Genomic DNA, 71,673 nt, shown 5'->3' on the forward strand with positions numbered 1-71,673 from the left:
GCCAGGCTGCACCATCCTCTGTCCTGGGTGGCAGGGCTGGGCTGCTCAGTTCAGAAGCTGGGTTATGGAGCAGGAGGGGAGGTGCATGGACAGAGCCAGGACCGGGACAATAGTCCTGTGGTGAATAGTCTGTGTAGACTGTAATGAGTAATCTTATATCTTTGAAAAATTGTAGAAGAATTTCTTTTGGATAAATTCCTAGGATCAGCACTGCTGGGTAAAGGTATGGATCTGTGGGACCTGATGGGTCCTGTGAGCTGTTCCCCCAGAAGGGAGTGTCCTGTGTCCTTCTTCCCTCCAGTGTCACACTTCCCTCCAGCGGGTCTCGGGGGGCCTCTGCCTCCTCACACTGTCACCAGGGCTGTCTCACCAGACACAAACACCTGCCAGTGATGGTGACAAACGCCATCTCCCTAGTGTTCGCATTTGTATGTGTCCTCGGCAGGGAGGCAAGCATCTCTGACATTTGGCCACACGCATTGCCTCTTGTTTGAACTGCTGGTATTTGTTCTTTGACCCTTTTTAAAATATTGATTTTTGAGAGTTGTTGGTACCACGGGGATGTTAAAACTTTCTCTGGCTGTGGGTTCTGAGGAATGCCCTCCCGGTTTGGTTTGTCCGTCCACTGGTGATGTTTCCCGTGTTTTGGGTTGGCCACAGAAGGGCCAGCTGTTTCTTTATGGCTCCTGGCTCTCATGTGACACTTAGAAGAGTGGTTTCTACCCCAAGATTTTGAACTTATCTACGTCCTATAAGGGCTTCAGTTTTCACATGTAACCTTTGATTCATCTGGGATTTCCCTTTTAAATAAAAAAGTGCTATTTTAATAAAAAGCAAAAATTAATTAGTTCCATCTTAAAATATGCGGGCACACATAAAACGTGACATCTGTGATTCTATTTATATGAATAATCCAGACTAGGTAAAGAAATAGACAAAACAGATTAGCCGCTGCTGGGGTTTTGGGGAAGGGACCAATGGGGAGTGACAGCTTTAGGTACGGGCTTTCCTTGTGGGGAGATGAAAATAATCTGCAATTAGATAGTAGTCCCGGGTGCACAGCATGGGGAAGTACCTAATGCCTCTAAATTGCACAATTTAAAATGATTTATTTAGCTCAGGACCCCACAAGAGTAAGTCTTCCCAGGCTGCAGGCCACCTGATGGGTGGTCTGAGGCCAGTCTTTGCTCCTGGTCCTACACCAGCCTCTGGGGACCCCACCCTAGAGGCCCAGTAGGGATCCCTCCTCATATGCTCACATGCACCCATCCCTGGCTTCCTCACCCTCCCAGTCCTCCCTCTAGCATGCTGCTTCATTTCCCTGTAGCATCTGCTCTTCTCTTCCACATGAATTTGCTTTCATGGTTTTGTCCATTTCCCCCTCCAGGCTGTGAGCTCCTGGAGGGCAGGGACCATGTTGGCCCTTTGGCCTAAAGCTGCCCCTGTTCAGGGTGAGTGCTGGGGGCACAGTTGCTGAATGAATAATGAGAGGATCTCAGAGCCCCCTCCTGCATCTGAGCAGCTCACATTGTGGACATGCATGCTAAGGATAAAAGGTGCATGTTGGGTCGGAGACGGGGACCGACCCCGAGAAGGACCTCTGGCTGCCCCTTCCTGGCTCCAGCTGCTCCGTTGAGCACAGTGGGCACAGCCGCCCCCTGGTGGTCAGCTCCAGCACTGCAGGCCCAGGCAGGAAACCTGAAATTAAAACACACCTGTTTGGGGTCATCAAGGCAGTGGGGCTTTGAGGCCCCAGGGGGCAAAGGAGCAGGACTTGCGGGCTCCAGGAGGGATGAGAGGGACCTCGGGTCCTCCATGTCTCCCAGTTTCCATCCATCATCCTAGGGTGTCCAGTTCACTCACGAGGCCTCCTCACCCCAGCCAGGGCAATGACTCCGTCCACTTCCATCTGAGGACCCCAGGCTCCAGCAATGATGGTCTGGTCCCTGGTCCTGGGAGGAGCAGTCCAGTGCTCTGCCATGTTCTGCACTAACCTCGGTCCTCCGCCCCAGGACCCCAGGCTGCCCTCTGTTCCCACGGACGGCAGGGGGTAGAAAGCATTTACTGAACTCAGCGCAGCGGGCCATCGATGGAGAACCAAGGTCACTAAACTCTTCTACGAGCCTGTGAGACCCTCAGGGTCCCCGCCCCAAGCCCGTCAATTTCTAAAGGAGGAATCAGGCCTTCCCTCCCTATCATGGAGCCCCATCCCCATGGGGTGCGGGTCCGGGGCTTACCCTCGTCCGAGCGGTGGACACAGGGCCCCAGACCTTGCCCTCCCCGGGCCGCCCTGGGGATGGCCCGGCCCTGCTAACCCTGGGAACCTCGGGACCCCAGCCCATCAGCCCGGCATCTCTCCCCATCACGCCCCTGCTGTGCTCTGCCGGCGTGTTGCTAGGAGACTGGGTGCCAGCAGCGGTCCTGCCTGTGGCTCAACGGCTGGCGCGTGCGCACATCCACTTCCCAACATCCCACCTTCAGCCCCCGGAGATGTGGGCGTGTCCGCAGGCCACCCGCCGCCGCCAGTTAAGCAGCCGCCTCCGAGCCGCCTAGCAATCGGGGTGTCCGCCAAGGCGGCGTCCTTCGGGATTCTCGGGGCAGCCGCGGACATGTCCTGAAGCATGGAGAGGATAAATAAGATACCTGTTCTGGGCCTGGGCGCCTGCAAGGTGAGGGAGCCTCCCAGTGGAGGAGGGGCGCCTTTCCTTTCCGCGGTGCGCCCTGAGTGGAGGGGCCACCTGCGGGGCCACCCACCAGGACACCCGCGGGGACACCTGCTGCAACGGTGACCCGGGTCAGCTGGTCGCCCATACCTCCCTTGGGGCGGCCTCCGCCTGTGTTTGATAGATGGACTTGTTAGATATCAGGTTTTCTGATAGTGTAGGTTGTGCCTCTGGTATTTCATATTGAGGCCATATCATAATTATTCAGAAATAATGTTTGGGGAAGCACAGAAGAAAAGATTGTCAGGCTTGGGTTGGGGCAGAGAGAGTGACAGTCACCTAACTAGATCAGAACAGCAGCCAACCTAGAAGATTCGGAAATGTTATCTGGATCAAAAGGATAAGGAACTGCTGACATTGCTAACTGGGTTTTAAAAAGAAACTTTGGAACTCCATCTCCTTCCCTCTGTAAAAACCTGACAGCAGAAGCACTTTGGCGCTTTCTCTACTTTGGACTTTGTAATTCCTGTCAGCGATTAAGACACAGCACTAATTAAAAAGCCTTTCAAATGTGCTTTTTTTTTTTTTTGAGGAAGATCAGCCCTGAGCTAACATCCGTGCTAATTCTCCTCTCTTTGCTGAAGAGGACCGGCTCTAAGCTAACATCTATTGCCAATCCTCCTTCTTTTTTCTTTTCCCCAAAGCCCCAGTAGATAGTTGTATGTCATAGTTGCACATCCTTCTAGTTCCTGTATGTGGGACGCGGCCTCAGCATGGCTGGAAAAGCGGTGCATCAGTGTGCGCCCGTGATCCGAAGCCGGGCCGCCAGTAGCAGAGCTTGCACACTTAACCACTAAGCCACGGGGCCGGCCCAAATGTGCTTCTTTTTTAATACTTAGTCTTTGATAAAAAGATGTTCATTTAAGAAGGTACATAGGAAGTTACTGGATGAGTAGGAATTAGAATGATCAACCCCTGCTCATCAAATTATTATTTCAGTTATTTCTTCTATCCACTTATCAACTGTTAGAGGCCAAGGATGTAGTTTTATTCATTGTGGTTCTCAGCATCTAGCCAAGGACATGCAGTTGGCAGCTGTTCAGTAAACACTCGATGGGTTTAACTGTTTTGACCTCTTGCCTGACTTTAATTCTTTTTTGTGCCGTGTCTTCTGCACATAGCTCCGTGTAGGAGTCCACACCCGTGTTCTTGCACACAGGGTAAGGAAAAGCTGTAAGAACTGTGCTTAACAGGCCAAAACATTCCTTTGTTGTTGTTATTGACTTGAGTTGCATAGAATTGCATTGATCACTGTCTCCCTTCCCTGATCCATGCAAAGGCTTGTTTTAGTTACTTTGGATGGTGTAACAACACAAATTACCGTCAGCTGTCTCTTGCACCAGAGCTGCTACATCGACAACCAACCACAAAACTCGGTGGCTTACAACAGCATGTGGTCTGTTACTCCTGCACGTAGGTGGTCATCTGGGCAGCTCTGTGGATCTTGGCCTGACTCCCTCACGCTTCTGGGGTTTGTCCGGTCTCAGTTGGGACCATTGTGGCTACTCCGCTTGGCTTCGTTTACCTCTCCTCCTCAAGCAGGCTAGTCTGGGGGTATTCTCATGGTAACAGGTGAGGCACAAGAGAGCAGGGAGGACCATGTGGGCCCTGTGAGGTGTCCTGAGGCCTGAGTCTGGAACTGGCCTCTCTGTGGCATTTTATTGGCCAAAATAAAACACAAGGACAGCCCAGATTCGAGAGGTGGAAATATAGCTCTGACTGGGCCTGTGGAATCACGTTAAATCTATGGATCAATTTGGGGAGAATTGACATCTTTATGATGTTAAATCCGGCTTTCTACAAGCATGGTATCTTTCTCTGTTAGTAAATTATACTCCAAATATCCTAATATCTAGATTTTCCTCTGAATATTTCATCTCTAAGTATCTCTTCTTGTGGTTGGATGGTTTTTCCTGTAGAGAACATACACTTCATTTGCTGGACTTATTCCTGGATACTTGATAGTCTGTGATACTATTGGAAATGACACTTTTCTGAAATTGTTTTCAACTTGTTTGCTGTTGGTGCATAGAAAAACAATCATCTTTAGTATATTCATTACGTTTCCAGCCACTTTGCTAAGCTATGCTATTATTTCTATTAATTTGCCTATATAGATTCTTTTGGATTTTCTACATAAATGATCATATCTGCGAATAATGATAGTTTCATTTCCTTTTTTCTAATCCTTAAGTCCCAAATTGCCTTTTCTGAACTGCTTGTTCTGGCTAGGACCTCTACCGTAGTGGCCATTCTCGCCTTGTTCCTGATTTTAAAAGGAATGCTTCTGATATTTCCAGGATTAGGATGATGTTTGCCCTAGGTATTTTGGCTTGTTTGTTTTTGTTCTTGATTTTGTTCTTGCTGTTGTTTTAAATATGGACATTCTTTATCAGGTTAAAGAGTGTCCTTTTAGCCTAATTTATTGAGAGTTTAAATCAAGAATGGGTGTTAAATCTTATCCAACATCGACTGAGATGATTTTTTGTTGTTGTTTTTTTTCCTCTTTTAATCTACTAATGTGGTAAATTATTGTGGATTTTCTAATATCAGGCCATTCTTGGATATCTAAGATAACTCAATGTGGGTGCGTATATTATTTTTCCATATATATCGTTGCATCCAATTTGATATTATTTTACTTAGGATTTTTGCAACTATATTCATAAGTGAGATGAATGTGTAACTTTCCTTTTAATATTTTTGTCTACTTTTGATTTCAGGATTATGCTGCTTTGGTAGAATGAGTTGGAAGTCTTCCCTCTTTTTCTTTTGTCTGAAAGATTTTGTGTTAAATTGGGATGATTTCTTTCTTGAAAACTTTATAGAGCTCTGTGTGTGTGTGTGTTTAACTAATTGCTTCGTTTTTGAAATAATTGTAGGACAATTGAGCTTTTATTTCTTCTTTTTTTAAATTGTGGTAACATCGGTTTATAATGCTTTATTATTTCTTCTTAAGTTTTTCTAGGAATTTTTTCATTTTGTTTCATTTTTCTGAGTTGTTGTCTTATAGTTATTGATAATATTTTCTTATATTTTAAATCTATTTTATCTGTATGGGCTATTTTTCATTCATGTCATTTTGGAAAAAATGGTCTTCTCAGTCTTGTCTGAAGTTTATCTGCTTTCTTAAGCTTTTTCAAAGAACCAACCTCTAACTTTGTTGATTTTCTCTATCGTATCTTTATCTGATATTCCTTCTTATTTTTATTTTCTCTTTCCTCCTAATTTCTTGGTGTTCTTTTTCTCACTCAGATGGATACTTGGTTCATTAGCTTTCGGCCACTCTGAATCTGTTCCTTGTTCAATGAAGACCATTATACTGGTCTATCTCGTGGGGTACGTGTGAAGTTCAAGTGAGGGGTGCTTTGTGCTCTGTGAAGCTCTCTGGGAACGTTCCGTCTCCTGGTGCCGGGAGCCTTTGCCGTGCTTCTCCCTCTGTTTCCAGTCCTCGTCGTTGAGCAGCCCCGTTTACAGGGAGTGCCTTCTTTTCTGAACTTCCACATGCCCCACAGAACCCGTGCTGTGCCTGGGGCTTGGGCAGATGCTCCGTGTGATGGATTATCTTTGTGTGAGTACACACCAGTTTACCTTTACACTGGGACTTGTAGTCTTTGTGGATAGAGGGTGAGTCTTAACCTCCTTGTATCTCGGTTATTATTATTATTCATCCTACAATTATTGATTCCTTTATTCATTCAGGAAGCACAGCATCTAGCTCGGTTACTTGCAGGGACCAAAAATACCCATAGAGTTTTCCCCAAATAAGTCAAGGAGTTGGAAAGTAGATTACCTATAAATCCTTTCTGACTCTGACATCCCCTAGTTTTCAGACTGATTGACACCAGTACCAATTCAGTGACTTCCTTTTTTATGTATTGTTGACTCTATGTTTTAGTGAAAAGGGGGATTTGGGGTTGAGTTCTCCTGAATGTGGGTGGATTGCTTCTGTCTTGTTCATTTCGCAGGCGGCTCCATGGGAAGTGATGGAGGCCGTGAAGGTGGCAATAGACGCGGGGTATCGGCACTTCGACTGTGCCTACTTGTACCGCAGCGAGAGTGCGGTTGGAGCGGGGATCTTGTGGAAGATCAAGGAGGGCGTGGTGAAGAGGGAGGACCTGTTCGTTGCCAGTAAGGTAGGACTTCCCGGGCAGGGAGAGCAGGGTGTAGACCACTCTGGTCTGGTCTGGGGTTTGGGTAACAGTGGCTGAAGTAGCGTGTGGAGGATGCCCAGGCCCCTCAGAGGTGCTGATGACTCTATTTGTACCTGAACCAGACCTGACAAGGACTTCTCCAGCTTTGTGTGCACGCCAAGAGTGGAGCAGGTGAAGGTATCAGGGTAGTGTGACAAGCGGAGGGGACAACCTGAGCAAAGGCACGAGGCACAGGCAACGTGCGGGGGGTACAGGGGCCTATAAGAAACTTGCCGTTCCTGGATGGAAAAATGTTAGGCAGCAGAGAACAAAGAGAAGTGAGGCTGAAGGAGTGGACGGGCCAGATCTTGGAAGTCCTGGATGTCATTTAGAGAGCTTACTCTTTTTCCCATAGGCAGAGGAGCAGCGTTGGAGGTTGTTAAGTAGGGGGCTCATATTCTATATCAGCGAGACTTGTGTCGTAGGCAGGAGATTGTAGCAGCTGAAAGAAGCGTTTGACCAGGAGACAGGAGACATCAATGGCAGCGTAGGTGGGAGGTTATGGCAGCCTGAAGTAGGACAGAGGGAGACGATGGAGAAGAGGAATGGTTATGAAGGCCAGTTAGGAGCGGGCCCTGTAGGAATGCCGGGGTAGACCGAGATGGTGGAGAATTAAAGAATTCCTTTGCATTCGACTTGGAAGCAGAATATCAAGACCGTTAGGCCAGGAGTCACGGGTTCACATTCTAGCTGTGACAGACAGGGTCAGTCACTGGATGGCTCAGGGTCCCAGCTTCCTCATGTAAAAGGATGTTCTGGATCTGATCATCTCCCAAGTGATTTAAATTTCCATAATTGCAAGATTCAGTGTTGTTTCTGTAGTAGATTTGCTTTTCTGTTTTAATTTAAGGTAATTTCTGTAACTCCTCAATGCTGTCTATAGCTAGAGCAGAGGGCTGGTATAGGAGAGGCCTGGGTGTGAAGGTGGCCGAGGAGCAGAAATCCCTCGTGACACTGACGGTAGGGCGATGGGTGACCGGGGATTTCTAAGGCTGGCCAGTAGTCTGGGGACTAGTTATTCCTGAGTGAGTCACAGCCAGCAATGCAAGTGTGCTCATTATGCTTGAAGTTTGGAAAAGTCATGGAAATATAATTGAAAGAAATAAATCACTTATATCCTCACCATCTGGAGAGTACTATTGTTTACACTATGATGTATTTACTTCTAGTTTTTTTCTGTTTTGTTAATATGCTGGGTTTGTAGTTTGTTTTTATATCCTCTAATCCTCTTTCTTTTATTTATTTTTGTTTTTTCTCTTGCTGTATTGGACCTTCAGATTAGTTTCTGTCACAGTTAGTGCTAAATAATGAGGGGAAAGCAAGTGGCTGATTTTCTCCTTAAAGGGGGTGGATATCTAACAAGGATAAGGTGTATATATTAACTTCCCCACTTCCTTAATGTGCATGATCGTGAGGTCTTAGGAACAGAGGACCTTTAACATGCAGGCCATTTAAGTGAGAAACACAACATAGAAATTCTTCTGATTTTTCCTCATATCCTTTCTGCCTGCAGGCACTTTTTTTGGGGGGGGGGTCCCAATAGATCCAAACAACCAGACAGTCTTCCCATAAAATATTTCATGGGGTCCCCAACTCCCCTTTAGTAGAAATCAGGCAGAAGGAGCCCAGTTTTGGAGATCCCTCCCTGAGGGGGTCCTGGAACCGTCTGCAGATAACACCAGTGCCCTACTATATTTATAGCACCTGGTCTTGGATGTTGTTCATCCTCCAGATCCTGGGTTTGTGGGGCCCGGGGCAGACGTTGGGTTAACACAGGCTCTGTTGCATGTGTCAGTGCTTCTTTCCTCTCCTCTGTAGCTCTGGTGCACCTTCCATAAGAAGTCCCGGGTGAAAATAGCATGTACCCAGAGTCTCAATGCCTTGAAGCTGAGCTACTTGGACCTCTACCTCATACACTGGCCCATGGGTTTCAAGGTACCGTTCAGGAGGTGGTGAGATACCCTGCTGGCAGCACCTTTCTTCCTGGTTGTGCCCCATCGGGTGGTGGAAAGAACTTGGGCCAGCAGCTGGGGCATTTGGGTTCCTGGGCTGCATCAGCCACGCACACATATCCAGTTATCTCGGGGCCTCAGCTCGGGGGAGGCCTGGACTTGGGGACCTCCGAGGCCCCCACAGTTCTGACATACTGTCGTTCTTTCTTCCAAGCCAGTCATTTCTTCAAGCCACGAGAGTGGTGGTTTTCCCATAGGTCTTTAGGTGAGAGCAGGTGTGAGACAGGAAATACTGAGCTCAGAGCGGCTGCTGTGTCACCTCTCAGGGCCCCGTGAGCGTCTTGGCCCCGTCTCTCCGTGCAGGGCCTGTTCTCTTTGGGGAGTGGCTGCTCCTTTGCGATATGGCAGCCATTCGCTTGTCCACCTGCAGCAGGGTCCAGTGGGCGTGGTGGTGGATGATTTCTTCACTTGGTTTTATTCTCTTCACTTGATTGCGTCTCACACCCCCTCTCTCCCTCTACACCCTGCTCAGCAGCCTCCCAGCCTCAGTCTCACGTTGGCCTGGCCAGGATGTCCCTGCACTGCTGCCCCAGACCAAGATGACAGCCTGCCTGGACAAGGACACGGTCACACAGTGGCACCGGGGTGTATAGCAGTCCTTGGAAGGATTCCCTCCACATCAGAGTGGGCGAGCGCCGCTCAGTTATCTCCCGTGTGTGCCGCTGTTGGAAGATCTCATGATGCACCAACACAAAAACCACTTCATTCTAGAGTAGCTTTACTTGAAGGCTTTGTGTTTAGTTTCACTAGAGGATGTGGCAGCTGTGCATCCGTCACATCAGTAGAGAACAGAGATGCCCAGAAAGCAGAACAAGAGAACATGACTCAGAAATGATTTCTGTTTCCTTCAAATCCAGTGCGCTCAGAGAATAATACTTAAAATAATGATAACAGCTGGGTTGCACTTACTATCAGCTTTTAGTATGGTTTTAATGAAGAACCAGGTCCCGTTTTAGGCTCATTACACATATGATCTCATTTAATCCTCACAACAGCTCTGTCAGGGGGGTCCTGTTAATATCTCCGTCGTACAGATGATGAAACTGAGGCACAGAAAGATTTAAGATTATCGGGGCCCAGAAGCAGATGCTCAGGTCAGACACCCATCGCTCTGCCGGGCCCTCATCTTCTGGTAGATGCCTCGGTGGTAGAAAAGGAAAAGGCCTCCGATCGCTCAACAAATTACCAAGTGGAATTCTATTTATGAGACATTGAGAGTTAACGAAATAAAGCATAAATGCTTAGAAGGGGAATCCAAACATCATGCAGAAATACTGAGACTCCTTGGGCCTTATCCTCAGTGGGGTGTAGACAGCACGTCTTCCGCCAGGTGGGAAACGCTAGGCCTGGTGTGCTGTTTGCTGGTGGGGAGAGCAGCATCCGAGGCCGAGGTCAGGAAAGCACTTGTGCGGAGGCAGAGGGAAATGTCAGCGTGGGAGGTGGCTTGGAAGTGAGCTGGTTGCTTCAGTTCATCATGAAAAATTCCTCTAACGTGTGGGCCAGGCTGCAGTTTTAGACCTTCTCCCCACTGCTGCTCAAGAGAAGGAAGCGTTAAGTAAACACGAGTTGTCCACCATCCCCCCTGTGACATGCTACGTGGAGCCGTGCATGGGCTAGGCAGGTGGATTGTGAATCGGTACCTGCAGCTGCTCTGAAGGCTGACTTCACACTCGCCCTTTCAGGCCGTCTCTCTCTGCCCTGCACTCCCTCTGCCCTACTCTCCCTCGCACTTTGTGTTAATTCTCACTCCATTCCCTCTCACTGTGATGAGAATTCTAAGAAAAGAAGATCCTAACAGTGGGCTTGGGAGAAGGTCGATGGAGGGAGCTCTTAAGATGTGGAGGAAGACCCTTTTTCCCATTCTTTACCTGAAGTTGCCAAATGATTTTCTGACAACAGGCAAGGACTCAGGATCTCCCTGTCCCATCTGTGGGAGGTGGGCAGTGAACTTCAAGGCTAACAGGAACTTTGCTGGCCATCCAGTCCATCTAACCCTTGGTCTTGTACAGGTGATGCCAGGCCTTGGGAAGGGAAGGCAGGCGGCTTAGTGTGAGGGGCCATGGCTCCAACCCAGACTTGCTGATCCATGCTCCAGTGCTCCCCTCTACGTCTTGATTCTCCCTCACCCCAGTCTTCTCTTCAAGGGTGACCACGAGCCCCCAGTAAGCTCTTTTCTTCTGGTTCTCACAGTCTGGGAAAAAAGACTTGCCCGTGGACCACAGTGGCATGATTATACCCAGTAACACGGACTTCCTGGACACGTGGGAGGTAAGCTGAGCTGTGAGATCCTGAGATTCTTGTTTCAGAGATGCTGGGTTGTCTCCTCAAGATGGAGGTGTACAGTGTGAAGCTGGAACGGACACCTGGCTGAGGACCTCAGAGACCTCAGACAGCTGTCTGGTTTCCTTAGTTTTGTTTGGTTCATCTCTGAAACATTTATTTTAGCAATAACTCATTCAGATTTCCTTTTTATTCTCAAATGTTTATTTTTTTGGTTAAAAAATATCACATGGTCATTACAGAAAATACAGAAGAGTATAAAAAATAAAATTAAAAAATCCATTTTTCCGTTATCCAGCAGTAACCACTACTAATGTTTTATAATTCCTTTCACTCTTTTGTAAGCATTTCAGAGTCACAACTTTGGCAGCATGGTGAAGTTTGGGGTGGGGCTGGGAGATTGGAGGGGGGGTTACTACGTTTCAAGCCTGCTGCCCGAGTCCAGGCGAAAAGCCATGAGGAGTGAAGTAAAGTGATGAGCGCGGGGGTCAGGGGAGGTGATGGGCGTCAGATGCGTGGCAGTGAATTGAGGGTGTGGAAGGAAGACCAGGAGGGTTGCTGCTGACCCCAGCTTCTAGCACAGCCGACCAAGTGTGGGTAATCTTACAAATCGACACGGGGGTAGAGGAGGGCAAGTGTGAGGGCATGGGGGGGAAGCAAGTTCAAATTGGAACTTGCTGAGTTTTGGGAGATGATTCTGGAGCCATTTGTGTGAGATTGACGGGTGCAGGCAGGGGAGCACGGAGGTCATCCAGGCAGGGCGAGGAAGGGAGCACAGGCAGGGAGGAGTGCCAGGCCAGGCGGTGCTCTCCTCCCAGTGAAGCAGAGATTACCAGAGATGTCTGAGCTGTCAGGACCAGTGTCAGGAGCCAGTCCTTTCTGTCACACTATGTTGCCTCTCCTGAAAGACTTGGGTTAAACTCTGGGCTTTTGTGCAGCATGAATGAGGACCCCAGTGATTGTTGGAGCTTTGAGGCAATAGCTGGTGCACACTGACTTGGTCACCAGCCCCAGGGCCACTGTGAACTTGTCGCTGACACTTACCGTGGCCTCAGGCCACACTCTTTCTGAAGCTGAGGGCCAGTCCGGCCTGCTGGTCCGTGATCAGCACAAAACTTTGGGTCACTCTGCCCTCGAGTCCCTTAAAATGTTAAATGGAGGGTGGACTAGGAGAGTGATGATGCGTCATGGTGCTTGAAAAGGTTATACTCCTGGTGGAAGGAGAGGCCAGGAGAGAAAGCCACAGTGGACATCCTCGCCAAACCCCATATCTGCAGATACGCAGGGTACCAGCGGCAACAAGAGCTGAGGTGCCAAGTGTTTGCTAGATCCCTCCCTGAGCTGATGCTCCGTGTGCATCCTTTGATGGAATCCTGGAACCAGCCCTGGGACCTGGACAAGGTCATCCCCTCTTGCAGATGAGGACATGGAGGCTTAGTGAGGTCATCTGATGTGCCTGAGGTCCCTCAGCTACGAAGTGATGCACCTGGGAGACCTTGAGTGTGGAAATGCTGATGAAGTCTTGAGTGAAATAGTTAAAACTGGTGGGCGGAGCCAGTGTTAGAATAGTGCGCCATGTAGCATCAGTGGAGTAGACAGAGCCCGTACGCCCAGATAACTCCTTGTTCTCTCCAGGCCATGGAGGACCTGGTGGTTGCGGGGCTGGTGAAAGCCATCGGGGTGTCCAACTTCAACCATGAGCAGCTTCAGAGAATTTTGGATAAACCCGACCTGAGGTTCAAGCCAGTGACTAACCAGGTGAGCTTGTGGGCAACTACAAGGCTTTCAGGGATGGAGTTGGCTTTTCAGCTGTTATCTCCACGTGGCCACACTGGACACAGAAGCAGGGGACAGAGCATGAAGGAGGCATTTTCCCCCACGTCTGTTAAAAATCCTGACTTAGAGAGCAGTGAGGCAAGTGACGGGTGAATAGGCAAGAGCCTTTGCTTTAAAGGCTGGTCTCAGGTGGTGCCCTTGGAAGGAAGGGCTTGGCTGAGCTTGGTTTTCCACTGGCAGTTGTGGGGGGCATGACCAGGTGTGTGCAGAAGTGGTGAAGTGGCCTGGCAGGCCCTCATCCCTCACTGATGACGGTGCTCGAAGGTGGTGCCAGCTTCCTGGGCAAGCACCAGGTACCCCTCTCCCCTCCCTGCAGCCCGTGCAATTGCAGCCTGAGAGGGGTGGAGAGCTGAGAGAGGTCAGTCCAGGTGCACAGACTCTGCTGAGACCTTACTGCAGAGAAATGACTTAGGAGGAAAAACTTACTGTGTTTTCTAGACCAGCTGGCTTTGTATGTAGAAAGGGCATTTTTTGCAGTACTTTATTTTATTTGAACTTCGTATTAAAGTGTTATGTGCATACAAAAAAATGAACCCATAAGAATAGGGCTTGATAAATTCTCATGACTGAACCTAGCTGTGTGACCAGCATCCAGATCAAGGACCAGGGCCCCACCGGCACCTAGAAGCCCCCAACCGTGCCCCTCCCCCCAACAGGCAGCCTCTGCTCTGACTTCCAACAGCATCGATTAGGTTTTGAACTTTATACAGATAAATTACACAGTACATACTCTTGGATCTGGCTTCTTTCACTCAACATTCTGTTTGTTAGAGTCTTCCGTATTTGTGTATGATCACTCATCATTCTTATTTCCATGTGGTATGCCACTGAGTGAGTTCACCATTCTGTTGTTGATGGGTGCTTGGGTAGTTCCCAGGTTGGGGCTGTTCAGAATAGAGCATGAGGTTCTGTTCTTTAAATTGAGGTGTGACGTGGATACAGGACAGTGCATGGATCTTAGAGGGCATAGCTCAGTGGATTTCCACAGGTGAACACGCTCAAGCATTCAGCACCCAGAGCAAGAAACCGAACTTTCTCCGCCTCCCGGAAGCGCTTCTAGTCACAGCTCGTGAAGAGTAGCCACTGTCCCGAGGTGTAGCATAGCTCAGTGTCTCTGCTTTAAAACCTTACGGGCACAGAATCTGCTTCTGTGCGTGATAGCTCCTTCTCTGTGTTAGGTTCTTGTTGAGCAGGAGTTTAAACCGTGGAGGGCTGTTGTCCAGTCTGTGGGCTGAGGAGGGGCTGGAGGGTCTGTTTCCTGATTTGGATCGTGAGGCCCCAGGAACGCGCCCTTGCAAGAGTTTTCAGAGAGCCTGGGGGCTTCTCTTTTGGGGTTCTCCTGACGGCCCATCGTGTTCCTGAGAGCCTGCTTGGCACCCGCAGAGGCACTGTTGGTAGTTCTCACTTCACTCTAAACGAGTATTTATTTTAAGTCAACTTAGGACCTAGGATTGTGCATGAGAATTCAGAGAATCGTGCTCTCAAGTTTCTTAAATGGTCCGTTGGAGTCGCCTGTAGCATGTGCTTGTCACATATAACTCCCAGCTTCATTCACTCACTCAACAAAAACCCCTGCTTCATGAAGCTCACATCCTAGTGGGACCAGATAGACAAAGCAGATAACTGCCACACGTGAGATGTCGGGTAGTGCCCGTGCTGCGGGGGAGGTAAAGGAGAGGAGCAGGTGGGAGGGCCTCACTCAGCAGGTGCCGTGGGAGAATCCAGATGAGGTAGGTGTCCCTCAGGCTCATTTACAGCGGGCCGGCATCCCAGCGATCACTTAGCCCAGCGTTTTCACGTCACAGCGTAGACCCTTGAACCTTGAGATGCTCACGTAGCTCGTCCATGACAGAGCCCACATGTGAATGCAGGCCCTCTTTTCGAGCGTGCTGTGAGACTCAATTTCCTCTGGTAAGCTGCGATTCTCTTTGTAGATCGAGTGCCACCCGCATCTTACTCAGAAGAACCTCATCGGTTATTGCCAGTCCAGAGGTGTGTCTGTGACTGCTTACCTGCCTCTTGGTGGTTCCAAGTAGGGCTGGTCAGTGGTTGTGAGTTGAGGCCCTAGCAGGAAATGGATGCACTTCCAATTTAATTTGGTTATTTAGCCGAGAGCCTAACGAAGTCGTGGGCGGGGCATGGAGAGACCACAGGCTCCCTGCAGGTGGAGCTTTCTGAACCTCTGGACCCTGTGGGCTGAGGGAGGGAGGTGGCACTGGGAGCCAGAGGAGAGCCGCTTTGAGGGCTCGAGAAGGTCAATGACCATTTAGGGACATAACCAGCTGGGAGCAACCTCTTTGCTGAGCCCTTGACTACATGTGGTCCCCCTCTAGACCTCTGTCGGGACGGTTCACGGACGTCTCCATCTCTGTAGAATTCCAACTCCACATGTCAACTTTCCCCAGATCCTGAGCTGTATACTGTGCCCCTACAGCAGCTAATGAGCCACCACCCACTCAGCCACCTCGTCCAGAAAGCTGGGAGTCACCCCTTTCTGATCCCCCCAGTCCAGTCCATCAGCAACATCCACGGATTGCTCTGTCTGTCTCCTGCTCTCTGTCCTCACCGTCGCTGCCTTAGTTAAGTGGGAATTCTCTCAGGTTATTATAGCCGCCTCTTAACTGCTGCCAGATCTGCCCGGTTCCAATCCATGCCCACACAGTAGCTGAAGGGAGCTGTCTCAGTATGCTCATGTCACTTTCCTGCTTAAAACTCCTTCAATTCTTGGCATGGCCTAAGAGTTCTTACTGGTCTGGGCTCTGCCTACCTTTGGCCTCATTTCTTCCTGCAAACACTCTTGTACTGTTTGAAACCACGTGGGGTTCCTTGAATGGGGCATGTTCTTTCTGGTCTCTGTGTATACAGTGTTTGCGTATACTGTTCTCTTTACTGAGAAATTTTGTTAATGTCTTTTTTTTTTTTTAATCTGGCTAACTCCAATTTCTAATGAAAGGCAAAATTCGGCATCACCTCCTCCAGGAAGCCCAGCTAACTCCCCTTATTCACGCTTTGTCCACAGCCCATGTCACACTATCTTGTCATTACTTTCTTCTCAGTCTCTTTCATTTGTCAGAGCTACTTCAAGGCACCCAACGCATGACTCTCTGCCCAGCCCCCAGCTCAATGCCTGGGACATATCAGGGGTCCAGGAAAGGCTGGGATTATTTGACTGTTATTACCTGTGTGTTCCCCATGTGAAATGGGGCGTGTGTGTGTGTGAACTTGGTAGCAGCTCGGGAATTCCTAGAAGGCCGGGTCGTATCTGCGGCTGATCTTGGGGTGGTGGAACCCTGTGAGAGAGCGGGTGGTAAGAGCCATGCGAGGGGAGGGCAGCCAGCTGAGATCCTGGGCCCATGCCCAAATGGAATGGGCTGTGCTCATGCCTTCAGTAGATGGTGAGGGCTGTTTCCAGGCCAGTGCTTGAACATAGTAACTGCTTAATAAATGTTTGCTGAAAAAAGTGGCTCTCCAGAGTGATTAGAGCCCACTCCCTGCTGGACAGATATCGAGGGATAGAGCCGCCATCATCGTCTTCAAATTCTCTGCACTAAAGATTCCACGTGTTCACAGTCTCAACTTTTTCTTGGTATTGGAGGTGAACTTTTCTGAAATTATCATCCTCACCAACCATTATTTATCATGGTGCTGTAGGCTCTGCTCTTGGTCCTACAAGAAGAGCCAAGAAGTCAGAGAGCCTTTAGATGTCAGAGGGGCCCGTCAAAGCGTGGAGGACCTGTGGTCTTACACGGTCTGGGGATGCCACCTGTTTCTCAGAAAAAGCACCAACTATACAGGAAAGGCCGTGTGTCCAGCTGTCTCCCCCGAAATGTTACAGGAGTCCTCTCTAGATGGTGGGATTTGGGTGATAAGCTTTTCTGCATCATTTACATTTCCTACACTGAGCAAGTATCATGATCAGACAAAAATAAATCTAGATTTTCCATTCTGGAGAAAATTTTGTTTTTTTAAGAAGGAAGCATGCACGTTTGATCTCACAGCTGCCTGCCCTGTGCTCTTCTCTCCAGAGAGGGGGTGGACCTGATGGACGACCCCATGATTCAGAGGATGGCACAGAAGTACAACAAGTCTGCAGCTCAGGTAGGTGGGGCCTGCCCGCTGGGCTGGGAGGGCACTCCTCTGCCTCATCTTGGGGCCATGAACTGGAAAGAGGAAGGATCCACTCACTCTGGGCAGGCTGATGACTGACTAGAACTTTCCGGTGTTCCCACCAGCACATTGGGGGCCGCCATGTTCCGTTTCTTCCGGCCACACGCTCTTGTCTCTCAGCCCATCCATGCCCAGCGGGGGATTCTGTGCATGTGGAGCACCGCGGCTGTGTCCCTCAGCCCCACAGCTGATGGAACAGAAAAGTAGTTTCTCTCTCTCTTCCTTGCTCTAATGTCCAGTTGTTTGGGGGACCGGACTCATTGATGAAGGTCCTCTGAGCGTCTCCTTGGCTGGCGGCAGTCACCACAGACACACTGCTGGCAGTGTTCAGAAAGTGCTAGTTTGGTTTCTAAAGGACTCTGAAACAAAAGAGCTTGTAGAGCGAACAGAAGCTCCTGCTGCCCCTGAGTTTTGGACTTTGCGCACAATAAAACACAAACTCTAAGGGAGATGACTGAGCTGACCTGATGCGATTTCCCTCTGTCTGATATTAGACTTTATTTTTTCCTGCAGATTTTGATCCGATTTCAGATCCAAAGGAATGTGATAGTGATTCCCAAGTCCATCACCCCAAAGTGGATTCTCGAGAACATCCAGGAAAGTGTTCTCCCTCTTTTATGTCAGGGGGTTTGGTGTCATGTGTTAGCTAGGGGGGCTCACCACTGTGACAAGCAGGCCTGGCCCCTGTGGCTTTGACCCAGCGGAGGGGCAGGATGAAGCATCAGCCACATCAAGGGGATCCCAACAGCGGGGACAGGCACCTAGCAGCCTGGGAGCTGGCCGACAGGGTTACAGGGGAAGGAGAGGTGACGAGTGGGTGGGGTGCTGGCCAGAGCTCACGGGACTGCCCGCCCCCAGCGCTGCTCAGTGATGCTCACCAGGCTGCCCGACCTTAATGTGCAGGGACCCTCCAAGAACTGTTCACTTTCAAACTACGCCCCGGCGCCCAGCTCTCCCTCCAGTCAGAACTGTTGACAGAGTCCCTGATGCTGCTAGACATGGGGGTGGAGGGTCTCCTGGGGGTCGAGGCTGGGGGCCGGTGGCATGTCCCCTCCTGGGGGCAAACGGAATCACTGTGCACTCTTCTTTCCCAGCTCTGCAGCTGTGGGGCGAGGTTGGCTCACCCGTGTGAAAACCTCCGATTTTAGGAATGGGTCACAATCCTCATGGGTGTTAGGGGCAAAAAAAGCAGGGGTTGGGGGTGGGCAGCTTAGCACACTGTTTTAAAAGGAACAGAAATAAAAATGGTGTTGTGTTATAGATAGTGTTAGAGTTAATGGTCCCGGAGTCTGTTGGGGTTTTTTTGAGCAATGGGAAAAATTCTTTGCTGTATCATTTAACTGTTGCAGTGTGTCCCTTTGTCCCTTGCTCCTATGGGACGAAGGCTGTGCATCCCGTCTTCCCCAGGGCTCCTGACCAGCCCAGGCTCAGCCAACCTGGGGCAAATGGTCCAGGTCCAAGAGCATCCCGGAGCCGAGGCTGACGTTCAGGGGAAGTTTTGGGTGTTACGTGAAGTGTCTCATTTGCATCTTTGTTTCCCCATAGTGCTTTGCAGGTAACATGTGGCAACTAATGGTCACTGAACTGAATTTCCTGTGAACATTTTATTTTGGTTCCAGGTGTTTGATTTTGAATTATCAGAAGAGGATATGAACGTCCTCCTCTGCCTGAACAGAAATCTCCGATTGGCAAGGTTCCCCATGTAAATATGGCTCCTTTACTGCTTTCGGAAAACTCAGATTGAATGATTGGTTCCCGAGTGTGTTTGTTATATACATTTTAGGTTAATTACACCTTTTTCTCATGATTCTTTTCTGTTTGAGGATGGGCCACTGGCTGAATCCAAAGACTGGTTGAATACAGTGGGGAGTTTAAAAATATGTAACTGTGTCTTTTAAAATGTTTCTCTTAAAAATAATCATCCTTCTTTGTTTCTGTTTTTGTTTTCTGTTTTTCAGAGCTGAAAATCACAAGGACTATCCTTTCAACGTACAGTACTGAGGGCAGCCTCCCTCTTCCTCCTCCTGCTCGGCCCACACAACCCCATCCGTGTCTGAAGCGTCCACCCGCCCTGCGTAGGGCCTGCGCTCTCCGAGGCAGGGGCGGCCTCGGCCAGGGACGGGAGGGACAGGGTTTGATCTGGGTGGATTCCTGCTTGGAGGAGAAGCTGAGTTCCCTGAGAAATCCAAAGACTGGACTGTGTTCTGTGACTGAAAGAGGAGGCATCCCGAGAGCAGTGACCGCTCTCCATGGAGAACCCACACAGGAGGTAGGAATCTTCTGAGCGCACAGTGGGATGGGATTTTCACAAGATGTGCCATGTGGCCTGACCCTCAAAAAAAAGATATTTAATGACTCATCAACCATTTGCCTTCATGTTAAAAAAAATTGGGATAGGAAATACGGAAACATGTTCAGGAGCTGAGATGAGAGGACCATGAACCTCGCCTCCCACTACGCTGCTGCAGCTCTTACCATCCTGGCCTGTCTCGCCTTGTCCGAACTCCTCTGCTCCCCACTCGTCCCCCGAGATGATCCTACAGCAGAATCCGGACCTTCACACATCCAGAAGAAAACTGGGTGAAGGCAGAGAGGTGTCTCAGTTGAACACAGAGACCCTTGCTGTCATTTAAAATCTAAATTTTAATTTTTAAATTCTATTTTTTAGGAAAGTCTTCTGGGGAGTCAAATTATACCTGTGGAAACTCCAAATCAGAGATGAGATTCGGGTCATCCCCCGCCCGGGCACTCAGTGTTCAGTCTGTTCAGACTCAGTGTATCAGGAGGGGCAGGAGTCCTGTCCTCTTACGAAAGGACAGCTGGGTGTCCATGCAGCCTTGTTCAGGGTGATCCATGTCCCTCTGCAGCCTGGCTCTGTGCCTTCAGCGCACACAGTCTCCGGGGATAGGACTTACTGGACCTGCTGGTCATTTCAGCCAGCCTGCCTCTAGGACTTGGCTTCCATCTTCAAGGAGTTACTCAGAGGGAAACCTGGGTGTGTGCGCCCAGGGTACCCCCCGGTCTGTCCCCACGTGTCCCCCTCAGCCTACTGTATGAGCCCAGAGTCCACCCTCCTGGCACAATGCCTGGGGAAGGGATGGAGGTCCAGAGCTGCTTTCATTGCCCCATGGCTGAACGCATCTGGTTTGGGGATGGCTGGCCTCTGCGTGGTTTCCATTCCCATCTTATCCCAGGCCACACTGGAAGCAGCTTCTGAAGTCTGGCATCCTGAGTGTGAGCTCAGCCCCATCACTTTCTGGCTCCGGGATCCTGGCAGGTTACGTAACCTTCCAGTGCTCAGCTCCTTCCCTGCTAAGTGGGGATAATTTTGGTACCTCACAAGGTTGTTGAGATGATGGCCAGCCCATGATCAGTCCCAGTAGGATGTGGGTATTATATTACTGTTACTATTGCCATCACCTTGCTCCTTTATTCCTCCTGCAGACTGACCTCGGTAGGTCCTCTCCACCTCCCTGCCCAGCCTCCCAGTGCACCGGGGTCTGTGTGAATCTCCTGGCTCTGGGACCCCTAGACGGGTCTGCCACATGCCTGTCCAAATGAAAAGACATTTGTTAGTGATGCAGGAAGGAAGCCCAGTTTGTGTGACATGGAACGTTAGTCACCTGGGGATGGAACTGGGGACGGGGTGTCATGGTTTGACCAAAGCTCCCAGGAGAGGTTTGAAGAGACTGTGAAAGACCAGGGATTGGATGGGTCCGGAGAGTGAGTGGGCTCCTTGAGGGTCTCTGACACTCCATGATAGTATCGGACGGTTTCTGACCCTCCCGGCCCCACCACCTTGGACTTCAATGTTCCCATGTTCATGACTCCCTACTCACTAGTTATGTGACTGTGCAAATTACGTAATCTCTTGAACCTTAAATTTTCTATCATATCTACCTAGAGGTGTTAGGATTAAATGACACAGTGCATGTAAAGCACTTAACCCAACGATCCACATAGCATGATGTACATATCTGTGTATGCATGTATGCACATGCAGGCACATGTGTGTCCACATGCATGTATGTGTGTGCTCATGTATGTGTGTTGTGATGTGCATGCACATGTGTTTGTGTTGTATGTGTGTATGTATGAGGACATGTATGTGTGTGTGTTGTGCACGCACATGTATTTCTGTTGTGCGTGTGCATGTGTGTATGTACGGAGACATGTATGTGTGTGTGTTGTGCATGCACATGTATTTGCGTTGTGTGTGCATGTGTGTATGCATGGGAACATGTATATGTGTGTGTGTTGTGCATGCACATGTATTTGTGTTGCATGTGTGTATGTATGGGGACATGTATGTGTGTGTGTGTTGTCCATGCACATGCCTGTGTGTGTGCGTATTTTTTATTCTCTACGTTTCCCACACGGAGTCACAAATCTAACCGTCCACTTAGCCTGTACCTGTGGTCATTTATACCTAAACCATTGCTCATTTGCTCACTTGCGACATTTTTGTTTCATAGCTCTGATTCACATAATGTTGCTCTTGCCCTCTGTAAAGGAGGAGTACCTCACATCAACAAATGAGCCAGTTTTCAGCTAGTCTGCCTGGACACAAGAGTCAGGGCCCACAGCAGTGCTGTGGCATGGTCTTGGTCAGTAAGCTGCTTCAATCCTGGCCTCACACATGAGGACTGGGATTCTCCAGACTTCATCTGCCTCCAGCTCCCGTGCAGGGCCCCAGGCTCTTAAGCTGTTTCTCGCTGAACCCGTGTGGTGCATCTGTGTCGTCATGGTTCTCTGGGATGCCCAGGGGTGTGCACTTCATTGACACCACAGCTGCTACGCTCTAGGACTCTGGTTCCCATCCAGGAGAAGAGAGAGAGCTGCAGCTCACATGTCCTCTGGGCTTAGCAATCTCCCCTGACAAGCTTGCGCACAGGCTGTCCCAGAAGAGGACCCCCATCTGCTGCGGCGTTCAGAAGACAGGGGCTGGGGTGGTGGCGGGCAGTGAAAGGTCTCCCCTAGTTCCCATGTCATTGGCCTAGGGGTGGCTCAGCAGCTGATGTCGCTGTTATTTCTAATGACAGCTCCCTGGTGAGCTTTCTTTCCCAACCCCTGAGCGTGAGGGTCTTAGGAGAGTGACTGTTTTAACAGATTACATTTTATTAAAAAAATTGGGGGCGTGAAAAATTGCAAATAAACACCAAAGGAGAGTGACTAGTGTAATGGACCCAAACGTATCTGCCTTGGCCAGGCTCCAATGTTTTGCCCGTCTCCTTTCATCTACATTCCCTGTTACTTCTGCCCTGACCAGAGTTTTGTAGAAAGCCTGTCTTTCAAATATATGACAGTGAGGGACTGGCTGTGAACTTTGCTCTTTCTTCTTTTTATCTTGCTTTCTGGTTTTTCAGGAAATAGATGCATGGTGTTCCGACATTTCTGGGCATATTTCACCTGCAAAATATAAGTTTAGCATTTGCTCTGGGATTTCTTTCTCTGTCTCTCTGTCTCTGTCTTGGTCTCTGTCTCTCTGTGTCTGTCTGTGTCTCTCTCTCTGTATCTCTGTCTCTATCTCTCTCTATCTCTGTCTCTGTCTCTGTCTCTGTCTCTCTGTCTCTCAGGCACTGATTCCCAGGGGAGGGGGGTGGTCCCAGGGTTCTTCCACTCAGGACGGCTTGGGTGTGAATGCGCTCCATCTATCAGATGAGATGGGGTGGTGCTGGAGTGCTCAGGAACACTAGTAGGGGGTCAGCGCTTGCCCCAAACTCTAATGTGGAAAGTTAGAATCTCATGCTCTTCCTGAACAAACCAGTGGCTGGAACCGTGGACTGAGGAACAGAGGTGGGGGCCTAGGTCTTCAGACACTGCCAGTCTATCTGGGTAAATGGGTGACCCAATGGAGTCCGTGAACCGTCTGCGAGCCCTGAAGGGCGGGGGCCTAGCCAGCCCCTCCTCTGCTTTCACTCAGCTTGTCTGCCCAGGGGCCTTGTGTTCTCTGCTGGGACTCACCGAAGAAGGGAGCTGCCCACCCACCCCTCACCTTTCCCAGCGATCATGGAGACAGAGCTGGGCGAGTCTCCTCTTTCGTCCAGTCACTGTTTGGTTTCCAGCTGATCCCTGACACCCAGAGGACACAAAATCCACTGGTGATGTGGAGACAAGCTTTTTCTGCTTGAGTTTCAAGAAGACAGTTTGTGGTTTTCCCTTCTTTCTGGTCCCAGTGTGACTGCAGAGGGGGTGGTTGCTGAAGGGCCCGGTCTGCGTTCCTGAGGGAGAGTAGGCCTGTGAGACACGGGGTTCACACAGTACCCCAGCCCACCCTCACAAAGCCCTCGAAGACGGTGCTGCGTTCTCTGTTTCCGCAGAAGATCCTGAGATCTGTGGGGCCGCCCCACTCGTCCCCGCAGGGCAGTGACTCGAGCCCAGCTGAGCCCTGTCCAGGAACAGTGTCGCCTCCTGCTGGGGGAACTGGCTGTGTCCCAGGGCGCAGGAGGTTCTAGGCGATTCATGGGCCATGAGCCCTGGAGAATTATTTTTGGTAAAAGATAGCGCCTCATTTCCTGTGTTGAAAACGCTCTGACCTCCTGAAATACTTTCAGTTAATACATTCAATTCCCATTATTCACCGTGGTTATGTTCTATAAAGTCACTGTGAACACAGAATTAGCAGACACAGACCCTCTTCTCCTGGAAAAAACAGGGTGAGTTCTATGTGAGCCTCTTTCACAGCATTTTCATCACCGATCAATGCATAACCTCAGTTTATATGGGTTTCTGTTTAAAGACACCGAATTGGGTATATATCGTTGTCACTAACATTGAACTCACAGCCAAGAGCCCCATAATTCATGCGTGAACAAAGCTGATCTCACACACGTGTTTTCTCTGTGAGGCATGTCTCTTAGGAACCAGAGACAGCATTTCAGCTCTACGCTTGGGGGCCAATTTTTTTCCTTAAAGCTGCTATAAAGTAATATTGTAGTAATAAATTAATAAATTTAATTTGTAATAAATTTAATAAAGTAATAAATTACTTTATTATGTTAGATTAAAAAGGCTCATTTTCATGAATTAATTGCCAGATGTTTGTCTTTTTATGTTGTGTAATAAAAATTCTGCCCAATTGGCTAATAGAGCTTTTTATTAACAATATTTACAATATTTTTCTATTTAATGAAGTAATTCTACTTGATTCAGAATGCAAAGAAAACTGAAAAAAGCTCCATGAAAGAAAATAAAAAGGGCGTAAAATACCAATACCCAAGAAGAATCATCTCTTTGTAGTGGATCCTTCTAATCTGTGCGCATATCTATGGCATATACGGATGGATAAATTATATAAAATATGTAATACATATACATATATAATAAAAGTGCATAAATATCTCACAAAACCTATCACCCAGAGCATATACAATTTGTAACTTACTTTTCTTAAATACAAACATACACATACAAACATACTGGATACACATACAAGCCGTTCATTAATGTTTTGATAAGCAACAGCAAATAAATAAATATCATGGGATGTTTAATTTTCTATGTTTTAAACAACATAGCTTTAACTGACCATAATATCTTGCTACCTAGTCTGAGTTCCACGTTTTACACTGTCTTCTTATTAGTACAAATTAAGTTCAAACCTTCCAAAGGCACTGAGTGCTGGAGAGAGAATTTTCGTCTTACCTTTATACTTTAGCTTGGGTGCTGACGAATGTCAATTCACATATGTGAGCCTTGAGAAACTAAACAGTGCCAGGGTACTATATGTTCCAATAATAGATACCACATTTATATCACTTTACATTTTATAGAAAACTTTTTACAAATTTTTAAATAGTTTTTTTACTAGGACCATTTTAAATAACAAAACCACCAACAAAAGTCACAAAAATGAGAAACGGTACTAAACGGGTCACGTTCACACAGAGAGCATTGCCTTGTTCTGCTTCAGCTGGGAACCAGCTCAAGTGGCTCAATTTTTTTGTTGTTCTGTGCATGTCCTAGAACGATTAGGGAAGCACTGAGAGTGTTGATTTTGGTATTACTTCAGCGACTAGGCAAATACTCAAATACGGAACCCAGAATAATTACCGCCTGCCTTTACGTTCAAGGATTTATTCCCCAGCCCGCATCAGAGCTCCTAGCCCAATCTGCCACCTGGTGGCGCCAGGGAACCACTTATTAGTCAAGCTCTTCGCGAATCTGCCAGGAGAGGGCACCTTTGCGCTGCCTGTTCGACTTGAAGGTTTTCTACACTATGTGAGTCACTGAGTCAAGAAATAACGGAGAGCAAAAATAAGCAAACACTAGGAAATTGTAAAGCTTAAGAAGCTTCACAGAGTTTATACAGTCACATTCTCCATCACTATTTCCTAATGCCCTTTCCAGGCGGTAACTGAAAGCCCTGTGCATCTTCTGTCTCACAGGCTCTCCTCTGCCTGGGAACCCTGCTGTGCTCTAGACAAGCGACTTCTATCTACGTTCTTCTTTCCTTCCCGGGGGGCCTGTGGAAAGAGGCTGTACTGAGGGGAGGTATAAACGTGTCCTCTTCAAGGGACCTCCTTGTGTCAGATGGCTAGCTGGTGTTTCCGATGACTCTAGGATGTGGGATGCTCATCTTAATAGATACTTGTCCTCATTGGACATTTACTTTTTTCATTTGAGTGGAAAATCCAAGGATAAGTAGAAAATTAAAGGCATACACAGCAAGGAAGGGAACAGCATAACCAAACTCAGGAGATGTGAAAAAGCATCATTTGTTCAAGGAACAGTGGTTTGTTGTGGATAGACATTAGGGAGGACCGGCAAGGACACTGAAGTAGGAGATTATTGAAGAAGCAGGAAAAAAAGATGGAGGCCAGGCGCTGAGGATCTTCTCATTCTTAACCAAGTTGTGAGATTGGATCTATTTTATGATAGCCCAGTCTACCTACCTAGCAGATTTGTGAGTGGTTTCTCTAAGGCTTACAGTATACACCTTGATGTACTACATTCACTTAGAAGTGAAGTTAGACCACGGGGCACATAATGTGAGAGCCTCGCAGCAGGATGCGTTCATTTACCCCCATCCTGTGCTCTGTTATATTATTCTCCTGTATTTTCCTTCTCCAGACGCAATGCACAATACAATGTTGTTATTTTTCCCTTAAATAGTCAGTTATCTTTTAAAGAATTCAAGCCTTGAGAAAAAAATCTTTTGTATCTTCCAACGTGCTTACCATTTCAATGCTCCTCATGCGTTACTATGCATCTTGCTTTCCATCGGCATCATTTCTCTTCTACCTGAAGAAATTCCTTTGAAGTTTCTTGTAATGCAGGCCAGCTAATGTTGGATTCTTTCAGCATATCCTAGTAGAAATGCTGACAGCCAGAAAGAAGGAGAAATCTTGAAACAACAAGAGAAAAAGGACCCATCGCTTCTGAGAGAAACCCAAATTATTAACAGCTGACTTCTCATTGGAAACGGTGGACTCCAGGAAGCAGTGGGACAGCGTATTCAAAGTGCTTAAGAAAAGCACTGTGAACCAGGAATCCCACGTCCAGGAGAGCGGTCTTTCCAAAATGAAGGTAGGGCAGAGTAGAGGGAGAAATGATACTTCCAGGGCTGGCTGGAGCAATTCAGGGGGATGGAAGGTAGAGCAAAGCTGAACTGGTTGAAAGAGGGGGAGTAGTATTGATTTCTTCTTTACATGTTGATAGAATCACATAAACACAACACAGAGGATGGAGAACAGTAGTTCAAACCCAAAATGGTACTAGTTGGGGGGGCTGGCGAGCGAGGGTAAACTGGTCATTCTGATAGTGGAAAAGCCGTCGGGTCTATCATACGCTAAATTGGTGTAATCTCTGTTAATCAGTATTGATGGGAATCTTACTGGAATTGTGTAAAGTTGGGGTTTATAATGGGGTAAGAATGCTGTTGATCACTCGATTATTTCTCAGAATTAGGCTCTCCGCCACTGCGAGTGCAGTCTCTTATCCTGCTTTAGCTTGAGCTATCAGCGAAGGGCACCTGAGACACAGGTGCATGCAGAGACAACATCACAGACGAGGCATGGGCATCCCTAGCAGAGGTTTTTGTCTCTAATCCCTATCGATTTTCCTAACTATGAACTCGGATAAACCCTGTGTAAGTCTGGGTTTCCTAGACTAGAGATAAGTCGACGGAATCTGTCCCGTCTTTTCTCCTAGACTCCACTCTGATTTCCACAGGGACTTGGAATGTCTGTGCACTTTCTTCCAAGCAAGAAAAGCCTCAGGGATCTTTTGTCACCACAGAGTTTCAACCAAGAAGAGAACCAAAGAGAAACTCTAAATAAGCATTCTAAAAAAGAAAAAAATGGAGGTGATAGAAAGAGACCCCCGCCCCACCAAAGCACTCAATGTGCAAACATGGGCTTTAGCCTGGGTCAGTTATCTGCCCTTGGCCCAAGTTAGAATCCCCTCTTCCCTTCTTTGGAGGGTCAGTGTAGATGGTTCTCTAAGGGCTAGTTGGAGCACAGCATTAACAGAGGCTATGAAATGTTTTAGATGGTGATGAGAAAAGGAATTGTTTACAGGAAGGGAAGTCCCACTCTGAGAAAGACTTTAGGATGAGAAGAGACAAGTCTATCTAGTGTCCTACATGGACAACACCTGACAACACTGAGCCTGATGCCAGACTGTCATTACTGTAGACATACCTGCAGGGAACCTTCTTTCTCTCAGCTGTGGGACACTCTAGGTAAAGCTTGAGGAAGTGGCTCATGGTCACCTAAGAGCCAATCTGAGCACTGACTTGACCACGTGGGCTCATCTTCTCATCTCTGACTCCCATATTTGTTTCTTTGTTTTTGTTTATTTGTTTGTTTGTTTGTTGAGGCAGATTAGCCCTGAGCTAATATCTGTTGCTAATCCTCCTCTTTTTGCTGAGGAAGATTGGCCCTGAGCTAACATCTGTGCCCATCTTCCTCTACTTTATATGAGACACTGCCACAGCATGGCCTGACAAGCAGAGCATTGGTCTGTGCCTGGGATCCGAACCTGTGAACCCCGGGCCACCAAAGCGGAGCACACATGCTTAATCTCTATGCCACCGGGCCGACCCCCTCTGGCTCCCACATTTGTATTCCAATTCTTGCAGGGGTGATTTATAATGGGCTCTGCTGAACAATGGCAGAGAAGGCCTGAAAAAGGGCTATTTATTAATGAAACAGAGGAAACTCATAGTCGTCTCATATTCCATCCATCTTGTCCATGGGTTTAACAGGAAGTAATAAGTGGTGAATTAATGGAGCAATCTTCTGGCAACAGAGAAATCATGACCACCCGCTCATGTGCACCTCACCCCCCTCATACTACATCTATGTAGTCATGCATCGTTTAACCATGAAGATACGTTCTGAGAGATGTGTCGTTAGGCTATTTCGTTGTTGTGCCACCATCGCAGAGTGTGCTTACACGAACCTAGATAGTATAGCCTCCTACACACCTAGGCTATGTGGTGCTGATCTCATGGGACCACTGTCATGTATACAGTCCGTGCTTGATGGAAACGTCGTTACACAGCACATGACTGTAAACACATAACACCTTTGAGGTGTAAAATTTATCCTCTGTCTTTACAGTGCCATCTGCCCTCTTTCGATGAATAGCCTTATTACTGGACACATACCCAGGTTCTTTAACCGCCACACAAGAGGGGCAAAATAAAACTGGAAAGCCAGGCTTATGGCAAGGAAAGAGTTTTTATTTTGGATGACATCAGCTGAGAGACGAGAGGTCTCAAATTTGTCCCATCTCCCTGAAAGTTGGGAAGCAAGGGGTGTTAAAGGTTGTGAGGAATGTGGCGGCCTATAGGGAGGGGAGCCTGTGGGCTTGCTGGTCAGCACTTTCCCACCAGCCTGTGTTTGGCCCTGTGAGGCTACTTGGAGAGAGGGGGAGGGCGAGATCAGGGAATCACAGGTGAGTGTCCTTCAACAGTCTGGGTGGTGGATGGTGGATTCTGGCACCAGGAAGCCAAGGAGTTGAGGTCTGAGAAGCTTTAGCTTCTTGATCTCAGTTTCCCCGTAACAAACCTCGAGAACTGGTCATTAGCCAGAACATCAGTGTGAGCCCAGCTTGAGGCCACCTGGGCTTTTAACAATTTGTAAAACCACCAATGTCTACACGTGAATGTAAGTTAGAGAAACAGGGGAAGACGATGGGTGCTTTTGGTTTTAACCCCATATATGCTGGGTTTAATACAGGGGAACCGATATCAGACCTGGCATCAGCCTGTTCAATCTTGTCCTCGTTTCTGTAGATTTAAGCTGAATCAATATGGCGAAAACCAGTTTTGATAGCTGTTATGGTGGTCTCTGCGTGTGTGCTCTGAAGAACCTTTACGACAAAGGATGGCATTGTTTTCCCGTCTGATTCACACAAGGGCAACTTGATCTCTAAACAGTGGATTGCATCTTTTTGGATTGAACCTCTATTAGTAAAATTTTTTGAACTTGCACTCAAATATGCCTGTTGATTGACGTATTAATTATGTAAATGTGCTTCTTTACTGATTTGTTATAAATATTATAAAATACGATCAAAATAGAAAAATAAATTAAACTGAGCCAAAGATGAAATAAAAAATTGAAAAATAAGAACTTTAGTCTTTGTCCAAATTCTTCGCTCTCACTAATGCGTTGTGATCAGTAACAAATTCTTTTCAAAGCAGTGGTTTGAATATGCTTTTGTCGATCTTGCTTTAACACTTTGTGATCTAGAAATCTGCAGTTCTGATTCTAAATTCAGTTTAACTTGAAACGTGGTTTTCATGGCACAGAGCTGTAGCTGAAGATTCCTCACAAAGAGACGTTGATGTAAATGGAGGAAGCACATCTTTGGTTGCTCTTAACAAATCATGGCACTTATTTCTCAATCATCTTTACCAATTACACAGTTTTTGAAATTTGACCATTACATTTTAATCTCTCCTATTGTCAGTTAGATGCTCTTGATAACTAATTGCAATCAGATTCAAAATTACCGAAACTTTTTCTTTGGAAGATTTCCAAACAGATTTAAAAACTCTATTCCAAACTTTAAAATTGTTCAGGGAAGTTTTGTATGCCTCACACTTATGTCATTTTAGCAATAAAATCTCACCATGACAGAAATATTTTCATACTTTTGTTTTCAAAATATTATCTTAGTGCAATCAGTTTCTTTTGTAAGGTAGTTACTTTGTCACTCGTTCAACACTTCATGAAGCAGATTTAGCGTGTGATTTTCTTCTAAAATATCTGAAAGCAAGTCATCACAGAACATAGAATTTCAGAACACTTGTCTTTCTTGAGATAAAAATGTGTGACTTGTCTTTCTGGTCAACAATTCTTTAAAACAATTTCCCATAAGATAACAAGAGAACATTTTTGTGTGGTCTAAAAGATTTTCATAGTCACCCATCCTCTCATTATAAAGTAGCAAATATTATACTATATATTAAAGATCTTGTCTAATAAAATTAGCCACACCTAAGGCATTATATACCTAATGACGGCTTTAAATAAAGTGTGAAAATATAATGTTGTTTGTGCATTGCTTTTTAATAAAATGCCTCTTTTAATCGTAGGCAGGGTAGGTGGGGGGAAAGGATGATGAGACCTGTCTAACAAGTATTGTTTCCAAGCTCGTCTAGAAGTAAGTCATTAAGATTTAAATAAAGTAGGCCCCAAATCATAAACTAGCAATAAATTTTCTACTTTAAATGCTCTTGAAATAAAGCATTACCAATGGGAAACATAATATGAATGATATGGTCAAATAGGATTTCTGTAAAGCAAGGATGTAAGTGAGAGGATTATTAATAAGATTCCACCGGGATGACTAGATAAAGTTGGGGGAAAACTAGGTCTAAATGTTAAAATTAATTAAAGCTAGGTTAAATAATTAAATAAGTAAGAACTAAAATCCCAAAGAGTTGGCACAGAATCAAAACACATCTTTAGAGAAAAGACACTTGCAAATTTTTGGCATTCTGCAAATGATATTACAAAGAACGATAGAAATGGATTTGAATATATTAACATTTAGAATTCATTTATAAAGAAAAGAAATGAAAAGAGGAAAAATAAAAGATGACACATACTTAATAGCTATACTATAAAAATATTTTATTCAAATTTTAAAGAAAAGTTTCAAGATCTATATGGATAAATGGGAAAATTTTTATGACCAACAATAATTGAAGATATAACTAGTAAACAAATAATGAAAAGGTGTTCACTTTCATAATCCAAGACATAAAAGTGAAAACTATGAAATATTATTGTGAATCTATTCATACAACAAAAGTTACAATATATCTTTTACTGGAAATGCTATGGCAAAATAGATATAACCATAAACCGCTGAAAGCCCAGCTCTTTCCTGGGAAAATATTCTAAGGAAAGAAATTAAAAATAGAAAAACTAAACAAGTTAAAGCCTGAAGCCCACCATTGAGAATGGTTGTCAATTATAGCGTGTTCACTTTGAGATCATTTGTGTGGGCCTCCAACATATTCTTGCAATAGCTTCCTTTATTTCTGCAGAGGTAATAAGCCCCTGAGTGAAAATGAAGTTTTCCTACATTTTTCTATGTGCCTAAATTAATTTCAATTTGAACAAAGAGTTAACTCTATTGAATACAGTCACAGAAGAATTGGAAAGGAATGTAGACAAATATATCTGCCACTTTACAAGCATAGGAAGATATCATGAGGCAGAAAAAATGACTGGTAAAATATATATTTAAACCTTATATTAAACAACATTAAGAGTCAAATAACCATAGCCTGGAAAAAAATACTTCCAACGTATCTAAAAGATAAAACAAAAATAATAAAACTATAAAACAGTTCTTATAAGCATATAGAAAATGATAAATTCCCAATTTAAAAAAGATGGTATTGGAGTAACATTAGTAACTAACAGTTATTAATTACTTACCATGTACTAGGCAGTTAATCTGCTAAATGACACTATGTTCTGGGTACTTTTTAAGAAGCCAGGCACATAGAGGTCCAAGAGTTTGCCAAAGATTATGTGGTAGTAAATGTTGAAGCTAGGATTTCAACCTAGACAATAAGAAGAGGAACAGATGATTTTCCAAAGAAGAAATTCCAAAAGCCAATAAGCAAACTAATAGTAATAGAAATAGAAATAAAATCGGCAGTGAGTTTCCATTTTCTGCCCTCAAATTGACAAAAATAAAAGAACAAACAAAAAATATAAGTTTTTTGAAAAATAGCACTTTCAGTTATTTTTGGTAGGACTATAAATTTATGTAGATCCCCTAGAGGCAATCTGGTATTCTATTTCAAAATCCTTAAAAATGTGCCTATTAATTGATAGCATTGGAGCCTTTAGGCATTGAAGTTTAGGAACAAGAGGTTTTTTTCCCCACATACTCTCAATTTAGAGAGTGTAAGTTGCTAAAAAGAAAAGTTATATTTACCATTAATCTCTTGAAATTGTGAGGGAAAATTATAATTTGAATTTAAAAACAATTTCCAGAAAAGATTATTTTTACCTGGGGTTCACTTGGTCTTTTTGACCTTCTCATCCCCTACTTCTGAATAATCGTACCATTTGGTAACTAGCAATGTCAAATTCTAGGACTGGCATGGAGTTTCCGTCATTTGATTTCACAGAAGGGGGTGTGTATGGAGCCACTGTTTTTCACTGTCCAGGCTAAACTGGTCCTGTTTTTAATTCCACTTGCTTGAGTCTGTGCTCTGAGCAGAATTTTATCTTTAAATTACATAATCAATGGTAGGGGGACCTAAGGCTAGAGCCACATCCAAATTCTTTTGACAGTGGATTAGAAAAGAAGCCAAAAAGAGAGACACCAAGATGACTGAGATATTAGAATTATCTGACAAAGATTTTAAAGCAGACATCATAAAAAAGTTTCAATAAGCAATTACAAACACAGTTGAAACAAATGAAAAAAAATAGAAAAAGCATCTCTTGCTTATATTTTTTCATTGAGTTTGATACCTTCCTTGTTCTCGGTATTATGAGCAATTTTTAATTGAAATCTGGACATTTTGGGTATTATGTATTCATTAAGTCTTAAATCCCTTTAAAAAGTCTGACAAAATTGTGTAGTATGGTAAATTGACACAACAAAAGAGAAAAAAACAAGACCTATAGACAAGTGAAAAGCTAGACTTTGAAAATTTGAAAGTATACTAAATGTTAGCTTTTCTCGAGAGATTCATATCCCCTATGGTCACTTGCAGAGATGTCAGCATTTTAACTCCAGTGACACAGGAAAAAAACAAAATAGACAAACAAAAAAGTTATAGCAGCAGTAGGCTAGGTTGTTTGGAATGTATCTTTATTTACTTTGGGGGAAAAAGACTGGATGTAGAGATTTTATTTCCTGATCCGGGGACTTAAGACATAGTGTAGTTAGCCTTGTATATTAACCTTGTATCCTGCAACAGTCCTGTAACCGCTTAATAGCTCTAGAAGACTTTATTGATTCCTGGGCTGGAATTGGGTATTTCCCCCTCCATCAGATCCGTTAGGCTCATGTAAGACCCAGGGGTCAGTCTGTAGTGTAATAGTTTTCGTTGAGGGTAGGCCTTAAGAAAAACAAAATGCTCTGACCAGTTTTCAAGTTGACTACTTTCCACTTCCCCTGCTGGAAGTGTGAGGGGATTTTCCTCCAGTTGTGAAACCTTGGTAGGGCTTCAGAAGGTAAAAAAAAAAAATCACAAAAGTGTGGGACCTCGATAAATGAGCCCCCTGGAGTTTTTAGCTCTAAGCCTCGTCCACACTGAGCCTCCAGCACTGCATCCATTGCAGGTCGTGTTTTCCCACCCAATACTGACTCTTGCAGCAGATTTTGTTCCTGGGCTTTTGTTCCGGTAAATTATGATTCTCTTTATCTGTCTGTCTGTCTCTTCAATTTTGGGGACCAGTGGCTTGCCCTGTGACCTCAATTCTCTGGTGACTCTAAGAAGAATTGTTAGTTTTCAGTTTGTTCAGCTTTTTTATTATTGCAAGGATGCAAGTGACAACTTCCAAGCTTCTTACATGCCAGACAGGAAACCAGAAGTGTGGGAAATGCACTTTTTGCTGCATGCTTTTCTTGTTGCCTTTCCTCTGACTCTAGTGATTTGGTAAGAAATATGAGCGGAAATCCAAAGAGAAGAAAGAAGCCTGACTTAGGGCTCACTTGAGCTATATTCTCCAATATAGCTTGGAGGAAATGCCCCACGTTGGGTTACTGGGCTGGCCCGGTCATTAAGTGCATCGACAGCTGATGTCGAAAGGTACAACACATGAGAGGGAGTGCCGTTGGTGACCTTGTTGAAAAGAGGAAAGGGTGAGATGGATAGGAGGGAGAAGAGGGGCTGATTGGTGGGGCTCACTGGGTTGCAGACGGGCTTGTACTTGAGCCCTGGCTTGTTCAGGATCTTCTCCAGCTGCCTGCGGTTAAAGTTGTACATGCTGATGGACTTGGCCATTCCTGCAGCCTTACACTTCTCCACTCCCTAGGGAAGAAGGGTTTGTGAGGAGTAATCTGTGTAACCAGCTAGAGAAGCCGAATAAATGGTAGCATGCTGAGAGTAGGGACTGGTGATGGGAGAAATTTGCGACAGAGCAGGAGAGAGAAACGTCTTCAAAGATAAACATCTTTAAAGGTGCAGATGTTAACAAATAACACAGGAATTGACCGAGTAGGAGAAGAATGAAAAATAAAATAGGATAGGGGCTGGCCTGGTGGCGTAGCTTTTAAGTTCATGTGTTCTGCTTTGGCAGCCCAGGATTCGCCAGTTCAGATCCTAGGTACGGACCTACTCACCACTCTTCAAGTCATGCTGAGGGGGCTGGCCCCGTGGCTTAGCAGTTAAGCGCACGCGCTCTGCTGCTGGTGGCCTGGGTTCAGATCCTGGGCGCGCACAGATGCACCGCTTGTCTGGCCATGCTGAGGCGGCATCCCACATACAGCAACTAGAAGGATGTGCAACTATGACGTACAACTATCTACTGGGGCCTTGGGGAGAAAAAGGGAAAAAAAGGAGGAGGATTGGCAATGGATGTTAGCTCAGGGCTGATCTTCCTCACACACAAAAAAATACCTATGCCTGGACTCCACTCCGGAGATCCTATCTAATTGATCTGGAGATGAGCTCTGACCTGGGTTTTTTTGAAAAAGAGTCATGTGCAGGCAGCATCCCACATAGAAGAGCTGCAACTCTACAACTATAATACACAACTATGTACTGGGGCTTTGGGGAGAAAAAAGAAAAGAAAGAGGAAGTTTGGCAACCGATGTTAGCACAGGGCCAATCTTCCTCAAAAAAAAAAAAAAAGGGAAACAATGGGTAACAAGGTAGAGTAAGAAAAGAATGCAAGTGGCCAGGACAGAGCTAAAGGAACTAGCACACCCTTTAGCTGAACACCTAGAATAACTGGATTAAGCAGTGGCAAACAGGCACCAGGAGAATAGAAAGTGGAGCCAGGTGCAGCATGGGAAACAGGACGTTGGCCATACCCATCTCTCAGACTGCTGGCTCCCTGCTTTCTCTTTGACGTCATTTCCTATTATTTTCCACCAAACTCACTCTGTTCCAGTCACACATGCTCCTTGCTGTTTCTGAAGCATGGTAGATTCTCTCTCACCCTAAAAACATTGCCTTGGTCTTCTTTTTGCCTGTATCACTCTTCCTCCAGCTATCCATTTAATCCTTTCCCTCGTTTCCTTTAAGTCATTGCTCAAATGTCACCTTCTTGAGGAGGGCTACCCTACCCTCTTTTTAATTACCTATCTGTGATCCAACCCACCCTGTCACTCTTTGTTCCCCCGATTAGCTTTACTTTCCCAAACCACCCCCCCTCCCAATAGCACCTACCACTCCAGGGGCCAGAGACCTTGGTTTGTTCACTGATGTAGCCTGAGTACCTAGAAGTATTCAGTACTGAGTACATCATATGCACTCAAGAAGTGCTTAGTGAGTTATTAAATAGATGAAATGTGATATCAAGGCAGAGGAATATTCAGGGACTTGCCAAAGTCTACACGGGGGCAGAATTGTACTAGATCCCACCTTTCCTGAATTCCTTGTCCATCCTCTCTCCCTCAACATGCAGAAATATGGTCTCTTTGGAGCTGTAATCACCTCCCACGTGGTACAGAGGTCTACGGTGTCGAAATGCTTTTTCCATGTGTGTCCTTTGGGAAATGCTCCTCCCAAGGCTGGAACCCAGGAAAGAAGAGGAGGTTGTATAAAGCTATGTCTGGCCTCAGACAAGCTGTTTGGAGCCTGTAGACCTTGAGGCTAATGGAACAATCTATCCTTATTCTTGAAAGGAATTGTAAGGTTAGGCTAAAGGAAAAGGAAGTACCTTGAGGAACTATACTTGCTAGAAATGTTTTTAACTGCTAAAGGTTTAGTAAACATGGTTTGTGTCAAGGACCAGTTGAGACAACCAAGACCCAATCCTAGACAGAGCCTAGAGTGGTGTCATGGCACCACAGGCTGCTTGGGTCTGGACCTTTGCAGGATACGTCTCTCCCACCCCTGCTTTCCACCTGGAGGTGGTGATTTGAGAGAGTGACTTGTCAGCATCTCAATGGCTGAATCTCATCCCCATTAAATTTCCTTTACCTCAACTAGTCTCCACTTTGGGACATTCCTCAGACATCAGTGGGCATGAGGTTGAGATTAAGGAGCACGGGGCTTTGAAAATATAGGCAATGTATTCACAAGATTCAGGCCAAGACGCTGGAATAGTGAACTGAGATGGGAACAGTTGCAGCAAAAAAAAGGGAATCAAGGTATTATAATGTTTCTTCTGATTTTCACAAACTATATCTTCTCTCACATTCAGCTAGTAATTATTGTGTTGATAATCAAAGTAAAATAACTTTAGCCAACCTTCAAAGCTGCTGGGAAATGAATAACATAAAGATCAACATGGCTCAGCTGAAGTTTCCTCAGTGACATTTCCAGGCCAGTTTGGACCAGTTCTGGACCACTTGTATGGACCTCAACTCTCAATTTAATTGCTTGTTTTTTTATCAGTCGTCAGTTCAATGAAGATTACGGGAAAAATTCCTCTTGGGTTCCCTTTTCAATCTGACTTAAACATATAAATTTCTTTTATTTATTTCAGACATGCTATCAGTGAATATGAGGAATATTAGGAGAAAATGTCTCAAGAGTTAAAAAAAATACAGTACTTTTGCAAACAAATTTCATCCTCATATCGATTCTGTGGTATTATTTTTCTTACTTTACAGGAATGAGAAATAAATGTCTATTGACAATGTAATAGGTTGAGATATGATGACCAAGGCTCAAAGAGGTTAAAAAACTTATTTTTGGTTAAGAAATTTCACAAAGTCAAATATATAGAATATTAAACTACTAAAATTTGATCATAGTTTCCAAAGCCTACACTTTCTGACTAAATTGCATTGCCTCATCCTGTAGCTAAGAAAGATCGTCACTTGTCAAAACTTGATTACAGCAGAGTTGGAAAAGCCAACTCTATCTCTGAGTTTTCAAAAATATGATAATGATAACTGCTAGTATTTTTGAGTATTTAAAATATATTAAATACTTTTTTTTGCTTAATTAATTAATTTATTTATTTTTGTGTGTGATAAACAGTTTCTTTTTTATTTTTATTTTTTTTTAATTTTTTGTTTATTGCAGTAACATTGGTTTATAACATTGTAAAAATTTCAGGTGTACATCATTATACTTTTATTTCTGCATAGATTACATCATGTTCACCACCAAAATACTAATTACAACTCATACTTTTATAAAAGCTTTACTTGTTTTTTTTGAAGTAATACTCATGAAAATCCTGTGAGGTGAATAATATTATCTTCCTTTTACAGCTCGGGAAACTGAGGTGCAGAGCATGTAGTTTGTCTAAGGTCACACATTTAGTAAGTGGAAGAATCTGGATTCCAATATAGGAAATTTGACCACAGAACTCACATTCCTAGCCAGTATGTTACTGACCAGCCTTCTCATAGTGTGAGGTCTGAGTGAATAAAAATTAAACCAATGAGAAGAGAAATTCACCGAGAAACTATTCAGCTAAGTGTGAGCTTCCCACAGATATGTATGCAAATATACACAGCACCTTTGAAGTGTAGAACATGTCATCTCTTTACACAGTGCCATCGGAAATCTTCTGGATGGCCCACCCAAGGTCTTCTTCATTTGGGTACTTGTCAGTTGAGTCAATATGACTGTAACCTACATCAATGACTCTCTTGATGCCTTCTTCTACCTTACTCTTACCAACCTAGAAGAGCATAAAAAGATAAAGATCTACTTGATTCATGAACAAGTGACCAATTCCATAAGCAGAGCTATTCAACAGAACCTGTTGCTTTTCTAAGGGCTAAAAGCCGGAGATGACAAAGCTAAATGTTGACTTAGAACCAATGTTATAAACGTTTAACAACTAACTCTCTGAAGAAGAGAATCTCTGGTAGTATTTGCCAATTTCTATGGTATAAATACTCCCACCATGGCTAATGTGAAGCTACCAATATTGGGAAAAGATGTTCACAATGGAATCATGTGAGCCCACGAGCTGGCCCCAGCACATCACTAGATCTATCCATCTGTCCCTGGATTTACAGTATCCACATGATCTATAGATTTACACAACCTATAGATTTACATTCCTAAATTAATTCACTCTATAAGACATTATTAAACTGGTTTCCACCCAGAAATCCAATGCTAAAAATGATTTATCAATGCATTCAAGATACAACTTTAGACAGAATAAATTAGTGGTTTAGCTATGTAAACTTGGAGAAATACTTCAAACAACTTTTGAGGAAAGACAAAAGTGTAAAAGAAAATAAACTCTTTTTCTACTCAAAAATATCTCATCATTAATTCTCTTTTTGGTTATTAAATTGGTTCTTAGGTGACACTTTCTCCTTCACAACTTTGTAACTTTTCTTAGTTACTGTTCTGCTGTTCTGCTACTGTTCTGCTGGCCCACACGGCTAGACTTTTGAAGTTATACGTAATTTTTCCCTCTATATTACTCTCCTCTACCTCACTCAGTAATTTAATTGTCTCCTGGGTATATTTTTTAATTTGCAACTCCTGATGAGTTAACTAGTCTCATGGAGATTAACTGACTGTCCCCAGATTAAAGAGCCAAGTCAATGTAAAACCAACACTTCACACTAGTGTCTTTGCTGCAGTCTTCAACATTACACGCCCTGTGGCTCTCGTGTTGGAAAATCGATCCTACAACTTTCCTTAAACAATTATAAACTTCTTCACCATGATCCACTGAAGATGTGCTCTTGCAGTGTTTGAACCAGAAACATGCATGGAATTCAGTCTTCCAAACAGAGAATTTCCAAGTGCCACTTGGCTCTCCCCATGGCACAGTATTAACAACTTGGTCTCTGAGAGACTATTTCCAACCCAAACCACCAAAACTTTCTCTAACATTAATCTTGTCTCTCTTTCTCCAGGTCTTTTTGTCACCAAGATTTCTCTGAATATTTTATGAGGCGACAGGCACAACTCGACATTAGAAATTACAGAGAACCTTCATCACAAGCAAGCTTGCTGCAAAGTCTCTGATTTGGTAATCATGACGACTGTGTTTCATTTACTCTGATTTACTGTGAAATGTCTACAGCTGGACAGCAGGTGGAAATCACAGAAACAGATTTACCCACCCTTGAAGTGCTGAAAGATGTTTTCCATCTCCCTTGATATAGTGCAGTCCAAATACGATCCTTGGACAAGCAGCATCAGAATCACTCATTAGCTTGTCAGAAATGTGGATTTGTGAGCCCTGTCCCAGATCTAGTCAATCAGAACCTTTGTGAATGGAGGCCCTAAATCTGCATTTTGAACAGGATTCTCAGGTGTTTTTATGTCTATTAAAATTTGAAAAGCACTGACTTAATGCACTAAACAACCTAACCTGGAGAGAAGCGTCTTACAAATGAAGAAAGTGAGACCTGTCTAAATTTCCCAAATTCACACAGTGACTGGTTCTGTTCTGTCTGCTACCCACTGGCATCTTCAGAACCATATGACTACCTTACTAGGAGCAGAGGTGCTAAATTCCAGTATAGTAAAGAGTGTCCCTCAATCAGCTTTACAGAAAAGGGTCTCATCTGACTCATCTCTTTTCATTTTTTTGGCTAAACAAACATTGATTTTGTTCTTTATTAACAGAAACCTGTAGAGGGAAGAAACTAACACAATTGCTATTTTTTTAACAGCTTTAATAAGTCATATACCAGAAAATCCCCCCCCTTTAAACAATACAATTCAGCAGTTTTTAGTATATTCGTAGAGTTATTACCACTATACAAATTTAGAGCACTGTCATCATCCCCAAGAATACTCTGGGGAGCTTTTAACACTCCCATAGCTCAGGTGTTACCCAGGTAAATTCAACCAGAATCCCTGTGGAGGGATGGAGCAGGGAAATGCCAGGCATCAGTATTTAACACCCCAGGTGATTTTAGTGTGCAACTAGGAGAGCCACAGCCTTAAGTTCTTTTTATTCTCTAATAGTCCATCCATTAAAATATATATATATGCTTTTGGTTTACTGCATGAACCAGATCAGCCTCTTGGAGAATGTTCTACTGTTCTACGTGCTGGATTTCGTTTATTGGTTCTTTTGTGGTTTTATCGAAGTTGTTCCTCCATCCCTTGAATTTCCTAAAAGTGGGTATTAGATCTAAATGCTTGACTAGGTTCAGTTTTATTATTTTTTTTCAAAACTACTTTTTAGGTGGGTCCTGTGCTTTCCTTTGCATTGCATCATGAGGCAAATAATGCCTGGATTTCAACTGCTCCTTTTATTTATTAATTCGAACTTAGAAATGTAGGAGGGCCCAGGGTTAGAACTTCAGTAAATAGTTTAAGGACAAAATAATCAAAGATTACTCACTCTAAGACCATGTTAGAATAATACCAATGCACTGGGGTTGTCAAATTCCTTTTCTACCATGTATTATTCCTAATAATTAGAGTAGATTTAATTAAAAGAGGAAAACTAATGTTAGTAGATTAATTTCTGGGTTCTAACTCTGTTTTAATCTTTCAAGTCCTTTCTCTTGCATGCCTAATTTGATGCATTAAAATATCTCACTCCCCCCACGTCCAATAAAATAAAACACTACAAATTACTGATAAATATATTCAACCTCAGTTATACATATGAAATATACATTAAATGTATGTTAACTAGACTTACTGTGATGATCTTTTCTCAATATATACAAATATTGAATCATTATGCTCTACACATGAAACTAACATTATATGTCACTTATACCTCAATAAAAATTATGTTTCTGTGAAAAAAAAGAAGTATACTTTAAAAATCAAATATCATTTTCAACAGTCTGTTTAGAAATTTTTAAATGAGGTATCACAGTACTGTCACACAGCTATGAGATAGGAATTTTCATGCTCTGTTGATCAAACACTGATGGGGCACAGCCTTTTGAGAAATTGGTTTGGAAATATCGGGTAAGAGCCTCAAAATATATTATAATTTTGATACAAAAAAATCCAATTTCTAAGATTCTATCTTAAAAAAATTATCTAACTTTTAAAAAAAGATATATGCAACCATGTTTATTGCAGCATTATTAACAATAGAGACAGCAAGTACTTCAATGACCAATGACTTAAAAATCACTATAATTCATATACATCAATTATAATGCATTGCTAACATATTATAATATAATAATGGAGTAATATACAAACAGTAAAAATAATGTATACAAATGATGTTTAGGCATACTTTATAAGTATAAGGAAATTTGTTAAATTGTTAACGTTACATAAAAATATCAGATACAGAGACAGTGGCTGAAGTAAAATTTAACTATGTTAACAATGCATGAATGGAGTACGAAACTCCAAAATGGTGACGATTATTATGATATTTACTATTTTATTGTGAATTTGTTTTTTAATCTCCTAGCCAATTTTTAAGATTTCTAAATGAAAATGTATTATTTTTGAAGAAACAGATTGAAATTTGTTTTTAAATTCCATGGATTTGCAGATTTCATCACACAATTGGCCACTATCGTGATGGATCACTTTTCCCTTCTCTTCTAGGTTCTTTGGCTGATCTAATAATTAAATTGACATAAGACAGATTAACAGGAGAAAAACAAATTTAATTTCACACATACAGGAGCCCATAGTAATATGAGACTCAAAGAAGTGACCAAAGCAGGCAGCTTTTATAGTTTGTAGACATGGAAACAATATGTTTGTGAAGAATTGAAAAAACAAGGGGGTTTGGACTTGGGGTAGCAAATCAGTGAGGAAATAACAAGGTTTGTTTATGCAGCCTTCTCAGCCCTGAATTCCCTATCTCTGAAGATAAGGATGCCTTCTACCTTCCTGGTGTAGGCAGGATAATTTCACATGGGAGATGTATTTCCTGCTTTCAGACGGATAAAGACGGGTCAGAATGTCTTCTTGCACTGGCGGTTTCTTAAGTACTTTTAATTCAAAATAAGCAATATGCCAAAATGGCATGTTTTGGGGTAGTATATTCTGCTCCCTTTCATCACAATGAACTTCCCAGCATGTGCCAGTCTTAATATATTTAGAGTCCTAAAATGCCTCCTTTTCGACCTGCTTGTCCTCCTCTCTTCAGACCTCTCTCTGTTCTTGCACCTTGACCTATGATCTTAGCCCCACTGCCTAGAATTGTTTCCATCTCTGTCCTGCTGAGTGTAGAAATTCTTCTGAGACCTTTGAGCTTGCAAAACCAGCTCAACTACTGGCACATCCCCTTTGTTCCCCAGGCCGCACCAGGGACTGTGTGATTATGAAATATCTGTTGGTATTTTGTGGTCTTTGATGTAGATTGCCTCCTTGGCTCAGCCTCTCTCTCTGCAATTCCCCTCAGTACTTATTCTCAATGTTCTTCAAACCTGACTTTCTATTTTCCTGCTGATTCCTCTACTTTTTTTTAATTTCCCTTAAACAACTCCCTTAATAAAGTAACTGTCGACATAGGAGAAAATGTTAGTGGTTGATGATACCCCCCACTGTAAGAAATGTAATAATTAAACTGGAAAAATTTTGTGAACTCATACCTCTAAAATAAATGTTTCCAGTGCTGATTTGGGGCCGGCCTGGTGGCGCAAGCGGTTAAGTGTGCATGCTCCACTTTGGCGACCTGGGGTTCGCGGGTTCGGATCCCGGACGCACACTGATGCACCGCTTGTCAAGCCATGCTGTGGCAGTGTCCCGCATAAAGTGGAGGAAGATGGGTACGGATGTTAGCCCAGGGCCAATCTTCCTCAGTGAAAAAAAGAGAAGGATTGGCATTGGATGTTAGCTCAGGGCTGATCTTCCTCACCAAAAAAAAAAAAAAAAAGAAAAAAATGTTTCCAGCTCTGATTCTCCTAAAGGAGGCAAAGAGTATCCAGTAGCACATTTACTCAACACCAATTTCATGTGGAACACTAATGATCAGAATTTGGTCCCAAACTCTATTTCCCTCTAAAAGAAATCTGCCTTCTTGGCTAATCACTATTTTTATGTTGTGTAAGAAAATTTGGGACAGAACTGAACATTGTGCTGTTGCCAGAAATCAAGCCTGGTTATAATGGCTGCCAGCAATATCTCTGAAAAAACAAAAGCTTTGACTGAGGGAATCCTGCTGTGACAATTTGAAAATGAAGATAATATTTAGCATAGTTATTTGAAAAATGTTGCATCTATGAAAAGCCATGAGTTTCTAACTAAAAACGGAAAATTAAGATGAAGTTTAGGAAAACACAGTTGAAATTTAAAGGGAGGATGAACAAAAATAAAGTACGTTTAATTTCTCACTGATGGTAAAAAGTTAAGGAAGGTAAATGCATATGCGTAAGTAAGTATTTCTTCTTCCATATTAAAGTCATGATCTAAAAGAAAGCAATGTACTTTTCTGTTTTTGTAAGCAGGAATTGAGAGCAAGCCAAGCATTTCTGAAAATGTGCCAAGTGGAAGAAGGACTATGGATCCCATCAGTAGCCACACCAAAGGAAGATTAAGCACTCCAGTCACGTTCCCCAGGGTCAAGCAGAGTGCAACAGTGTGGAAGAGAGCTAATTGAATATTATGGGTTATATAATGCTGATAAATGGAAACTCTAAAAGTTGTGTCAATTCAGGAGATAACAGGTTGTGAAAATACTAGAACCTATGAGAAAGGCAAAAGGCATGGACATTTTAAAAAGTGTGTGGAAAGTAAAGCTTTACAATAAAAACAGAAATCAGTTTGATAATCAGTTGCTCAGATTGGAATCATTCTCAGAGAGGTAACCATCCTGGGGTCCTACTAAGAATAAATTAATCATCAAAATTCAGTAATTTTGGAGCTAACATTTTTGTTCCAAAAAATGTTCTTTATGAATACTGAAAGTTGAAATTCACATAATTTCCATATGTTATGAAATATTATTTATCTTTTGAATTTTCCCACCATTAAAAAAATGTATAGGGCACGCCCTGGGGACCTAGTTGTTAAGTTCAGCATGCTCCTCTTTGGCGGCCAGGGATTCGGTTCCTGGTTGCAGACCTACATTGCTCTGTTAGTGGCCGTGCTGGGCTGGCATCCCGCATACTAAAAAATAGAGGAAGATTGGCGTGCACATTAGCCCGAGGCAAGTCTTCCTCAGCGAAAAAATAAAAATTAAAAAAAAATAGTGTATAAACCAATTTTAGCTCATGGGCTGCAGAAGAACAGGCAGTGAGTTGTGCCTGCAAGCCATAGTTTGTGGAACTCGAATCTATATAAATAGTAGATGTTACTATTATATCTATAATTGTCTTTCTATAGATTTTTACTTTTTAAATTGTGCTAAAATATACATAACATAATATTTATCATTTTTATCATCCATAAGTGTACAATCCAGTGGCGTTAAATGTATTCACAATGTTTGAGAACCATTACAACTATCTATACCCAAAACATTTTTGTCATCACCAACAAAAACCCTCTATCTGTTAAAAAATTTCCTTTTAGATTTCTCAGTGTTAATATATAGAAACACACCTGATCTGCTCGTGTTCATCTTGTACCCTGCGATTCTGCTGACTCAGTTACTAGCTCTAGTAGTTTTCTTGTGGATTCTTTGGGAATTGTTATATGTAGGGTCACGTCATCTGTGCTTAGGGATAGTTTTTTACCTCTTCCTTTCCAACTTGGATGCTTTTTATTTCTTTTTCTTGTCTAATGGCTCTGGCTAGAAGGTCTAACACAGTGTTGAATAGCAGTAGTGAAAATGGGCACTCTGTCTTATTCCCAATCTTAGGAGGAATGCTTTCAGTCTTTCAACATTGAGTATGATGTAGCATGTGGGTTTTTGATAAATGACTTTGTTGAGAATTTAGCTAAATTACCCCATAATATTGCTGCCTTGGCATCCGTTTTGTGTGGCTCAGTGGCCTTCAGGGGCCCTAAACTGACATAAGCCTGTCCTGCAAGCACATGCTCTAGATAACAGTGTTTTTGAATACCCCAAAAAAGCAAGGACAGGTCCTTTAAATCCCCTGGAAGCCACCTTAACCAGTGGGGTATGAACCAATAGCCACAGCCTCCGTGTTTGCACTTCAGCAATCAGAAGCAGCAACCCATAATCAAACACAGAACACTGATACATAGAAGACAAGTTCTGTATTGCCCACCCAGGCTCCAGCAAGCCACACCAGAACCCCTGGTTTCCATCCTAATATTAACTGTGATTTATCAGCAAGCTTTCTCGTGGATGCGGCAAGCTTTCAAAGAAACTCCAGAGATCCAAAATCCTTACTTCAGAGAGATTCTACCCACACAATAGCTATCTAGGTGGAGAGATGGATTCCTGGTGATTCCCAGGCTGCCATTTCTCTGAAGTCACTCTGTACAATATTTGGGCTTTTCTTTGAAGGTATCATTTTACTTTCAGATCTGGTAAGATTATTGAAATCCCAGGAAAACATTGAAGTAGGTAGAAAGTTAAATAAATAAATATCCCTAGAAACTTAAAACTGAACTAGAAATGATGAACAAATAAAATCTTTTGAAACAAGTTTAAGTGTTGGTATAGTAATATATTTTATAATCGTTAGTCTCGTTTGTTTTCTTACAGTTTGTTTCATCGGTGATGTTAAATTTTTAATTTCAGCACAAACTGTTTCATAGATATGATTTTTTAAAAATTTAACCAATTTTTAGATATTCAACAAAAATTGATTTCCATATTTTGATTGGCAGAGCAAGTTTAATCTACTAGCATGAAAATAAGGATAATTAATTATAGATACTGTTCCTCTCCAGACATAACATAATTATAGATACTATTCCTCTCCAGACATAACATACATTAGGCACACTCTGACCACTGTCAAAGGCTTTATTAAGTAACTCTCTGACAAAGAAAGGCCTAGTACTTGGTATCTTGTGACGTTTGTCAAAACTGCCTTGAATGTCACCCCGCCTTCCCTTTCAGCATTCAGGTTCCCTGTCTTTCAGCAACTCCTGCTCCCATCCTTCCCGTTGTCATATTGTGAAGAAGTGTGTTCAGAATGTAAGATAATTCTTGTATGTACAGATTCTGTGAGAGATGTTACCTGAGTTATGAAGCCAAGGGCTTGTGGTGTCTGTGTCATTTGTGAGATTAAAGCCTGAGACATTGCCATTTGGCGTCTATAAGTTTGCCTGCTGTGTCAGTCCTCTTTGGAATGGGTAATGCTTCTACACCAAGGAGTATACCTGGGATAATTAAGGCTCACAAGTGGTGTTGGCAGAAGGATGCAGGCAGGGTAGAGGTGTCTTTAATGAGAACTGGAAATCCTATAGTGATGGGGAACCAAGTGATCGATAACTGATCTATGGGAAAGGAGATCACAAAATAGATGGGTTATGAAGTGGGAGAAGTGGAGGTATCAGTTCCACAGTACACCTGATAGCCCATCTGTGGAATGATCTGTAAGAGAGGGTGATGTGAAGTGAAGTAGGTGACATATGAGTCAATATTGAGGGAAGAGGACAGTAGGTGGGGCAGCACAGACACAGACTGTGCGAGATTTGTGCTGTCCTCTAGAGGGGTCGTGCACTTCACCCCTGGGGAGGACTGTGGTAAACAATTAGTGGAAGCCTGGATGGAGTGAGAGGAATACATGGTACAGGGCAGATGGGCATTGACTGTGGTGTTGATATTCACGTAAGTCTTTGCTGATGTAGATGTGGGCTGGGTAAACAAATTTGTGGTGGTTCAGTAAAGATAGTGATCAGGGCAATTCCAACAGACAATAGTTTAAAGGTCTCGTTGTCATCTGAGCAAGATGGACATGCATGTTGGTAGTGCTGATGTGGCAGTAGGGAAGAGCAGCAGGGGGAGGTATATGGTCAGGGCCTGAGCAGTACAGTGTGGCAAGGGAGAGCAGGGATGTGTGTTCTCTACGGTAGGAGAGAGGGTGGTGTCTGTGGAGGACTCGTGTTGGAATGCATATACACTAGCGTAAGAGGGAGAGAGGGTGTCAGGGGTGTCCATGAGATGGCATGGGTATCCTCTAGCATAATTGAGAGGGTGGGTGTCAGTGGAAGCCCAGTGTTGTGACAGATACTATCTACTGTACTAAAGAGAGTGCATACTATTGGAGGCCTCATGTTGGAATGATGAATCTCTGGTGTAAGTGACAGAGAGTGGGTGTTGGTCAAGGCCTGGTTCTGGGATGAGTGTTCTAGAGTGTAAAAGGGAGTGTGGGCTATGGGGAAGGCCTCATGTGGGGATGGGGTATTGTCTAGTAGAAAAGAGTGTGGGTGTTGGTAGAGGCTTCATGCAGCAATGGATAATTCGTCATGTAAGACAGGATTTGGGTGTTAGTAGAGGACCCTTGTAGGGAAGGATATTCTGATGTAAGAGACAGAGAAAGTGCTGGCGGAGGCCTTGTGTAGGGATGGCTATTCTCTAGTGCTAGAGAGAGAGGGGGTATTTGTGGAGGTCTCCTGGTGGTATATTTTATGGCCAAGAAAAGTTTCCCATAAGATTTTCAAGGTGTATAGAGGGAGGGTACTTCTCCAGGGATCCATGTAGGCTAGATAACGTGGTAATGTTGGTGGGCACCTTTGTTTTAAGAGTGTTGTATAATCACTGCACTTGAACCCAAAGAAGGTGGACGTGAGTTATGTTGGATTCCCAGTTGTGGGGGGCAGGACTCACAGTGGGGCAGCTGTCCTTGAGCAAGCAAGGTCGCAGGGCCAATAAGCACCAACGGTAGAAAGTCAGTCGTGTCAGCAGGGTACAGTGTTTACTCTGTGTAAAGTTGGTCACTCAGAGATGCGTGGTTGTAGTCTTACAGGGGACCCTCTGTGTTGTTCCTGGGGAATGGAAGGGGCTGAGAGGCCTGCATATCCAGTAGTGAGTCCTTGGACTGGGGCAATGTCATCTCTCTGGGCCTGGGATAGTCTTCCCAAGTGGCTATCCGCTCAGGTGCTGTGGGGTTCCTAACTTTAGACTCTCTAAGATTAAAATTGGCCTGGACAATCTGGGGGACCTGCTGGCATTGTTGGGCTAAGAACCAGACTTGCAAATACCAGTGAGATCTCAAAGGTTGGCAAAGCCCTGGCCTGCTTGCGCAACGATTCCTGAACATGACCACACAGCTTCTTTACTGGAAACACATTGGAAATCCTGTATAACTGGGACAGCAGGATGGTTTGTAAAGAATCGCCAGTTTTGCCTGGATAAGTCATGACAGGTGCCTTGGGCAATCTAGGGACGTATCAATAAGATTGCAGGTGGACCCATCTTGAGTAAAATGTGTTCAGCTCTAATAATGGCCTTGTGAGTACTTCTGCATGTGAAAGTTGGTATGGGGTCTTTTAATGCCCACCAGTCTAGAATGTAATAGAAACAAGGCCTAACGCAGGAGAAAGACCCATTTAGGGGGACCATTGCCTGATTTTAACTTACATAGCAATTCCTTAAGGAGGCCATTATGTCTCTTACTTAAAACTGCCACTGAGGGCAATAGGAGGGTGAAAATTCCCTTGTATGACTTGTTCCAGTGCCCATGCTTGTACAGGCTGGAAAGTCAGGTGGGACCCTCTATCAGAGTCTGTGATCAAAAGTACCAACACAGACTAAGGCCTGTATTATGAAGTCCACAGTGGTTTGCCCTGTGGGATAGGCAAGCATTAGCCTGCTGTGTGTGTACCATGTAAGAGTTCTCTGTCACGTGGCACCTGAGGAGGGCAGTGGAGCAATATAAGCGATTTGCCATATGTAGTAAGGTAACCGGCCACAGGGAAGAACTCCCCACCGAGAGAGTCTCCAGTGTTTACTTTAGTTACAAGGGACACAGTTATCCAGGGCTGTTTTGTCCAGGGAGAGTTCCAAGGCAGAGCCTGGATACCACTATGTCTGTGATTCCTATTTTTACCAAACCAAAGTCGGTTCACCCCCTGACAAGTTAAAATCAGACTCTCTATCAGAAGTAGTTGTCTCACAAAGTAGGATATATTTGCAGCAAATAGGAGGCCACATGGATTCATTTCCAAAGTCCTGGCAATCCTGGAACAATGGAAAGCAGGGGCCTTTTATTTCAGATGGGGAATGAATATTCAAAAGGGAGAGGTGGGTATTCTCTTGCACAGGCTCAGTTGGAAAATGTGCTTACACATGCACTGTAGGTTATGGTACTAAGGCCTAAGCTTCTGCAGAGGAGATCTTAGCATTAAAAATGAGGCAAAGGTCATAGGCCTTACTCTTGTGGTGAGGCTTGGTCTGGTTCATGGTGGTTGGTGATTGCATCTCCTAAACATTTAAATGCTTTCGAACCCACCCTTCAGTTCTTTGGGGGAATTAATCAGTGACACTATGAGCCTAGATGGCCAGAGTTGATGTGTTGAGGTGGCCTATTTGTGACCCTGGGACTGAGGCTAGCCAGTGCAGCTGTTTGAGTTTTTCATAGGTTGTCTGCTGTAGCATTAATGGAGCCTCCGGTGTGCGGGCCCCGGCGAGAGCTGAGACATGGGTAACGCAAATGAGAGGAGAAAATCCACCAATGCCTGCCAAATGTGGGCTGCTCAAAACAGTTTCCTTTGTAATAAAAAGTTAAACTTTTTCCATATTCCAGGCCATGTTGCAAGACCACTAGCAGCCACCCATAAATAAGTAAAAACACGAACCTTAGGTAGACGACACTTCAAGGTGTCTTGGGAGGAGCAAGTGGACAACTTTCCGTTCAACTCTGTCAAATGAGCAGAGCCCTCTGTCCCATTCTGGTCATGGATGAGTTAGAGGGTCATGGAATGGCGCCACTCACCTGTGAGCTCCATTCTGTGTGATGGGGTCACTGCTGTCATCCCAAGGGGCTCTTCATTTTGCCAAGAGGGCAGACAGAAGGGTCGCCCCCACCTCCACCATGGTTTCAGGTGAGAGCCTGAGCATGGAGGAAGTCATTCTCCTGGAGATTGGCCCTGTCCTGAAGGAGCTATTGCCATTTAACCAAGGAGGCTCCTTGTCTGAGCCCAGCTACACACCTGAAGGTTCTCTTCCCCATGGCAGAGAAAAATCTGAGTCTTCAGGTCACACTGACTGGGGCCCAGGAACTCAGTTTCCAAGAGCCCAGTAGGCTCAAGTCTCTGTTTGTTTAAGATGTCTCCTGCAATGTGCCTTGTGGCAGCCGTTTCGTCTCAAAACCCATGGGGGCCTTAGGGCTGTGCTTGGTCCATAAACTGCAGGAAACATCGCGGTGGTAGCCAGGGCCTAAGTGGACAGTCGGAAGATAAGACCACGGACCAGGCCTGCTACACAGCTTGTGTTAATCCCAAGGCCTGCTTTGCAGTTACCCACTGGAAGGAAGAAGATTCTCTAGTAATTTGAGAAATTGGTGTAAAGTCAACAAGAATGATTTGTGTTTTCTCCAAAGTTGAACAAGCCCAGGAGGTGTTGTGCCTATTTTACCAAGGAGGTAAAGGTTCAGGATGGCCTAAGCAACAAAAGCTGGTGGGTGATCTCAAGAATTAATTGTTCACCCTTTGGAGGACCACATAACACTAACCAAGGAATCTGACTGATTTGAAAGGCCCTTCAATCTTCTGAGGGGCAATGGCCCAGCCTCTATTTTGTAAATGACTTTTGAGAGACTTAAGATCTTGGGTCACCTGTTCTAAAGCAGGGCCCCACAAAAAGATGTCATCCACGTAATGACAAAATGTGGCGTATTTAACTGTTTCAGTCCTAGTGGCAGTGGTTGTGTGACAAGGCAGGGTTACTGAGGTGTAACGTCATTTGAGTGTCTTCCTACGTGAAGGCAAACCAGATATAGGTGTGGAGTAAAACATGGTAGCCAAATTGATGCCAGCAAGGTAATCACCTGGAGTCCTTTGGATGTCCTGGATGACTTTAATAATGTTTGGCAGGACAACCTCATTTAAGTTACAATAGTCAGCTGAGAGTCACCACTCAATTTTGTCTGCCTTTCAAATTGGCATGGGGGCTATTAAATGGAGAATTATTAATTGAATTATAAGATTTCCAGCAAAGAGATCTCTAATAATGGCGCATAGCTCCTCCGTCCCTTGTCTTAGATGCTGATGGAGAGTTTAAAGATTCTTCCTGGTGTGTCCAGGCTCCCATTTTGTGTGTCTCAACAGCAATTCCAGCTATTTGATCTTCTTCCAGGTGAGAACATAAGATGCGAAAGCTTCCACGGGTTCTCAGGGGAACACAAAAGTGACCTGTGAGAAAAAAACAGAGCCTGTGGACTGCCGTTATCTTCCTGTCTGAACAAGAGAGCCAGCAAAGGATGGAGTGCGGGGGCATGCAGTTGCCTTTGCATATATTTCTGTGGATGCGAAAGTTTCTGAAAGAGACATATTTTAAGCCTGAAGTGACCGAATCACTGAATTTGCTGGTTAAATCTGAATTGGCCTGATTTAGCTTTCTGCCATGGAGCAGAAGTGGAGGCTCAGGAAGGAGAGTCAGGAAGAAGAAGGAGCCAATAGTGGTAGCCATGCATAAAAGGAGTGGGATTGAAGCTTGAAAGTTATACAAAGAGTTATATAAAGAGTGGAGTGTAAAGATTTGTAAATATGGTTTAACAATGGAATGCAAATACCCAAACGCTTTGGAAGCAAAATAATTTTTCCTGGGAAAATAGCACTTATTGACCTCTTTTACATGGAAGTCATCAGAATATACTCTTGTCATTGGCTTTGGTCGATGAAGAGAAATTAAGGAAGTTTTAAAGCAATCATTAATTTAAATAAAAATTCATAGCTGTTGTGTCAAGTCTCCTGCTTATTGCGTCTATTGAGGTTTTCCTCTTTTAATTCAAATAGTTTATTTTTCATGAGGCTTCCAATTAGTTCATTCTCCCATCTGTCTTTTCTTACTTACTTAGTTTTCTTGTCCTTTCATAAATGTTCGTCCCTTCTTAATTCCTTTGAGAGTGCTAAACCAAATTATTTTCATGTCATGCTCAAATGTCTCCATTATTTTATGTCTTCTTGTGTGAGTTTTTTCCTATTTGTTGGGTCTGTTGGTTCTTTCTCATGGTGGTAGATTTCCTTGTTTGCTTCGTTATTTTTGATTTGAGAAACAATCATGTTCCTGCATGTCTTGGGAGTTTGTGGTAACTCTCGTGGTTCCAGGTCACAGGTTAAGATTCAGGATTATTGCACCCTTCCTTCTGAAGGACAAGTTTCCTGACATGGATGCCAAATAGACCAATATTGGTATAACTCTTTGGCCTTTTACTTGGAGCATCTTAGCTGACTCTCTGTAAGGGATTCCATGATTTCTCCACTCCTTTATGATTGAAACTGAAATTTCCATGGCCTTGTCCTGGCAAAGACTATTCCTGACAGCTCTAATTCCAAGAATGCAAAGTAGAAATTATCACCAAGCTAGGAATGTTGCCCAGTTGGCTCGGTTCTACAACTACAAGGGTGTTCCTGCAGTCTACCTTGGGCATAGGTGCCATTCACAGACCATGCCATCTCAGGTTTCATCTCTGAACCTTCTTATAGGCCTAAGGAATATCTGCTCTTTACCTTTATGCTACCTCAAGCCAGTATGGAATGAAATCCTTCCTTTGCTGGTCAGATTATGAAAGAATTTTGGCATCTCTAAATGCTGTGCAGGCAGAAAATGTCTGCCTAGGAGAGCTGCCACAAACCTGCAGAGATAAGAAGGTCAACTCACAGGGGGGGATGGTCCCTTGAGGTCTGATTCCACTGTCCTTATGAAGGAAATCTCACCTTGGAAACCAGTTTCCACAAAAGAACTCTACATGATCCCATGTGATTAAGCCTGGCAACCTGCTAACCTAGTTTGTTAAGAGGCAGAGAATGACCTCACCTCCTGTTCCAGTTCACCTTCACAAACCTCAGAACTATCAGAAACACCAACATCTTGACTACATGAATATCAGATCCTTTAGCAGTTGTGTCATGAGACAGTCACAAAATCTGACTCTTAGCAGATTCTAAAAACTTTTTTTAATTAATGGGAATAAACTATTAGAAGGAATAAAAATTGGACTATACATTTTTTATGTTTCTTAATAAACTTTACACATTAGAATGGTTTTGGATTTACAGAGAAAGAATTGCAAATGAAACACAGAGAGCTCTCATATGGTCTCCTGACCCTTTCCCCCTGGTTTTCCTATTATTAGAATCATGCTATTAATTTGAGACATTTGTGACAACTGATGAGCCAATATTGATACATTATTATTAACTGAGGTCCGTGGTTTACATTAGGGTGACTCTCTGTTGTACAGCTCTTTGAATATTGAAAAATATGTATTGATGTGTATCCACCATTACTGTCTACATACAGAATAGTTTCATCACTCTAAAAAAATTCTGTGGTACACTTATCCATCCTTCCTTTTCTCTCTTCCTCCAAATCCCTGGCAACCTTGATCTTTTTACTGTCTCTATAGCTTTGCTTTATCCATAATGCCATATTGTTGGAATCATACAGCATGTAGCCTTTTAAGACTGGCTTTTTTCCTTACTAATATGCATTGAAGTTTCCTCCATGTCTTTTCATGGTTTGATATTTCATCTGTTCTTATCACTGAATAAGATTATACTGTATGGATACAATTATGTATCCAGATCAAAGATCCTCTATACATAATTTGACCATTATTAAAAGCTGTTATACACATCTGTGTAAAGGTTTTTCTGTGGACAAAAGTTTTCAGTTCCTTTGGGTAAATACCAGGGAGCACAGTTGCTGGACCATATAGTACAAATATGTTTAGTTTTGGAAGAAACTGCTCAACTATCTTCCAGAATGGTTGTACCATTTTGCATTCCCACTAACAATGAAAGAGAGTTCCTGGTGCTCCACATCCTCACCAGCGTTTGGTGTTGTGACTGTTTTGATTTTGGCCTTCCTAATAGATGTGTAGGGGTATCTCATTGCTTTTTTGATTTGCAATTCCATAATTACAAATGATGCTGAGCAAATTTTCACAAGCTTATTTGCCGTCTATATATCTTCTTTGGTGATGTTGTGTTCCAATTTTAGCTCATTTTCAAATTGGGTTGTTTGTTGTCTTAATATGGAGTTTTTAGAGTTCTTTGTATACTTTGGATACTGATCCTGTATTGATATAGTTTTACAAGTATTTTCTCATAGTCTTCAGATTGTCTTTTCATTCCCTTTACACTGTCGTTCACAGAGCAGAATTATTTTTATTTAAATGAAGTCTAACAATTTTTTTCTTACATGGATTGGACTTTTGTTGTGTCTAAAAAGTCATCACCATACCCAAGGTCATCTGGGTTTTCACCCATGTTATCTTGTAGTTTTATAGTTTTGCATTTTACATTTATGTTTATAATTCATTTTGAATTCATTTTGTGAAACGTGTTAAAGTCTGAGTCTAGATTAATTCTCTGTACGTGAATGTCTAGTTGTTCCAGCATCATTTGTTGAAGAGACTATTCTTTCTCCATTGGATTGCCTTTGCTCTTTTGTCAAAGATCGGTTAACTCTAATTGTGTGGGTCTGTTTCTGGGCTCCCCATGTGGTTTTGTTGATTAGTTTCACCAATACCCCATTGTCTTGATTGATGTAGCTTTCTAGCAAGCCTTGAAATTGAGTAATATCGGTTCACTCACTTTGTTATTCTCCTGCTCCCACTAAGTCGTGATTCTCTGTATCGACCTGTGTCTCCAATTTTGGGGTCTGCAATTTGCCCTGTGACTTCAATTTTCTGATCAATCTAAGGAAAGTTGTTGATCTTTAGTTTATCTTTTTTCTTATTATGAGGATGGAAGTGTTGACTTCCAAAGTCTTTACCTATGAAACTGGAAACTGGAACTTTAGCTTTTTCAATGTTGTTAAAATTTGGTCCTCTTTTGTGAACATTTCTGAATTAGTTAGATACTACAGTTTCTTGAGCCTTTGCATCTTCTCCTTATCTTTTTCCTCCTGAAGCACGCCAAGGGTGTTTACTTGGCCACCTTTGCTATATACGCTGATCTTCCCAGGGGAGCAACTCTTTAAGAAGAATTTTAATATATTGACTAAAAAAGTGTTCAAGGAGAAATTATAAAAACTAAAAGGGTACAATTGCAGCCTATCAAAAGGATTCGATCCCAATAATTATGCACTAGTTCTTAACAACAGAAGGTTATACTTCAGTCATACAAATGTGAACTAAAATGTGACAACATATATGAATTCCTCTAATTTGAAGGAAGAATCATTTTATGAAAGACTGTGGGTTACACAGCTTATTGGTTAGGTCCCAGCTGTACAGCATGGCTGTGCAAATCCCAGTGGTTATGACGGACAAATGTGGTCACGAGAAGAAGAAACACTTGCAGGTAAAGCTGTTAGAAAGTGTACCCACGTTCTGAACAACTGTCAGCCTCAAAGTTCTATGATTGTCCCTGTTTGGCCCATGATTGTCCCATATTTTAAGAAAGTGATCTGATAAAAATTTCATTTTCTATGACTACATGACTAAGTTTATACTGTCAAAAATTATAGCAAACAAGTGTATGTTTTTTATAAAAGATGTTCATAAATGTTAACAAATGTTGTAAGCATTGTGCTATTTTGAATCCATATATTTTTAAATGGTGCTTGAAAATTTAAGAGAATTGAAATTACTAAATGTATTCTCCATATTATGCTGGCTTTACAGAAAATAAGTAATGGCTTAGGAGTGTTTTGTGTTTTATATTTGTAAGTGTGCCTTGATTTGTGTTTGAAACGTTAAAAAGGATCAAGTATATCAAATTAATATTTTTTTGAACTTGAGAAAATTTGATAAACATGGAGTTAATGTTTAGGGTAATTTGATCAGTCAGTTGTTTCTCTGAATTCCTGCCCAACTACAAGCCAGCAAGCTCATTACTGTTACCTGGGCACACGTGGCAGTCTAGTCCTGACTCTCAGCTCTGGCTCTTTGGTAAAATACTGTGGAAAGTTTCTTTTTATCTGCAGATAGACGTAGCAAAGAGTCATTTTCCAAAGTTGCCCAAAAGATATGTGCTCCACTCTCTCCTGCTAAACCTTCTGTATGTCTGAATTCTAATCATCCTTCCAGGCGAGTTCTGCTCCCACCTCCAGGGCCAGCTCTGCCAGAGGGAAACCTCATTCTGGGATTTCCTGGATCTCTGATCCCCTGAGCTGCTGTAAGTGAGCCTACGCATTGCTAGTCATCCTTGCAATATGTGCCTCACCTTGCAGTCCACATGCAGTGTGTCCTCCTATTCCTCGAAGGGCTAAAGGAACACTGACTGATAAATACCGGCTACCTACTACATTCTTAGAGGTTGACAACTCTGCCCATCACTCCAGAAATGTCTGTAAAATTTCTGTTATCACATCCCATCTCCCTCTCCCCCTAAATCTAGGAAAATCAGTTTTTGGTTCTAAGGAGTCAGAAGGAAAGGAAATATACAAAAGAGAGACAGGAGTAGACAAGTCTTTAGGGAAAAAAATTTTTAATTTTTACAGACAGTGACAAAAATAGAGTGTCTTTCTCTGCAGACTTATGGACTTCAGTCTAGCTGGCTATGAGTTGCTAAGCAGTATGGATAGTACCCACGCTGTTGTGTCCGATCCCCAACATGTGAGACGTTTCCCGCTTTGCTATCCACATGCAGGGCTTCTGGTGGAAGTCAGGACAAAGGTCTCCATGTCAGTATTCATCAGAAAATGGATACTCAGGGTGGTCAGCACCACTAAAGTGGGAAAGAACAATGCATATATGGGTTCAATGACTCTGTTTCTATGGTGATAGAGAAGTGATTTCTACGGAGCTGTCATTAACATAAAGCTAAACATTGTATTTCCTGACTAGTTGTGAAATCTGCCTTTCTTTCTTTCACAAACATGACTTTATAACAGTCAAAAAATAGTAACAATAATTAAATTATTGAAATTGTATTCTCTGCCCAGAATTTAATACACAGAACACAGAGTCAAATATTCAAATATATTCCTCTCCCTAGCTACATCTGTAAATAAAGTATCAACGTAGACTGTCATTTCTCATCTCAAATCCTCAGTGGAAGAAGAGATTGATTCTGCCTTGTTTTGAACAGGACAAGTCTAGCTACATGCTCAGCACTAATCAATAGTTTAGGTGATACAGGTTACTGAATGTAATTTCACTTCCATTTTTTAAATTTATTGTTTATGAACTGCCCACCACATACAGCAATTCTAGTTAGATTCATAAATGGTAAGAATGGCATGTAAAAATTGGGTCCCATGCACAAGGAGCTTATTTTATAGTAAGGAGATCTCTGTTCAGTATTAACCCAAAATAAAAAGTGATAGAAAAATTATTTCTTATTGTTGAAATATATCATTAACTATAAGAATTACTGATTGATTACCCCTCTCACTTTCTCTCTGCATTATTTCCCTACCTTACTCTCCACTTGTCTCTATATTAATAAATATATTATCAAGGAGAATAATGTATCTATCAACATTTGAGTATTCACAACTTGACATTATGCTATCCCATTCCATACTTTCACATTTATCACTACTATGAATTAAAATTCTCCCAGGCACGAGGAATGTGAATTGCTCCCTTTCTCTCATCTATAGTGAAGTTTTTTTCTCAAAATTCCAGAACTTCAGAGCATGAAGGAATAGTAAAGATCTTTTGGTGGCTATAAATTCTCTCCAACAATGATATTTTTTCTTCCACACTCTTCCTTTGATTTACGTCTTTCTTCTTGAAAACTTTGTCCTTTGCACTGAGTTCTTGATATTTCAGAAAATCTAAACCAAGAATTCCTATTGATCCTGAAAGGCCAGCCTTTCTGGAGGGAAATGCAGTATTTGGGTTGTGAAAAAACATGCAATGAAAAGGAAGGGAGAGATTTGGAAACTTATGAAAGACATAAAATCGGCAGGATCTCATGGATATTCCATCTGGGGGTGATGGGATTTCTGGTGTGGACCACAAGCTTGATGGGGAATCCTTTAATCTGATAAAAAATGAGAAGTAGGGAGAAGAAGAAGATAAAAACAGTTTTGGAATCATTGAATTAGGATACACTGGTGATATCCACAGTGAATGTCCACTGAATTGTTGTGGAAATTGGAGGCCTACGTGGAAGCTATAGATTCAGCAATGATATCAAGGTTCTCGGAAAGTGACATGGCGTGATGAGTGCAAGATGTATGTGTGTAAGTCCAAGCTGACCCCGATCCACTCATCACGATGTTGTGTCAATGAACAAAGCTCTGGAGTGAGTCTGGAGTGAGATTCCAGAAAGCTCCTGTCTCATTCCTGACTCAAACTGGACTCTGTCTTCCTGGTATTGAGGTAAATTTTAACCATCATCATACACTCATTACCAGAAAAGGAATTGAGGCAAACATATTTAACAAAGTCACTTACATTTGAAAAGGAAGATATCGAAGATTTCGGTTTAGGCCATCTAGGACTTTCATGTCCTCTGAAGTCAACTGGAATTCAAAAACCTATCACACAAATAGAAAGAATTTTTTGAGTTTTAGATTGCATGATTGCCAATCTGGAAAATCAAAGTAAATCAGACTGAATGGTGGAGAGACAATACCAAAATATCTTAGATGTTTCCTAAAGTTTTTAAAGACATCAAGCAAAATATTCAAGCTGTAATAAATATCAGGCAAAAATTAAATAGAAATTCATCCCTAGATATAATATATTGAAACTGCATAAGACTACAGACAAAAGGAGATCTTTAAAAGAGCTGAGGGAATAAAGCTGACATTATTCAAAGAGGACGGCCATGTACTTAGAAGATCCAGAGGAATCTAGAGATAAATTATAAAAATACACAACAAAATTTAGTAATTTAGGAGTACAGGTGGATTTCTATATCCCAAAAATGAACAGTTAGAATGTGAAAAAAAATTTTTTCAGGATAATTTAAACCAACAATTGTCCAAATACTAATGATGTATGTTCAAAAGACACAGTAACTGACTTGAAGAGCATATCACTGTCTAAATGTGGGACGCTTTAACCATCAAAAAGAGTGTCAGTAATGGCTAACATGTTAAGCCAAATAAATCTATAACCTCAAGTACTACTCCTTTAAACTGGGGATAGTTTATTATACAGCTGGAGCTAATGGTATAATAATGATCTCTCTACACGTAAATCAAAAGACAACTTAATAAAAATGGACAAAGATTTCAACAGACACTTCATAAAAGTGAAAACTCAAGGACAATAAGTAGAAGAAAATGAAACTACATTAGTCTTCAAGGAAATGCAAACTAAAACCACAGTGATTTGGAGATAGAAGATCACTGCTAATCTTTGAATGTTTGCATGCCCCTAAAATTCGTAAGTTGGAAATCTAACCCTCACTGTGATGGTATTAGACAGTGGGGCTCTTGAGTGGTGATTAGATCATGACAGTGGATCCCTCTTGAGTGAGATCAATGCCCTCATGAAAGCAACCTGAAAGAGCTCCCTTGTCCCTTCTACCTTGTTAACATACAACGAGAAGTGTGAGATCCAGAAGAGGGTTCTCACCTGACCACACTGGCATCCTGACCTCAGACTTCCAGCCTCTAGAACTGTGAGAAATAAATTTCTGTTGGACATGAGCCACCCAGTCTGTGATATTTTGTTATAGCAGCCCAAATGGACTAAAAAAAAATCACATAATCCAGTTCCCTCATTTTAGAAGGAAGAAAATGAGATTGACATGCACAGAGCTACAGAGTACTTGAAAACTTAATGCTGGAACTAAAATCTCTGTTTTTTGTCCAATTGTAATTCCATCCAGCCATGCTGCCTCTCCTGTTGCCACAGTAAGAGAAAACCGGTGGGAATACACATGCATGGGAAATAACAAGTAACTCCTCTGGGCCCAAAGACTTCTTGAGAGCCTTACAAAGAAGAACACATGTGAAGGATATTGTTTACAAGCCCCGTGCCCACAGCCTCACTCATCACCTGCATGTTCTCTTTGATCCGCTTCTCATTGTAACTCTTGGCCAGGACCACAACTCCACGCTGTAGCTGGTAGCGAAGGGCAATCAGTGCTGGAGTTCGCTGGTATTTTTTTGCCATGGCACAAAGAACTGGATCTTCCAAGAGAACCGGGGCATTCGGGGCTAGCCTGGAAGAAAATGCAGAAATGCTGAAGACCTGAGACTCTGTATTCAGTTCATTAGCAGACTTCCCAAACAGACCTGGCAGGTGCACTCTAGACCAGTGCTTCTCAAAAGGTGGTCCCTAGACAAGGAGCATCGCTATCATCTGGGATCCTGTTAGGAAGACAAATGTCATGGCTTCACCCAGGACCACCTGATTCATAAACTCAGGTGTGGCACCTAGCAATACCTGTGTTTATAAAGTCTTCCAGGTCATTTTGATGCATGCTTGAGTTCGGACCAATGCTTCTAAACTCATGGATTTTTTTCTCTTCTACTTCTCAGTGTAAAAACATTCTGTTTTTCCTCTCTGATCATAGCCCCAAAGAAAGGAAAAGAGCATGAAAGGAGAAAGAGAAGGAACGGACTGGGATATTTTTTAACTTTTCTAAGATATTGATAACAATTGAGTAGTCCAAAAATGAGAACGATTCATTTGATCATTAATTATAGTGTGCAATGTTTCTATAGAAGTTTACAAAAATGATTCAGATTGTAATTTTTTTATCATGATAAACCTGGGAGTTATTTATTATTATCCCAATTTGAGATATAAGGTGAGTGAGGCTTAGAGAGGGTATTACTAGAAAGGTATTAATAAGTTAAAGCTAAATAATGACTTAAGCTTGTGTCTTTTGTCTCAGTTTTTGGATTATATATAGATCTTAATGCAGACATTTGTTATTCATTAATCTACAACCAGACACATATAATGTAAAAGGATTGGCTGGGTAATAGGATGATAAATGAGAAGGATTTCTTTGTCCTTCCCCTCTCTCCCCCAAACCAGTTGAGAGTTAATTACAGAAAAGTGAGTATGGTATGATTAGAAATATTTCATCAAAAATCGTGTTTTAGGTAAACTCCTCATTGTCTTAATTACCATCTTTTCATGCGTTGGCCTCCTAAAGCACTATAAGCAACTAGGACAATATCTTTTGACTTGCAGAAATCCAGCAGTTTGCTCTGGTTGAGATGAGGATGACATTCCACCTGTAGAATGCCAAGAGAGAAGAGTGTCAGATTATATGAAATGACAATATTAATATGAAAGAGAAAGGTTAAAAGGAAAAAAAAATCTGAATAAAAAACTATGTAATATCAAATTTAAACCGGAAATATCAACATCAAGTAATGATTTTTTTTATTTATTTAATTAATTTATTTTTGTGTGTGTGAGGAAGATCAGCCCTGAGCTAACATCCATGCTAATCCTCCTCTTTTTTTTTCTGCTGAAGAAGACCAGTTCTGAGCTAACATCTGTTGCCAATCCTCCTCCTTTTTTTTCCCCAAAGCCCCAGTAGATAGTTGTACGTCGTAGTTGCACATCCTTCTAGTTGCTGTATGTGGGACGCAGCCTCAGCATGGCCAGAGAAGCAGTGCTTCGGTGCGCGCCCAGGATCCGAACCCTGGCCGCCAGTAGCGGAGCATGTGCACTTAACAGCTAAGCCAGGGGGCAGGCCCAAGAAATGATATTTAAAAAAAATAAATATTATACCTCTGTTTCCCGAAAGGGTAAAAAAAAAAAAAAGAAAATAACATTTTTGAGAACAGGGGACTGTATGGAGCAGATCATGGTTACTCAACACCATTGTACGCTACAAGAAGACATAGGTAATCCAAGATCTGGGGCAGGAGAAGACCTGTTTGAGCCTCGGACATCAGATTGTGCCAGAAAGCAAGAACCTCCTCAAAGACTCATGAAGGGACGTCTAAAGGACACAGGAACCAGTGTGATGGGGATCCCACCGGTGACATTGGGTACATTTGAGCGTCAAAGGGAATAAGAACTAAAAACAATTATAACACACAGAGTCAATAAAAATCCACAAGTCCATAGCGATGAGAGAGAGAGAACAAAACCTTTCTTCCCACTGTTGGTGAGTATTACAATAACTGCTTTCTGGGAACACTGATAATTAAATGGAAGGAATTAAGCTTTTGCTCTGCCTTACAGGAGTAATTGTATTTTATCCTGACTTGATGAGGGGATTTGCGTTTTACAATAAATTGTCAGGTAAGAAAATTAAATAGAGTGCTTAAAATTGAAAATACTTATTTACAACTCCCAATGAAATAACTAATTCAGGGTAAAATCGTTGATAGATACTCAATGATTATGTGAAAATTTGGGGGCCATATGACTTGGCCTAATGACAATCATCACCCAACAGATTGCTAGGTAATTTCAAAGGGGAAAATATACATTTACAAAGAAAAGACCTGGCTACCACTAGCTTCACCAAGAGAACAAAACTAACATCTTTCATAGTGGGACAACTTGTCATGACGGGCTTCCTACTGGAGTGTGATTTGAGGGACACAACATGCAAAGGACATTTTCTTGCCAAAAATATTTAACCTTAATGTAATAAGGCATTTACATCTAACTTTTAATTCACAGAAACTAGGAATAGAGAAACAAGTTAAGTAGTAACGCAAGATAATGATGAGATAAATCCAGAATATTCGATGAAAATCTGTCTGGATATCACGGAACAAAAAAAGTTTTGTGACCATTCTAAGTTACGAGAGCTTAAGAAACATGAGTCAAAGTAACAGTGGACCACAGTTGGCTCCTGTTTAGAAAAGAAGATCTACAAAAGACATTGGGAGAACCATGGGAATGTTTGAATATGGATTGGATACAGGATCATACACTTTCTGGGGTCTGTAGGAGTGAATTGTCATGTCTATAGCTTACTTGGAAGAAGGTCTACAAAATATTACATATACGTACACAGATATATCTATATCTATATGTCTATATCTATATATCTGTATATATATGTGGCAACGTGGCAAAATGTGAAATATTTCTGACAGAGGCAGGAAAATAGGGATATCCTTTACCATACTCTTAACTTTTTTGAATATCTGAAAATTTCCCAAAAATTGAGAGTAAAACTAATGCTAGAATCATATGAAATTTTTAATTTTTATAATTCAAAATTATGAGGCTATATCAGTGTATGTCAAATTCTTGAATTTTATAATCTACATTTGCTAGTCAAAGACTTTTCCTCCTTGGCTCTAAGCTGCACCTTAAGGACATAATGGTACATAAGACAGTCACAGAAGGACAAGTACTACATGATGCCAGTTATATGAGAAACCTAAAATAGTCAAACTCACAGAATCAGAGAGCAGAATTGTGATTGCCAGGGGCTAGGAGGAGGGAGAAATCGGGAGTTGCTAATTGTGGGCATGAAGTCTCAATTATGCAAGATGAATGAGTTCTACAGACCTTCTGTACAACATTGTCCCGACAGTTAACTACATTTTATTGTATTGTATCATATACTTAAAAAATTGTTAAGTAGGTAGATCTCACATTAAGAGTTCTTACCACAATAAAATAAAAATAGACTAAAAAAAGTAAGATCTCAGAGCCAGACACAGAATAATGTGTCTGTACCATTAATTTAAGGGTAGGAATAGATGAGGAGAACCAGACTAAGACTGAGTAAATCACAAGGTTGGCTCTATGTTCCTGCTAATTGTTCCTGAGTGTTGATTTTATCCACCATTAGATTCACCATAAACCAGTAACTTCATCCCTCTAGCCTGGATGATTTTCATAGTCTCCGGTTAATTTTTCTTATATCTATGCTTCCTGTTCAAAGACCCCTGAAATCAGAGACACCAAGATGAAGGATTCAGCCATCCAAACCCCACAGAAACCCCTAACACCTACCTCATCTTATTTTCACTCTTTCCTTATTTACTGCCCATTCTATGTTTTCATGATCTTCCTTCCTGTAGACAGTTCCCTCCAAATCACTTTCACCCATCCCATCTCTGGACATCCTTTACAGCTCAGGGAAACATCACCTTCCCTCTAAGGTCTGGTAATAATTCCAGGCCTCTGTCACCTCCTTTACCTTCTGTAAATTTTTAAGCACAATTTAGCATTAAGGTCTTGCCACTTTTTTCACTAAGACTTTACAAAATAGAAACACAATTATGGATTCTATTCACATCCTTGTAGACAGAAACTCTGCTCTCTAGAACATTCTGTTCCATAAAGGTGGGATGAATGGGAGGTGAGGCCAAATAGACATCTGGCAGTAGTGCAAGAAGGAGATGAAGAACAGAAAGGAGAGGAGGCCAAGGAGGCTCACCTGGTTGCAGACGGGCTTGTACTTGAGCCCTGGCTTGTTCAGGATCTTCTCCAGCTGCCTGCGGTTAAAGTTGGACACCCCGATGGACTTGGTCAATCCCGCGTCTTTACATTTCTCCAAGGCCTGGGGAGGAAGGGGTGGTGAAGAATCATTTGTGCAATTGGCTATAGATCAAGAATTAATGCAAGAAAAAACTGTTAAAAGGAACAACTCCCAAGAAATGGCAGTGAAGCCAATTGGCATAATTGCCAAGAATAGGAAAAATAGTAAATTAAATAAGGAGGAATGAGGTGACAGCAAGAATAAGAATTACTGTCCTCTCCTTAGAAAAATGTGAGACTATTATACACTGAAGGAAAGAGATGTCAATCTTCATTGTCCCAAATTCTTCTGCTCCATCCTCTCTGTAAACATTTCAATAATGATTTCGTGCACACCACTGCAGCATACCATTTCTTTTAAAGCTTATGAATTGCTGATTGTGATGGTTTATAGCCTATTCTCACCAGGGAAGAAAGAAACCGGATTTCCCCTCTCCTAGCTTCCTTCTCTGTGCTCTCTCCTCCAAGCACTCACCTCCCACGTGGCACAGAGATCCACTGTGTCAAATATTGCTTTTCCATGTTCATCTGTTGGAAAAAGTTCTTCCCCTGGCTAAATAGAAGCAGTCATTTTAGTGATGTCACAAAATAATTTTTCCACACTTACTGGGCTGCCAGGTACATCTAGGGCCAGCACACTAAACCTCCATGAGGTAGGTAGTACAATATTCTAGATACTAATAGTTGCAAAATGACTTGCATATGGAGTTGTAAGGAATGTCTTTAGGAGACAGGCTTCCTCTAATCTCTTACACTATCATGTGTTTGAATAAATACCATTTTCCTAGGCCTTAATGGGAACTCATAGTGACTTACATTATCTTTGTCTGCCCTCTATACTTTCCTCTTGCAAAAGGCCTCCCTTACCCTGGGAATGACAGTAAGTTACGTGACTTTATTTCCAGAATAACTCTTGCACTCTTGACCAAGGCTAGACAATCAGAGTTCCTTATCCCTCTGAACATGTGATGGTCCAAAGGGAAGCACATGAACCAAACAGGGTCATTCAAAATTCTCTTCAGGAATAATATGAATGCCAGAAGATCCGGAGATGCTCTCAAGTGTTAATGAACATAACCCTTGAACTGCCCCAAGTCTGTATTTGCCACCAGTGGAAAATGTTGTGACAAAGTAAAGCAAACGAATAGTGATGCAAAGTTAAGGGATAGAGAAAAGGAGACGTTTCTGAAGGCTATTCCAAATCCTTAAGTCTATCCATGGCCTTGACTTTTACATAGACCATAAACTCTTTTGCGTAGGATAGATTGAGCAGCTTTCTATAACTTAACAACAAGAATTTCAAACAATGTATTCCTGAATGGCTAAGTGCCATTGGGAAAATAGCCAATGGTGTAGGTAAGGTCTTGCAAGTCCCTATGATGCTTCTAGTTTTAGACCCACCCAGAGGGAGCACAATCATATCTGCTTTCAACTTGAAATGGTGAGAGAGGAGATCAACTCATGATGCATGAATGTAAGTCATTTTCATTGCTCACCACAGCTGCATGAAACTCTGTGTTTGTGAAATCCCCAAGAGACTCAGGAATCATAGTCAGGATTGTGTGTTAAAAATGCCCGTTTTTATTTCCTCAAGTTTTTGAGGCAGGGAATTTGAGACTATTGAACTCATTTCTCTTGGAGGCATGGAAAGGAAATTAAAGATTCAAAGGAGTCCATAAAATTCTAATCAGGAATAAATATTTTGGGGATTCTTCTCTAGTGTAGTAATCCCTACATCCTTCTTACAAATATCTTAACTCAACAATACAGGCAAATTTATTGACATTCTGACACAGGAAGTAAAATAAGTGTGCCCACACAAATTGCCAACCTTCAGAGCCATTGGAAAATGAATAATATAGAGATCAACATAATTCAGTTGAAGTTTCTTCAGCGAGTTTTCCAAGGCTGGTCGCACCAACTCTGGTCTAAGGAAAGTCATCCAAAGCTGCAGAGGATAAAGAATGGAAGTTGTGTTAGATTTACACTTCAGTCAGTTTTGTTTTTCTTGTTTCACCTCAGAATTAGACATTTTTCTACCAGTTGCAAACTGATGACCACAGAGGAAAAATACTTCTTTTTTCTTGAGTTCTCTTTTGATCTTACTCATCCATAGAAACTCTATTATTTGTTTGGATTTATCATCAGCACATCTACTAACAATAGAAGGAAAGGACCCAAGAGATAAAACGTGTTGTCAAACAATAACCATGCCCATTATCTGGATTCTGTTCGATAGAGTTTACAAAGCAGTTGACAAATATCACCTCATTTATCAAACATTCAATCCTATGGGGGAATTATTAGTATGGCTTTTGTTTAGATAACTGTAGGGAAAAAGTGCTATGAACATATTAATATGGCTGGACATAATTCAAGGCACTTTAGCTATATCCTGTTTAATACACTAAAATCCTCTTATATTGCTCTCTCTTATTGATGGAGGTGGTAAATGAGATTCAGAACGTTAACAAATTGTAGTAAATCACCCAGATGGTAAGGAAAGTTGTGATCTGATCACAATTCTGTCTGACTCAGTAGTCCATGGTAAATCATACTGATATGGTCTGAGTGTCAGAAAAGTAAATTGACTTTGCTTTAAAATCATAAAATTTGAACAAAACAAAGATGACAAAGCCATCACCATTTTTTGAAACTAGATTTCATATGTGAATATGAGTGAAAAATGGTGTAAAAATAAGCACAATTCACCAAAAAACTATTGGTCCTATGATATATTCGTCACCTCCACACAATCACATTCACACATGTGCACACACAAACACCACATACACAGCACCTTTGAAGTGTAGAATATGTCTTCCCTCTTCACAGTGCCATCTTCAATTTTGCTTCGGATGGCCTGTCCAACCTCCTTTTCATTATTGTACGCATGAGCAGAATCAATATGGCGGAATCCAGCTTCTATAGCTAGTTTGGTGACCTCCTCAGCTTTGCTCTTAGGAACCTAGATGAGCAACCAAAGGTAGTAATTGGATATCTACATGACTGAGAGATAGTTAAGGCACAAACTTTGACCTTCCCAAGAGTCAACATTTCCTCATGTCTTAGGTTAATTCTTCATGTGTGGTGATGAGCCCATTGCAGTTTGTCTTGGTGTTTCCTGGTAAGTAATAAAAGTTGGGCATCCCAGGAACTCCTAAAATCCTGGGTGATCACTTGTTGATTACTAGCCCAACGGTCCCCACAACCACCCATACATACAGTGATTTTCTTTTTTTTTTTAACGTTTTTATTATTTATTTATTTATTTATTTATTTATTTATTTATTTATTTATTTAGTGAGGAAGATTAGCCCTGAGCTCACATCCATGTTAATCCTCCTCTTTTTGCTGAGGAAGACCGGCTCTGAGCTAACATCTATTGCCAATCTTCCTCCTTTTTTTTCCCCCCAAAGCCCCAGTAGATAGTTGTATGTCATAGCTGCACATCCTTCTAGTTGCTGTATGTGGTATGCGGCCTCAGCATGGCCAGAGAAGTGGTTCGTTGGTGCGCGCCTGGGATCCCAACCCAGGCCCCCAGTAGCGGACTGTGCGCACTTAACCGCTAAGACACGGGGCTGGCCCGTACAGTGATTTTCTGAAAGAACTCACAGGACTCAGCATATAGTTGTAGTCATGGATATGATTTATATTGTGAGTGGTTATCAAGCAAAATCAACAAAGGGAAATGGTACATGGAATTAAGTCTCAAGAAACAGGGTGATCACTTCTAAGAGTCACACAGAACTAGCTAAATAAAAATTGAATGAGAATAAAAAAGGTGTAGAACATGATGGTTTCATACACTTACATCTTGTGAAATGATTGCCACAATTATCCTAATTAATATATCCATCACATCACATAGTTAACATTTTGTGTGTGGTGAGAACCCTTAAGATATCCCCTCCCAGAGAATCTCAAGAATATAGTACATTATTATTAACTATTGTCATCATGCTGTACATTAGTTCTCCAGAACTTCATTTTATAGCTGAAAGTTTGCATCTTTTGACCAGCATCTCTCCGATTTTAAGTCTGAGTCATATTCCATTTCTTTTTAAATATTTCAGAAGTTTCCGTTTTTCAATGACATCACAAGGAACTAGATACTTGGTGTAACTGCCCTCTGCTGGTCATGCTCTTTCCTTAGGTGTATGGGCATTCAGAAGTTTACTAAAGGTGAGGTTTCAGTGGTATCCTTGACCCTTCTCTCCCCTTCATCACACTGTTTACTACAAAGTAAAGAAGTCCTGTAATCTGTCTCCAAAACATTTCTTTGAATATTTTCTTCTGTCTTATAGATGAGAAAGTGAAACTCAAAGTTTAAGTTTTAATCACTTGTCATACAACTAAATAGTCTAAAGACAAAATTGGAAGGTAAAATTCTGGCTTCCAGTCTAATCACTTGTCCACTTTGCACCTCTTATGTCCAAGGTCCAACTCTACCTATTTGCTTCAATCAAAAGTACATTAATAAGAACCAAGAATTGAAACCATGCCTTGGAAGACTGTAGCTTATTCCCATAAATTATATAATATTTTCCATTTGAGATAGATTCCCAAGCAGTAGGAGAAGTTTGAGGGAGACTACAGGTGGAGTATTTATTGCCTGGCACTCAGCAGGTTAGCCCACAACAGAACAGCAACTTTCTCCCATCATTTGTCATTCACCTCTTCTCCCGGACATTTTATCACAAATATTTCTCTGGATCATGTTTTCTTGGTGGGAAGAAAGATTTCTTGAATTGCAGACATAGACAGAGAAACCACTCCCCTGCAATCACCCTTAAAGCAAGGCAGCTGATAGTCAGTGTTTTCGACTGCTGAGTTTCATTTCTTTTGCCAACCTGAGAGATAAATGGAAACTGGAGGAAAACCCAGAATAATCTGTAGGTGACCACACATTCAGACCTGGATGCAGACTGAACACTGGCTATTTTGTCTCTTTGTATAAGAAATGGTTCTAACCTTGTTACAAGAACCAAGTGAGCCTCCCAGATTTACATAGGAACTCAATGACTTGACAACCCAGGTCGGCTTCCACTGATGCTAGGTCTATTTTCTTTTGAATCCTCAACCCCAAGACCACTATTGTTACCTCTTCAGGTGCAGCAGTGCCAAATCCCAGTACGGGAATGAAGTGGCCATCATTTAGTTCCACACGCCAACCTTTGGGATCCATTGCCTGTGGCTCCTCTGACTAAGCAGACTGTTTTACTCTTCTGCCTTCACAGGTTATGTGAATAACAGGAGGGTAATACCCAACTCTGCTGTCCAACTGTTATCAAATGGATTGTAGGAGGAGCAAGGTTATAGCAGTAACCCATGGAATGAGAAGAGAAGTAGAACCAGTTAACTTGTTTCTCTGGTTTTTATCAAAGTGTAAACAATGAATTATTTGATAGTGATAAGAAAATCATTATTTTTTTACTCAGTACAAATAAATCTTTTATTCAGGATCCATATACATTAGTAAATTATTAGAAGAGATTTTCTGAATAATTATTGACCACAAGTTAGACTAGAAACCTCCAGATACCAGTATCATTTTTTGTTTTTGCCATGAGGAAGCCCCTTCTTGATCATACATCATTTGAAACATTAACTATCTTACACTGTACACACACAGACAATTTACAGAAAGGATTTTGAGGGTCAAAAAGTTGACCCTCAATAAAGAATTAAAACTTCAAGTTGAAAGAAAATTTGCCTTTTTCCTTTTCCATTAGCAAAATTATTTTTATTTTATTTGCATTATGAGAAGAATATCCAGTCCTAACAAGGATGCAATCCTGAAAAGGGTGCCAAAATAAGACATTCTGGCAAGGTGCTTACTGTAATATTAATTATTGAGTTTTTGGATATCACTTGCAGTATGCAAACAGAATCTTAGAGTGTTTATTATAACTTTCATTCAGTTTTATAACATTTTGGAATCTATCGTGATGTCACTATAAAAAACTGATGAATATTTTATGTATTTTATTACCTTACTGAACAATGTTCATGAAAGAAAATGAATGGAAACAACTTAAAATAAACTTGGCAAGAGTTAGGGAAATTATGATCTATTGATACCACAGAATATTATGAAGCCATTAAAAACTGAACACATAGAGTGATGTCGGTAAAATGGGGGACTAGGAAACCCTGAGTTCTCTCATGGAAACACAAGGAAACAACCATAAACTAGCTGAAATATCCTTATAGGAGCTCTGGAAAATAGTCAAACAAAGATCTACAGCAACAGAGTGAACATCCAGTTAGGAAAAAGCCAGATTCAAAGTGGTAGGAAATTTCATCATGTTTTTACTTACACTTGCCCACTCCCTGCCTGACACAGTACAGGCTTGGTCTGTAAGAGGCATCAGATGAGTTCCCAGTTACCTCTCTCAAACCAGAGTGATCATAGAAGATCCTATTTGCAATGTTCTAACCTGTTTGGGGGCTGACTGAAAGACTGCTGTCTGTTTTGCCTAACTCTAAGCTTGAATTCAAAAGCAGCTGGAATGGCTCATTACAGCTGCAGGGCGTCTATAGGTGCACAGGTGTCAGAGGCAAATGATTAAGATTGAAGATGTAGAATAGACCATATAAAGCCCT

At 42.5% G+C, this 71,673-nt stretch overlaps 2 protein-coding genes and 1 pseudogene across 2 annotated transcripts; 1 reads left to right on the top strand and 2 right to left on the bottom strand.

The window, feature by feature from the left end:
- The first annotated feature begins 2,621 nt into the window (after positions 1-2,621).
- On the top strand, positions 2,622-20,691 carry AKR1E2 (aldo-keto reductase family 1 member E2). Its single transcript, XM_058532810.1, has 10 exons — positions 2,622-2,669; positions 6,572-6,859; positions 8,735-8,851; positions 11,119-11,196; positions 12,844-12,966; positions 14,979-15,076; positions 17,070-17,142; positions 17,725-17,814; positions 18,831-18,913; positions 19,170-20,691. Exons 1-10 carry the CDS (start codon positions 2,622-2,624, stop codon positions 19,210-19,212), a joined length of 1,041 nt encoding a protein of 346 aa, XP_058388793.1. The 3' UTR covers positions 19,213-20,691.
- Positions 20,692-23,464: 2,773 nt separating this feature from the next.
- On the bottom strand, positions 23,465-40,329 carry LOC131398876 (aldo-keto reductase family 1 member C23-like protein; annotated as a pseudogene).
- Positions 40,330-57,357: 17,028 nt separating this feature from the next.
- On the bottom strand, positions 57,358-70,261 carry LOC131398911 (aldo-keto reductase family 1 member C23-like protein). Its single transcript, XM_058532830.1, has 9 exons — positions 70,169-70,261; positions 67,865-68,032; positions 66,896-67,012; positions 65,540-65,617; positions 64,964-65,086; positions 61,723-61,832; positions 60,640-60,805; positions 59,083-59,165; positions 57,358-57,400 (listed from the first exon to the last, which is right to left on the bottom strand). The coding sequence occupies exons 1-9, from the start codon at positions 70,250-70,252 to the stop codon at positions 57,358-57,360; spliced, it is 972 nt and encodes a 323-aa protein (XP_058388813.1). The 5' UTR covers positions 70,253-70,261.
- Positions 70,262-71,673: the final 1,412 nt, after the last annotated feature.

Source organism: Diceros bicornis, chromosome 36, assembly GCF_020826845.1.
Source record: "Diceros bicornis minor isolate mBicDic1 chromosome 36, mDicBic1.mat.cur, whole genome shotgun sequence".
Classification (NCBI taxonomy): domain Eukaryota; kingdom Metazoa; phylum Chordata; class Mammalia; order Perissodactyla; family Rhinocerotidae; genus Diceros; species Diceros bicornis.

Coding starts and splice junctions, on each gene's coding strand:
- AKR1E2 (XM_058532810.1), top strand. CDS start 2,622: ATGGAGAGGATAAATAAGATACCTGTTCTGGGCCTGGGCGCCTGCAAG. Junction 6,860..8,734: donor ACCTGTTCGTTGCCAGTAAG/GTAGGACTTCCC, acceptor TCTCCTCTGTAG/CTCTGGTGCACCTTCCATAA. Junction 12,967..14,978: donor TCAAGCCAGTGACTAACCAG/GTGAGCTTGTGG, acceptor TTCTCTTTGTAG/ATCGAGTGCCACCCGCATCT.
- LOC131398911 (XM_058532830.1), bottom strand. CDS start 70,252: ATGGATCCCAAAGGTTGGCGTGTGGAACTAAATGATGGCCACTTCATT. Junction 67,013..67,864: donor ACATATTCTACACTTCAAAG/GTGCTGTGTATG, acceptor TATCCTCTGCAG/CTTTGGATGACTTTCCTTAG. Junction 65,618..66,895: donor ATTTTCCAATGGCTCTGAAG/GTTGGCAATTTG, acceptor GCTTCTATTTAG/CCAGGGGAAGAACTTTTTCC.